The 72,089-nt window shown below is 38.6% G+C and overlaps 3 pseudogenes across 3 annotated transcripts; 1 reads left to right on the forward strand and 2 right to left on the reverse strand.

Annotated features, from left to right (window-relative positions):
- Positions 1–8,897: 8,897 nt before the first annotated feature.
- Positions 8,898–11,377, reverse strand: LOC114937593 (uncharacterized; annotated as a pseudogene). Its single transcript, XR_014924167.1, has 3 exons — positions 10,925–11,377; positions 9,764–10,801; positions 8,898–9,655 (listed from the first exon to the last, which is right to left on the reverse strand). The product of XR_014924167.1 is annotated as an uncharacterized LOC114937593 (transcript).
- An 8,447-nt stretch (positions 11,378–19,824) lies between these two features.
- LOC114937588 (uncharacterized) lies at positions 19,825–20,575 on the forward strand (annotated as a pseudogene). Its single transcript, XR_014924168.1, has 3 exons — positions 19,825–20,184; positions 20,264–20,428; positions 20,526–20,575. The product of XR_014924168.1 is annotated as an uncharacterized LOC114937588 (transcript).
- A 4,676-nt stretch (positions 20,576–25,251) lies between these two features.
- On the reverse strand, positions 25,252–27,865 carry LOC114937592 (uncharacterized; annotated as a pseudogene). The gene is made up of 3 exons (XR_003820911.2): positions 27,682–27,865; positions 27,243–27,563; positions 25,252–26,711 (listed from the first exon to the last, which is right to left on the reverse strand). The product of XR_003820911.2 is annotated as an uncharacterized LOC114937592 (transcript).
- Positions 27,866–72,089: the final 44,224 nt, after the last annotated feature.

The raw sequence follows: 72,089 nt of genomic DNA on the forward strand, positions 1-72,089 counted from the left end.
TAACTCTACCAATTTATATTTACCACTAGCGATATATTATATATACTATTCCTAAATTATATGTATAAACAATTAAATATAAAACCATTAGTACAACGACAGTACAAAATTATGTACAACACATTGTACTATTTGACTATTATAACGACACTATTTCTATAAAACGGTTGTTTTAACGACACTTCAAAAATAAGTTGAAAAATTCTTTTGAATAGCAATCATTTATCAAATTTTTTCAACTTTTTATTCATATTTTCGTATATACTAAAAAATGTTATATAATTTAAAATTAATTATTACTATCAAAAAAGCAATAAACGATTTTTAGAGCTTTCATTGGATCGCTCATCGCGTTTTGTTTATCTCGTTTAATGTAAAAGCGCCATAATGAGTAACTATATATACTGTAAGCGGCGCGCAGATGATTTTGGCGATATCCGGCTTTTGCGTCGTTTCCGTCACCCGTGCGGTGCTGCCACCGCAGCACATAAGGTGTCACAAAGATATGCGCGCGCATGCGAGCGCGACCGCGGGCCGTTAGGCGCGAAAAATCAGGAGAGAGCGACTCTCCTTCTGGCAGTGCTAGCGAGTAAACGTGAATTTATATCGTGTGCATAAGAGTTTATTAGGAAAGTGATTGACTGTACAAGTGTTTGATCTTTATTAAATCTTTCTTCATTATTATACTGAAAATAGAGTCAGTTGAGTCTCTCCTAAAAACAACTCCAATCCTTGCGAGAATCATCTTTAGTTTATTCGGGCTCCTGTGGTATCCAGGCCTCTTTTTTAGAAATCAGCCTTTTTATCATCGGCCACGTAAGACATAGAAAGAAGAGAACATTCGAGAAGCTTCGGGACGAGAATTCGAATAAAAAGAATTCCGTTGAACATCGAGTCAAATTCAAATTTTATAGAAGACATTTACAATACATTGTTTAACGCTGCCTTTATCCTTTCGTCCAGGCCTAATCAGCCATGAGGTACAAGTTGTATGCAATAGAAACATGTTAATTTGTACGAGTATATAGAATATTATAGTATTTATTGTACTACTAAATATATATTATACAATAGTATTAAAATTTAATATAAATATGTATACGTTAGTAAAGTTCTATGATGATATTTATCATGTGTGCAAATCTAACCAAATTACGATTAAAAAAAATGTTACAGAAGCTACATATAGTGATAAACGAAGCTACCCAGTAATCATTTTAGAGAAAAATGGTGAGTTAAGAATACGTTTCATATCTATATTTTATATTATTATTGTATGTAATTAACATTTATATTACATTAACAATATATACATAAATCCAAGATTGAATAGTAAACAGTTGTGCCTCGGGTGAGGCACAAGGGAATTTTCGGGTCTCAGCCGTTTAAAGGATGGGTATCCTAAGGATAGGCAGCGTCTCCACTCCGGATTAGATTCAATTTTTTAATCAATTTTTATTCCCTTTTAACTCTGGAGTTGATTTATTTTGTCACATCTCACCTAGGGGGTTAGTTAAATATTTCCGCACTCGGCAGTTAGAGTACAGGCAATAGTTTTGTGTTCAGCGGCTTGTCTTCGACTCGTAGTTAGATTCTGATTAGCGATTTGTCTTGTCGAATTTCTGTCAGCGACTTATCTCTCTGAATTTTTGTTAGCGATTTGTCTCTCTGGATTTTTGTTAGCGACTGACTCCATCGCCTCGCTCTCCGTTCGCGGTGGTTTCCTGTCTTTTCTACATCTTTTGGGAGAAGATGTAGAAAAGCTCTCCCATTGGCTAATTTTATTCACGCGTTTTTTATCTAGGTGCAAGCAAAGCAGGTTAACTCTTTACTTGCAATCCGCGGTTTCCGGCGTTTTGCTTATTTTCTGTCGCGTTTGCGTCTTCTCGCGATAAGCGCTTCGTGAGAGCGTGAGAACGTTTCTCAACAATTATATAATGCCGACTTACTAATTTATTATTAATATGATATTTAATATAATATAGTTATAGTCATTTGGACTATAACACAGTAATGATGCGATTATTTACGATATAATAAAAATATAAATGTAAAAATACATCTACAAATAAAATAAGTAATTGGGAATACATTTTAATATATTCTCAATTTCTTATTTTATTAACAAATATTTCTTTAACATTACAGATAATAAGTATATATTGCAAGATATTAAAAAAAATATTATAACAAATAAACCACATATATTATGCAAAAGAACTGATTTCTCAAAATTTAGTAGTAAGTATAACTCATATCGATAATACTTGCAAAACTTATTCTATCATATGTATGTGATAATCATGTATCTCTTCTCTCACAGATATTAATTCGATAAGTCTAATAGATAAAAACAAAGGCAATGAGTCTGTGATACTGAACAAAACATCTAGTACTAAAAACTTTGATGTTTCATTAAATATTGGTGCATCTCACATGATAATGTCTATGGATGAAAGCGATCAAAATAATGAATCTGTACCAAATAAAGATTCTAATGAGGAGATGATTGACGCTACATCAAATACTGGTAAATGTGCACATTTCAATTATTTAGTTTAGCTCATATGGATGATGTTTGTAATACTTATTTTATGGTATGTATGTCACATAATCATGTATTTTTTCTCTCGCAGATATTAATTCGATAAGTCTTATAGATAAAAACAAAGGCAATGAGTTTGTGATACTAAACAAGGAGTCTATTACTAAAAATATTGATGTTTTATTAAATACTGGTGCACCTCACATGATAATGTCTATGGATGAAAGCGACAAAAATAATGAATCTGTATCAAATAAAAATTTTAATGAGGAGATGACCGATGCTACATCAAATACTGGTAAATGTACACGTTTTCAATTATTTAATTTAGCTCATATGCATGATGTTTGTAATACTTATTTTATTGTATGTATGTCACATAATCATGTATTTCTTCTCTCGTAGATATTAATTCAATAAGTCTTATAGATAAAAACAAAGACAATGAGTCTGTGATACTAAACAAGAAGTCTGTTACTAAAAATATTGATGTTTTATTAAATACTAGTGCACCTCACATGATAATGTCTATGGATAAAAGCGATCAAAATAATGAATCTGTACCAAATAAAGATTTTAATGAGGAAATGACCAATGCTACATCAAATACTGGTAAATGTGTACATTTTCAATTATTTAGTTTAGCTCATATAGATGATGTTTGTAATACTTATTTTATCGTATGTATGTCACATAATCATGTATTTCTTCTCATGTAGATATTAATTCGATGTTTTATAGATAAAAACAAAGGCAATGAGTCTATGATACTGAAGAAAGAGTCTATTACTTGTGACGTGACGCTTTTGGAGCGCCGTCACAAGGGCGAAAAGCCCGGTCGGGTAGGACGCGGGGATCTGGAGCGCCCCTTATTTCGGGAAGGATGCGATCCGTTTACGTTTATTCCGTTTTATTACCGTATTTTTTGCGAGAATCGCAGTTGCGCGCAACGTCGGCCTATTGATGCGCGTGCAACACAATTCGTAGGGAGAGCGACAGAGACGGTCCGAGAGAGCAGCAGGAGAGCGTTGTAAAGCAAGAGGAAGAGAGACAGAGGATGCCGGAATGCCGCAGCGAGGGAGAAGGATGGAGCGAGAGTAAGAGAGAGAGAGAGAGAAAGAGAGCACGGGACCTCGCGCAGTTAAGTATCGAGTGGCCGAAATTGAATTTAATATCTCTCGCGCAATATTCATGCCGTGAAAATATTCTAGAATACCGAGAGGATTCCGAGTCACATCAACCCCGGGGCCGCTCCTGGAGAAAGACGACGGAGGGCCCGGCCAGCCTACCGCTGTTCCCCCCAGGAGAAATGCCAAAAGAACGAACCCGGAGAAATATCCTCTCGAGCAGCCCTGAGATACCGGCGAGAAAATTACCCCAGCTAGGGGGGAGTCGAGAAAGACCTTAGGGCCCCCGCCATCGACCCTATCATCGATGGAATGCGCGAGAAATCGGCGCGGCACGTGAGGTACCAAGACGCGCGAGGCCCGGCTCTCCACTGTTCGGTGTGCCACACTACAGAGAGGGTGCCTCCTGATCTCCCAGAGTGCGACCAAAGGACCAAGATTCACCGCCGAAAACTGTAAGCCGCCTCTCAGGTAGCCGTAAATAAGTGTTGGTTGGTGCCGTGTGTATTGAAAACCTAGAATAATTACCGTGAGTACCGTGTCTCTCATTATCGTATCGTTTTGTGTAGGAGAGAGCGGTCTCTCTCTCTCTCTGAGTATCGTACCGCGGAGCCAGCCGACTTCGAGTTCGCGAACCGAGCCCTCTCCGAAAAGTGCCGCCGACAGTCAATCGTTTTCGCGAGCGATTATCGTACATTATAATTTACCGCTATATTCCGAGTCACGTTTTGTTTTACATGTGATCTCAGTAGATTTTCGAAATTTGCGTGCAGCCGTTCTCCGCGAGTTTGTTAAATATTTCATTTTTCGACTCGGCGAGAGAGTCGTGCGAGAGAGTCACGAAATTGCCGTTGTCTATTTGTTACTTTTTTTGGATACCGCGCCGTGTCTTGACATAGATGATTGTGACCTCTGTATGTACCGCGTGTCCGCGATAAGAAGTTTGAACAGCCTACCGTTTACCGATTTTTTTTGTCTTGTCTGGTTCATTCCGTTCGTAAAATACTGTCGCGAAATTGTTTAAACATTTAATGATGTTATAATTAATGAAACTTTAGCAGATCTCTTCCGTTCTACCGATATTTGCCTATACATTTATACTATCTTATCTTATATCATATCGTTAGCCAATGTTAATATTTATTATGTAATCATATTGTCCATTTATCTTAATCATATGTAAGCTTGTTAGTCCTAAGTGTCAAATATATATATCTGTCAAATTATATCACCACGTGTATGTCTCTCTATACCTCTCTCTCAACCATAGACCCAACAATCCTATAGACCCGCGACTCTGTATAAAATTTGGGGAAGTGATCTTAAGTACCGTCCACATTAGTATCGTGACGCATTCACATGCGCCTGGCGCCCAACTTTACCGTGAGTTACCGAAAGTACCTAGGTACGGGTAAGTAACTCGTTCGTTACCGAATTTTACCGTATTAGAGCTCAAACTAAAAAAATATTAAAATTAAACGCTCCCCTGTCCAACTTGGCGTTTCGGAGCAAGAAAAGACGTTGCATACCAAAAACATTGATGTTTCATTAAATATCAGATAGGGGATAATGGAGAACCAACCCATCGGACTTCCACAGATCTGTTTGTAAAATTGTACCCTCAAAACAAAAACTGATTGATTCAAGAATGGTTTCCACAGCATGTAAAAATTTTGCCAGATTAAAAGTTGTTTTTGCCGAAATATTGTTCCAGCGTTTTTTGATTCCCTTTAAAACTAGCTACTTAGGAATATTCGTGAATAATATAGTGACATCCAACAATATCATTATTTCATTATCTTTGATAATTCTACCTCTAATATTCCTGGAGAACGACCATCCGTCACTGATGTACGAGTTCGATTTTTTAATCGAACATTGTATAACGTTGTGAATATAATTCGCAATATTATATCCCGGGCTATCAAGTGTCGAGACAATGATACGTAAAGGATATCCATTCTTATAAATCATTGGAAGTCCATAACAACTTGGTGTATTACTGTTTGTACAATTAAAAAATTTATAGGTTCTATCGTCAATAAGGTCGTTCGAACGCCAAGACTTAACAAGAGAATTTAATTTGTTAGTTGTAAAGTTAATAGGATCTTTCTTGAGTTTTTTATAAGTGTGAGAATCGTCAAGTAACGCTTCCATTTTTTGTACATAATTGTTTCTGTGTAATATCACCGTTGTTTGCCCCTTGTCAGCTTTAGTGACTAAAATCTCTTATACTCTAAGTACTATACTAGAATATCGGTTTGCAGTTGTACATTATTATATGAGGTTTTTTGAGTAGTTATTACATATTTTTATTTTATTTTAGCTTTGTATTTTTAATATTATTTTTAAATTATTTTTTGTAGTGTTATTGTTCACTTGATAAGGACCACAATCATATGGTCGAAACTCGTGAAATTAAATAAACTGAATTAACGTATAAGACAGGCAATAAGAGCCAAATCGCGGATGACAGTGCGTTATCCTAACAAAATAAATTTTTTCGTTAGAATTAAATACCTGTGCACAAGGCACCAAATTTTACTTGGACACGGCCAAGATTTAAAATTGGAATAATGTCTACAAGAGATTGAATTCTAACGAAAAAATTTAGTTTCATTAGGATAACGCACTGTCATCCGCGATTAGGCTCTTATTGCCTGTCTTATACGTTAATTTATATTTATATTACAGAGTCTTGTTAAACTCTTAATTTAAATAAACTGATTTTTGCTAGTTTGGTCGATTATTTGATTTACCTATTTATTGACTAGCGATTGGAAAGAATTACGTCTTTGTTTTGGTTTAAATGTAGTATATTCGATCCCGAAAAAATTAAATAAGATTATCAATCGCGGTAAAGATAAGATTTTAAAATTGAATAGAACTGAAATGATATACAAAATTGTATGTTTCCTACATTGTACTTTTTCCTACATCGGACAAACAAAAAGACACCTGAAAACCCGCACTAGGAAACATAAAAATAATATTAAATTACATGAAAATAGTGAGTAAACTACTACTTTGTAGTGAACAAACATAGAGTTGAATTTGGACACGATTTTGACTAGGATAATCCGATTATTTTACATTATGAGAAAAATACTAAAAAAAGAGAAATAGCTGAGATGTTTTATATAAAAATGTGTAATAATACATTAAATTCAGATGAAAATTTGAATATTATTTATAATAAGAAATATATGTCGGCTCTCAATATTATTATTAATAATAATACATGAATTTTAAATCAAAAGAGTCTGAATAGCTTAGTTGGTAAGAGCAGTCGCCCGGCAAGTGAAAGACGCGGGTTCGATTCCCGCTTCAGCGACTTTTCGGACCTATATTTTTCTCGCCTATTTTTCTCCATATGTAAGTTCGAGATTAATTTATATATGGAACTTAGTAATCTCAAATCAAGAGATACAGTTCCGAAGAATTAATTTTTCGCGCTTGGGCTCTATTGGCCGATTTAAAATTCATGTATTATTATTATTTATAATGTTATCAATACAGTTTAAATGTTTACACGACATGTACATACAGTTGTTAGCTAAACGTCTTAGTAGACACACGTGTTTTCACACATATTCAATTTTATAGTGATGACTATCATACATATTTTATTATAATAACATCAAAAAATCTTGCATTTTAACATTTAACGTTGTCAGTTTTCGCTTATATATATTTTTTACACATTTTTCTGTGTGTCTGTCTGTGGTCTTGAGTTAATTGTTTCTATAATTTAATAACTATTGTAAATTAAATTTATTTTTATTTTTATTGTATTTTATTTTTTAATTTATTTTATTTGTAAATTAATTGTATTTTTATTTTTATTGTAAATTATTTTTTAAATTATTTTTATTTATTTTTTGTGTCTAGTATTACATTTTTCGCTTTTATGTTTAGTAATTTACAATAATTTTGTGGATTTTTTATTAATTTGTTTTTATTATTGCTTATTGTATCATTTTAATTGTGAAATTATTTTATTACTGTGTTCATTTAATAAGGACCTGAACCAAAGGTCAAAATGTAATGAGGAAGATCTAATAAATTAATATATTTTTTGCCCAGATTGGTTGTCTATAACTTTTTCAAAGATTTTTTTCAAAGATTTTCATCCTTGTGAAGATAAAAAAAATATTTTTCTTACCGTGACCAAAAATTAATAACACGGATTTATTTTAGTTTTAGTTTAGCGCACACTTAATTATTTGTCACATATAAACAATGCTTTCCAATGATTAGAATACAGATGTAACAGGGAGGCGTCAACTCGTACCTTCTTATCCGTAATGAGCTATCCGTTCGTAAGACGACTGCTACGGTGACAGAGTGGGAGTGAACCTAAGGAAAACTAACGTTACACCTGTATTTTAATAATTGAAAAGCGTTTTTTGTATGTGAAAAACAATTAAGTAAGTGCTAAAATAAAATTAAAATAAATCCGGGTTATTAATTTTTGACCACTAAGAGACGCCAACTACCCCCGCCATGCGACCATCTTAGATCCACACGCACGTCGCCGAGCGCTATCTCTCTCTTGCCATATCACTCTTATGTCAGTGATAATGGCCCATATTCATAATTCAATCCTATATTTAAGATCGTCTTACGTCCAAGCTCTTAACGCCACGCAGCCATTTGATTAGTTGAACGGGATTTTAAGTCAATTTCTGACCAGACTTAAGACAATCTTAAATATAAGATCGGACTATGAATACGAGCCGAAGGAAGAGAGGGAATGTACTTCGAGGATATTTCCGAATGCAGCCAGAATGATAATGACAGTGTTTTATTGTCGTTATTAGTCCATGTAAATCACATGAACATAAACAGAGTGCAGCATGATTGTCAAATCAATTAGACTGTGTACTAAAAGCAATTATATATATTTTTCATATATCTGTACCGATTTTACATCACTTTATATAAAAACTTTAAATTATGCATTCTTTCGAACTCTTGGAATTGAAATATTTGATGTTTGTTTTAAGTTATGTCTACATTTTTGATGTTTGTTTTAAGTTATGTCTACATTTTTGATGTTTGTTTTAAGTTATGTCTACACTTTTAATGTTATTTTATAATTTTCCACTGTGCAGGAAAAAGAGCAAGTTGTTTGACTATCAAATCATCTTACCGATTCATCTCTGAACATGTTTAAGTAAATTCAACTTTATTCGAAAATAAATGACAAATACTTATTGTACTTAAAACTGTAACTTAATATTGATATTTTTCAGAGAGCTCCAATTTAGATTTCCACTCTTCCATTGTCTAAGGTGAATGAAATACAACGCTTTCTGAAGTGTTCAAACTGAAGGGAAAATTGGAAACCTTTTGACAAAATCTGAATAGCCCTGTGTGCCCTATTTCATCTTATATATTAATTCATTGATAATCGTTTCATTACTTCATTTTCTTCCTTTTGCCATTTTTAATCTAAACCTATTTGTCGTCATGCAACTGGGTACTAAATTTCTGCTTGCGATGATTTTGTAATCTTTTTAGCTTATTTGCCAATAATTTATTTCGCTTCTTTACACTGTAGTAACTTTTAAAAATCAAATTTGTCTTTTTCTGTAAAGTATAGTATTTCAACTGGAGTGCGGCTAATTCTTTATTTTTCAAAAGTAATTGTCGTTTCAAAGCATTAATGGATTCATCTTCCATACTATCTACAATTTGTATATCTGACGACTGTATTTTTGTATTTGTTTTCAGTGTTTCTATCGCTTTCGATATTTCCACTGTTTCTACTGCTTTTGTTGTTTCTGATGTTTCCCTTATTTCCATTGTTTCCCTTATTTCCGGTGTTTCCATTGTTTCTGGTATTTCCATTATTTTTGCTGTTTTTTGTTGTTTTTGAATTTTCTGTGGAACATTGTAGTGATAAAATAGCTGAGCATTTCAACTTTTTTGAACCATCAACTCTTTGCCGTTTCCATTGATCCTTGTCAAAGTAAAGCTACGCATTAAAAAAGTCGATATTAGTTAAAAATTTATTAATATGAAATTAGTATAATATTTTTAATTATTTATCAGTAAAATTATTGATATCACAAAATATACATACCATACTTCGCATAATGTGCTACTTGTAGAAGGTTGCCAATTTAATCGATTTACAAATGAAATCCATTTTGCACACCTATCTGGTTCTTTCTGAAATTGAAACAACATAAGATTCTGCTTTACATTACAGCCACTGGCAACACAGTGCTTTATCATCTAAAATAAGGAAAGAAATAAATTATGATAAAGATTTAATACATTAATAAATAGATTAGAATGCACATATGTTGCTACATAAATAAGAAATTTGCAATGTCAATAAAGCATTTATAACTATTGTAGGATATATTTATTTTCTCGATTATATTTTACATTATATTATTCAAATTTTCGTTATATTGTACATATTATATTTTACTCCTCGTTTTGACGACTTTATTATTCTAAACAAGATGTTGCGTAATGATTACGCTGAGGGCATGTGCCCGCCACACGTGTCTCTGGAAGGAGTCAGCGACGATGTGGTCGAAAAGATTTTTAACTCTTCTTCTATCACAATATTTATTTGCTTCGGTCAAAATACAAGCTAGTTTCGTTGCACTTAAGGGTATAACTGAAAGCGTTATCGCAGGTAAAAATACTAGACGCCTTTGTTCTCGCGAAAACGTGTCGCCTCACGCGTGCGTCCGCTTCTCTCCGCGATCGAGTTAGCTCTCGCCCGCTCGCCCGAGTGGGGGGGCTCCTAGGCACGCTCTCTGCCGAATATTACTACGCGCGATAAGGCGCGGTCCCAAATTCGCGCGCGAAAAACAAATTGAAATAAATGGTTTTTTACGATATACAAGGTTAATGTCCTCAGCTTTCTTGTGTAAGTTGGCCACATTTTGAGGCAAAGTCAAAATGGTAGTTTCCATTGACTTGCGGCCTCGCTTGGATTTTTTGGCCGGTGTATCGTGTTTGAGAGGTCCAACATCTTGCAATGCACTGCGAAGAACTGCAGCCGATGTGCCCGGCGCCAATGATGTGCTGGCCGTTTTAGAAGTGGTGACTTCAGAAGTGGTCTCTTTATGTGCGACGGTTTCGATGCCATCTGGACTAACTATTAAAACACAACAATTAGCAGGATCGTCATTGTCGTCATCAGTGCATTGAGTTTCCCCGCTTAAATCAGTTGCTAAGAAATCTTCAGCCGTGAATATATTCGGATCGAATGGATAAATACCCGTTGCTCTAAACCCAGATTTGATATTCTTAGGCGTGGTACACGCATCGAGACATTTATCAGCGATAGGCGCTATGTGATGTAATTCCAAATCTCTGCCGATGTGATTTTTCATCCAAGCTTGGCACTGGGTGTAGAACATCTTTTTGAATGGACCGAATACGCTAACATCTAAAGGGTTGCATACGATGCGAGCAATGGGAAGAGAAAGAAAGCATCGTGATGCCATTATCAACTGCTATATCCATGGCCTCCACGCTGAGATGGAAAGTGTGGTTATCAAGTAATAATAGAATCGGCAACTCTTTGGATGCGTTGGCGTGCTTGATAAAATGAGCCATAAATTTCACGAATTCTTGTGTCACTGTCAATCCATATTTATTACATGTACAATTGTCATTCCTAAGTGTCAAATATATCTATGTCAATTTATATCACCACGTGCATGTCTCTCTTACTACCTCTCTCTCAACCATAGACCCAAAAATTCTATAGACCCGCGACTCACTATAAAATTTTGAGAAGTTACCTTAAGTACCGTTCTCATTAGTATCGTGGCGCATTCACATGCGCCTGGCGCCCAACTTTACCGCGAGTTACCGAAAGTACCTAAGTACAAGTAATTAACTCTTTTGTTACCGATTTTTACCGTTTTAGGGTTTGAACTTGTAGAATATTTAAATTGAACGCTCCCCTGTCCGAACTTGGCGTTTCGGAGTAGGAAAAGACGTTGCAAAAAGTCGTATAAAAATTTTATATACTCAGTTTTTTGACGATCCATCATGACGATAAGATGCGGTTACTTTCTTTCAAAAGTTATTAAAAATGTTTTTAAAAAATTCCGATAATCATATTGTTTATTATAATAATCATGACAACAGTGTCAACTAACTGCGCTTTTATCAAGGAAGTATGTAAAAAATTTTTAATTCTTGCGTTTAACATAAAAAATGTTTATTAATTTTAATTAATTGTACCATTCTAGTTTTTCACTTAAAAAGGACCAAAAACAGATGGTCGAAACGTTGTGAAAATAAAATAAAAATTTCTTGGCTAGTTTGGGTCGAATTAAATATATCATTCCTTCCCTCAGGGGCACTACAGACTCATCCCTGTAGTGTACGGGTGTCGCAATCCCGAGGTACCCGAGCTGGAGTGTGTGGTGATGGATGAACGAGGTGCGATGGGCGTGCAGGCCCTAAAAAGGACTTGTCCACTGCACTAGGTGAAGGAAAACACCGAAGATAACACCCGGGGGGAGGCCCCGTTAGCTGAGTAAGGCAACCTCCTAAGGGGAAGGAAAACCCCCGACAGAAAAAAACCAATTTCTTTTTTCAGATATGATGAGCGGTTCTAAAAAAGAAGAGACTGTCCTAGGGTCGGTAACTAGGAACCGGCGGGGGGGGGGTGCAGGCCTGGCTCCCTCCTCGTCGTCAACATACGACAGGTCGTCCGCGGATTTGCCGGCTGGGTCCGCGGATGAGAGAGCGACAGTGCCGAGGAGCAGGACAGAGGATGAGGTGGAGGACCAACTCATCCAGTTGGATATTGCCTGGGAGGAGCTGGGTGAGGATGACGATCCGAGCGATCTCGTGACCGAAATCCGGCACGCCCTCCAGGACGAGAGCGTTCGTGCCTTCCGTTGGCTAGGAGTATACGGGCACCTGAAGGCACACCTTCGAAGTTATTCGAAGAAGTGTGCCTTAAAAATTATAGAGGAGGAGCCTGATCTCCGGGATAAGGAGACGGAGGTGACCCGTGGGGACTCACCGCGGGATGTGCCTCCTGAGGTAAGTGGACTGGGTGACGGCGCATTGGGCGCTGCCTCTGCCTCCCCTGGGGGGCTTGGTGGCGCGCTTGATGCGTTGGAGCCCAGTATTCTTCATGGCCCGGTGGAAGTCCTTGACAGGGAGCAAGTCCTGTCGGATAACTGCCGGGCTCACGTGGAGGAGATCGAGAGGCTCAAGGGACGTGTTGGTGAGCTGGAGGCGAGCAACCAAAAACTCCGCAAGGAGTTGGAGGTTGTTCGCAGTATGTTGGCTCCCCTTCCTCCCTCTTCTGGGGAGAAAGAGGCGCCTCCCGCGAAGAAGAGATCGCGGCGGAGACGGGGCAGAGAGGTGGTCTCTGAGCTGGAGCCTTCTGGCAAGGAGACCATCTCTGAGACGCGGAGGACTCTGTTTGAGTCCTCTGATGCGGCTTCGGGGGGGGATCCACACCAGCAGCTTTTAGCGCGGGTGGATCTCCTCGTTGGGAGTCGCATCACCGAGGCGGTTGAGGGCCTGAGGAGGACTGTGGAGTCCCTCAGGTCCTCCTTGGTTTCCCGGGGGGAGGGGGTAGGGTCGTCTGCCTCTGCTCCCCCGGTCAAGAGGGTTTCCCCCGTCCTCTCGACGCTTGTGCGTGGGAGACGGGGTCGGGGTGTAAGGAGGGCGGTCTCCTTCTCGGGGGTTGGGTCTCCGTCCCCGTCCGTGGCCAATTCGGCTGCTGGGGGGGCTGGGGGCCTTGGGCCTCGGGGGGGTTTAGCTGAGGTTCCGCAGCCGGGACCGGTTACGCGGAAGAGAAGGGTTCCGAGACGGCTTCGGCAGCCTGAATCTGCGGCGGTGCATGTGACCTCTGTCGGTGACAAGAGGTCATATGCGGAGATCCTGCGGGAGGCCGGGGAGCGCATCAGCCTGGAGGAACTTGGCATTCCTCCGCTGAACATGCGGTTCGCCGCCACTGGGGGCCTGCTTTTGCAGGTCCCTGGTGGAAACACCGGCGAGAAGGCGGACCTCCTGGCGGGTCGCATTCGCGACGTCTTCGCGGATCGCGGGGATGTGGTGGTCTCCCGCCCCCAGAAAACCATGGATCTCCGGATCCGTGGGACTATGGGGGAGGGAATCGCCTCCCGGGATGACATCCGCGGTGCCCTGGTGTCTCTGGGGGGATGCTCGGTCGGGGATGTTCGAATAGGAGAGATTCGAACTCCTCAGGGCTCTCCCTGGAGCACAGTGTGGGTGCGTTGCCCGGTGGCAACGGCGCGTAGGGCCGTATCCGAGGGCAGAATCAGGGTAGGCTGGGGGATGTTGGGGGTGGAGCTGCTTAGCGCCCGTCCCCTTCGGTGCTTCCGCTGCCTTGAGGTGGGGCATACTCGCAATCGATGCTCGGGAGGTGTCGATCGTTCCGACCGCTGCTATCGTTGCGGCGTGTCGGGACATCGCGCGGCGGTTTGTGGCGCCACTCCCCGCTGTCCGATTTGTTCGGACAGGGGGGTGTCGGCAGCCCACTCCTTGGGGGCTCAGGGGTGCCTGAGGCCCTCAGTTTTCGGGGCGGATGGTGGGCGCCAGGCTCTGGGTCGTCCTGTTGGGGGACGGCTCTTGGAGATCGGGGCTGCCCCGGTGGGCGCTCCTGTTGTGGAGCGCGTGCAGGCTCCGGGGCCCCCTGTTGGGGGGACACCCGATAGCCCCGAGTGGATGGAGGTGGACTGTAGCCGGGGGCGGGGGAGGTCACGGAGAGGTGGCTCCCCTGTGCCGGGCTGCAGCTCTGCTTCCAATGTCTAGTGTCGTTCTGTCCTATAGTCGTAGTGCGTAGCGGTGGATGCGGGGATTCCGGGGAGGTTGCCGAAAGGTGACTCCGTGGTGTCCCTGCTCCGCCAAGTCTATGTTTTAGTAGGTAGCGGCGATGGGTGTTTGAGTGCCGGGGAGGCTGCCGAAAGGTGACTCCGCGGCCTCTTCACCCGCGCCAAGTTCATGTTGTTTTTGTTTAATTTTGTTGTCTTTCGTTTATAGGTGGGAGTAACAACCCTCCCACCTTTATTGTGGTCGGCCATTGTGCCTCACTGTTGGCCCTTAGAGGGCTGGGCCTGTGGCCCTTATTTGGTCTCTGTCGTGGATTGTGTATATGTCTGTCCACGTAGTTGGTGACGTCCTGTGACGTCTTAAATGTGGGGTGGGTGGCTGCGGCCGTCTCACTAACCGGGTTCGGCAGGGAGAAGGGTGGGGGCCCTGATCCCATTGCACGTCGACCCAGGGAAGTCCGGGGGGAGCTAGTAGCCCGGCTCCCTCCGATGCCCTTTCGGGGCAAGGGAATGTCCTCTCCGGGGGGATACCTGTAGTATCCTCTCGGGGGATGTGTCCTACCTTAAGGACGCCGGTCGGGTGTCCACCGTGAAGTAATGCTTACGCGGTTCCGCGGTGGACAATACCCATACGACCAGGGGCTTCAGTCAGGTTTTAGGTCGGTCCCCCGCCCGATAGTCCCTCGGGATACTACGGGCGGGAATCCACCACAAAGCCTCCTGACCCTCCCTCAGGGGTCAGGACGGCGAAGTTTGGTTTAGGCAAATTTCCTGACTATAAAAAAAAAAAAAAAAAATATATCATTCCTAAGTTATTTTTAGTATAATTGCAATATAATTATATAAACAATTATTAAATATTTTAAAAAATAAAGAAAGTACAGCACTATATTAAAGTCATTATTGGCATTGAATATGGGCATAATAAATTAACCATTAATGGCTGAACATTGTTCACCATGTTTGGCCGCGTATAATTATCCTTTATCGGACCAAAGTTATCATTCCATAATATTCCCATTGATAGGCCAATTATGGTTCCTATTACCGCGCCAATATAAGTAACCTGGTAACCAATTTTTGGTATTAGGCTAATTGTAAAATCCTATAATGTATAATAGATAAACTCTAATAGTTAACCAATTTAATGAAAGATGAATATCCAAATAGGATATTATAAATGTAAATTATTTTATATTTAATTAGAATATTGTATGTTATAATTAACGATAGGTTAACGCCCGAAATTTAATGATATAAATATATATTATATTCTATTTAGGTAAATTTTATTTGGAATTTTGAATAAACATTTCAAAACCAGAGGCGAATGTCTAAATATAGGTAGTCTAAATATATTATTATTTAATGTAGCATATTGTAAAAAGTGGATAAATACAACGTCGACGATTTATGCATGTCTAAACATTATTGTTATAATAAATGCATATGAGTGAGTTGGATAAATGAAAAAGAAATTAAATAAAGTAAAATGAGAACTCCTCAGGAGTGTTATTGAGTTACGGCGAAATAAATCTTTGATAGAATGTGCAAGCATAAATAAACCCATTAGTCAATTAGAATTTACGTAACAGAAAGTGATTTTTATATTGCCCATATCAAGAATATGTGTCACTAAAAGGAGGAAAAATTTTAAATATATATTTTATATATTAAGAGTATATTAGCTAACAAGTGCGGAGGATCGTAAATCGGCCGAGAGTGCGGAAGTTTGGCGCACAAAGCGAAGCCCAGTGTGACAATCCGCATGATCAGCCGATTTACGACCCGCACATGTTGGCTACGATATTTTGTGTGACTGGTGCGTGGAAAGAGCCCTTTCTAAAATCCCATCAAAAGGCGACTTTCCGCGCGCCGGTTGCACAATAACTTTTTTCTTTTTAACTGTCTTTTTGCTGTCACTATCGTAATCAACCTTAAAAGGATTATAATATTTTATACAACAAATTAATATTATAACATTATTATTCTTATTGCTCATAACACAATATTTCCTTTTAATTATATTTTTCAATAAAAACTTTTATTACCCTGAATGATATTTTAGAAGTAGTTTTTTCTTACTTGAGATATTTTCTTATATCTGAAGAGAGACATGCTAAAGTCATATATTATTTCTATCTTCACAAAAATTCTATCAATAAACGTAAAATAACTTGATACTTTTGACAAACGTAATATATCGAGTACAGTATACCTAAAAGTTACCACAATCAAATAAATCAGTATAATTTTCTTATACAATACACATTTTAAAATAATCAAAGGAATAAAAAAAATATCCAAAAAAATAGACAAATTTTAGAGAGTTGACTTTAGACGGTATTCATAAGTCCAAGCTTAAACATCGTCTTAAGATTTTCTTGATTAAGATCGTCTTGTTTGTATAAGTATGACTTGAGACTTCATGTATTCATAGTTTTAATTAAAATGAGACGATCTTCATAAAAAAATAAGCACTTCTTTTTATTTAAAATTTTTTTAACTTAAGTTAGTGCTTAAGATGATCTGATTTACTTTCAGTAATCTTCGAGATTTTTCTGATGTATCAGCCAATGAAATATGTGTTTAAATATAAAAAAATTTAACGAGTTGTATGTCTATACCATTTATTCATGTATCAAATTATTGCAGACTCTAAAGTATTGTTAGAAAGTAACTTTTCTGTAAAAAAAAATATCAAGCAAAAAACATTATATAGATCCCGAAGAGAATTCTTCCTTAAAATTTTAACAAAATATTCTCCTTGAAAAAAAGTAATGCTACAACTTTGAAAGACAAAGAAGAAGCATGGAATCAAACTTGCGATGCATATATCTATTGTTTCAAGTAAGGTAAGAAATTTATAAATTTTTTCTAATTAGGTATGTTAAATGCTTAAAATAAAAATATTAATTATATCTGAAGAAAATCTAATATGATATTTGCGGTAGATAGCTTCATTTTTAAGCTAGATTTTAAATACTTTTTATATTCAAAGTAATTTAATTTTTAACATTTTAATGTGTAATAAATTATTACAGAGAAGCGTTTAATTTAGAAAATTATGGAGTAATTTAAAATCAGTACAGAGAGATGTCCTTACGCAGGAAAAACATGCACGTTTATCAACAGGTGGTGGACCTAAACCTAAATCTGCAGAGATTGACCCGGACATTGCCGCAATAGCACCCAATTTAATGACAATTGCACCAACATTATTTTCATCAAATTTATCAGATAAATACTAGAAGGTAATTTCTCTCATCGTTATTTTATTTATTTATATTATAATAAAAATTGAAAAAATAGTAACAATAAATATTTTTCAGAACGACAACAAAGAAAATAATGATTGTATTCCTGAGGAATTAATTGAAAATGTGGAGGGCATAGACTTTATTGATGATGATTTCCAAGAAGTTAATAATGATTCTATTATCACACTTTATACAAATGATAAAATAACTAATTTTATTGATATTTTCTATTAACATATTTGTTTATGAATAAGAATTTAGAATTGATGACAATGACAATTGAATGTTATAGACTCAAGCAGTGATGAGACTGATGATGCTGAAAAAGAAGATAATCCAGTAAATGCAATATTAAAAAATAATAATAAAGATAAATTTTATTAATATATTTATATTTATTTTTAGACACACCTCTCTCTCTCTTTCTCTCTGTGTGTGTGTGTGTGTGTGTGTGTGTGTTGCGTAGTATCTTAAACATATTAACAATTTGTATTGTACTGGTGAAACCGGCAGACCATGATTGTTAATTTTTGCTAATCCTTCTTCAATTTTTGTTAATATTCCATATAGAAGGAATCCTTATTAATATATAGCGTCTTTTAATTTGTAAATTATTATAAAAAATGATATATTATCACATCCTTCATTTCATCAGGAAAATATAGAAAGGATTATTAACATCCTAATAAATAATAATTATCCTGTAAAATTCATTTTTGACACAATTAATGATAGACTAAAAATTCTATTTTATACTAGAAATAATATTAAAAACAACAATCTAAATCAGACAAATGACTCTTCTTTGTTTTTTACTGTACCTTATTTACCGAATATCACAGAACAATTGACAGGGATTACAAGAAAAACTGACACTAGACTCTCTCAGACTAGCAGAAAATTGAATACTAGGATTACGGAACATAAAAAACACATCAACAGAAAGTGTTCTAATAAATTAGTTGTTACTGATCATAGATTAGAGTTCTCCCATGATTTTGACTGGGATGAAGTTAAAATTTTAGATAAAGAACCGTATTATAATAAAAGACTAATATCGGAAATGTTATATATAAAAGACAAGCTAATGGATTAAATCTACAAAATGATACTGAATTTTTGCCTGATATATATAATAACATTATAGAGTCTCTGCCAAAATTATCAGGGTATATAAACAAACCTTGATATAAAAAGGTGAAACACTGAGTTACTGTCTCATTTGAGATCTGAGAGTTTCGACGGTTAAACGTTCTGTTTTGTCTTCAGTAAAAAAAACTTTGTTAAAAAGACGTCGGATCTGATACTTTAAACTTTTGTAAAATAATCACCAATTTGTCTGAGTGAGTGTGCAGTGCATTTTACTTGACAGATTACAATAAATAATCGGATATTGTTTATTTAGATCTCAATTTAATGTTTAACAACATTACATCATGAGGATTCAAGCAAAATACCTCCCTTGACCAGTAAATCAGGAAGTCTATAATCATAGGTGAATGCACGGTACGGTCGCTCGAACACAGTATGTATCAGAAATATTGGCTGTCATACACGATGACTTGTTTAGCAACATATGGAACAAGACAAAAAACTGACTTTATATATTTATTATCGTGACTTTGTTAATTACTGTCTATAATGTTTAATATTACAATTTAATTTATTATTAAAATGTTTGTATTGTGCTGAAGAAGGCTTGAAATGTCAACCGAAACGTTCGCATAAATGTTTAATTCTTATGTATTATTATTTGGTTTTAAATGAATTTCGCATAAATGTTTAATTCTTATGTATTTATTATATGGTTTTAAATGAATTTTATTAATATCATCTGACAACTGTATTGTATGTGTTTAATAGCTCTTATAGCCCTTTTTTGTTTACAATCATTAAATTTAACAGAGCTAATTACTATCTTTATTTATTATAAAAGGGTTTTAAAGTCCATCACGAATGTATCGTTTTCGTACACGTTCTCTACTTGAAAATCACGATTAATCAATATTTTCAATATCATCAATTTCTTCCATTAATTCCATAATATTTAATAAATAAGCTTATCTTAAAGTCATGTACGACTGACTTGAAAACATAACCTTACTTTCTAACTTTCGAACTTCGTAATTTGTAATTGCAACTGTAAAAATTTGTGTTGTTGCTTATTGCTATTCTGTTTGTTCAGCTATTATTCAAAATGTTTGATCATACATATATAGAAAGCTGTGATGAAAATTTTGAATTGAATAACTCAATGAATTCAAGAGAACTTGAAGAGAATTGTGAAAGTAGTGACGTGGGCGATTTCGTCGATACCTTAGATGAATTGATAATTGCTTGCGTGCAAAGCTATCCTCATTTATATAACAAGAGTAATGCCAATTACAAGGATCATATGATGAAACAAAAATCATGGGAGGAAATAGCACAAACATGTAACATATCAGGTATGTATGTCTTAGAAAACGTTGATATGCTAAAATATATTTTGGAAATAAAATATTTACATTACAATATTTTCAACAGATATTGAAGTACAACAAAGATGGAAAAGGCTGAAAGATAGATTTAGTAAACAAAGAAGATTAAACGATTATGCTACACGCGCAGTGGTAGTGCAGCACAAACAATAAAACAGTGGCCGCTGTATGAAAACATAAAATTCATGGAAAAACACATTCAGAGAAGAAGGTATACTAAAAATTCATTGTTTTAATAACATGTTAAAATGCATGATTAATCATTTCAACAATTGTATTGTAGGACTTTTACTAATGTTTCATTACAGTCTATTAAAGAGGACAAGAACACATTAAAAGAATTAAATCTGGGTTATCAAAATAAAAGGTATTTTTTGTTAATTACAATATTAATGTGTATCGTTTATTTATTATCAATATTTATTAGATTATCAAAAACATTCATAAAAAAATATTGAATCGCAAGAATCAAGTGCTTATGAATATGGAGAAAAAATAAACATTCTATTTAATAAAACTAATTAAAATATAAAATACTGTTTATTTAAGTACTATTTTTTATTTTAATAATTGTAAGGATTTTTTTCATATGATTCAATAGTTTCATGACTTTTTGAAAATTTTGTTGTATGTATAACAGGCAAATAAGAGCCGAATGCACTATGTGAGAGGTATCAGAACAAATTACTTCTCGAATGATAAAATCTTTATTCAAACATTTTGATCCTTGTGTTGAACCATCATTTGTTCTGATGCCTCTTACGTAGTGCATTATTCAGCTCTTCTTTCTCCATTTTATATATATATATATATTGTGACGTGACATTTTGTACTGTCCGTCACAAGGGCCAAAGGCCCGGCCGGGAAGGCGGGAAATTCGGGAACCTTTGCTCTCTCGCCAATCTTTGAAAGAGAGAGAGCACCCGAAAAACCATTTTTGCGTTTACTACCGCGTCGGAGGATGCGCTTCGCGCACCCGTTTCGCGAAGTACTTTATTTATGATTTTTGTTTGAGCGATTTTTGGCGTTTTCGGCGGGCAATTTTGCATAGGGTACGTGTCTCAACCGAAGAAACCAATAGAGAGAAAGAGTGAGAGGACGGAGAGGACGAAGAGGACGATTTAGGACCGAGCAGAAACCACCAAGTCCGGATCACGCCCGGTAAATATCATTTTCACCTAGATTTTCTGGATTGCTCCTCCCGTTAAGAACTTGGGTACCGCCGTAAAATGTTCCTTCTTTCGCAGAGATTCCGGCCAGAGACGGGGATGGCCACTCTCTCGCGAGAGGCGAGAGAGCCCCGGAAACAATAGGCGCGGGAGATACCCTGCCTCGAGCCCCGCAGATCCGGATACACAAAAATTTCACCATCGATCAAACAATCGATCTGGCGGATTTTTGGGAGGAGTCGCAAAGAGGTGCGCTCGTAGGAGTCTTCCCGACGGCCCATATAGATGAACAGCGGAACTCCATGCAGACGAAAAGAGGAACGGCGAGAGAAAATTTACATCGGGAAAATTCGCAGGGCCCCACGGGGTACCCGGCGGCCCTGCCAGGATAAGGAGCGCCACGGGTGGAAAATGCCCAATACATTATCGGCGTGATCCCGGCAGGCCTCTTGCTCGTCACTGTTCGGCGAGGCGTTCCAGAGAGCAGAGGTTCCTGCGCGGATGCCGAAGAATACGAGGACCCGGCGATACCGGTGAGACGAACGGCCCTATATAATATTGTAAAGCCGCTAAATTCTTTTGTGAGTACCGTATTCGGGAGAGAAGCGTGTCACGGCTGCGGCCGGTTATTAGATTCACCGGTAATTTCGTGATTTTGAGAGTTTGATTTAGAGTTTCGTTCCGCGTAGAATTTATCCCGGCGCCCGGCTGACCGCGTGCTCTCTCCCGCGCGTATATTAAGAGAGGCTCTCTCTCCCGCGGATACGCCGACAGTCGCCGCGATTTTGGTCACGTTAATGTAAAATTAAAGTATCGTCTCGTAATTACTGTGTCGTTCTTGTCTATTAGAATTTCTATATCCGAGAATAGAAAATTGTTTAGAGTCACGCATCCGAAATAGCGTATTCTTTCTCGCGCATATCCTTATCCGTGCCGTCTTCGGATTCTTTGTAAAATATTGCGAGGGACGACCGGCGTGAGCGATCTCAAAGGAAGTCGCGCGGGACCGACTCGAGTTTACGGAAATTTTGTATTGCCTAAAACCATCGGAATTAATTACGCCGCACGGACCTTACTAAGTCTCGTGCGTTAATAATTATTCGACACGTAGGCGTGCGAAGTTACTTCCGGGTCCCGCGTGTCGTCCGATATCACCGCGTCGGGTCATCTCAAAGGCGCGGAACAATAACAACGCGCCGCGTCCGACCGTACATACGCCGTATTATATTGTTCGAATCGAATTACGGCCTCGCTTAGTTGTATTTCGGCGTCACGAAAACGGAGTTCACTCCGTAGTATATTGCAAGCATATTGATTTTTTCTCTCTTGACCTAACATTGTACTCAAGTTTTTATACAATTATTTGTCGGTCTATCTTCGTTCATCATTGTTTAAATATATTTAATGTTTGTTATATTTGAGCGATTTCAAATAGCCTCTCTCGAATTCCGTCCTCTCTCCCGTCCGAACTCTCCCCTCTACCCCCTGACGATCTGAGCGAGTCGATTATCGCCGTCGCGGAAATTTTCGGGATGATTTACTAATTATAAAGGTCATTTGTCGAGTTGTAAATTTTCAGAGTGGCGCGAATCTCGCGCCTGGCGCCCAATCAAACATATTTTTTTGTGTTTACGCGAATTTCCCGCTTTCCGCGCCGAAGGTGTGCCGTCGGCCACTACATCGGCCCTATCTCCCGGATCCTTTTCGATCCGACGGACAACATAAAATCAACGGTTACAATATATATATTTGAGATTTATCACTCAGAGCCTGACTTACTATTTGTCTTAAGAACTTTATAAATATTGGTTTTTATTCATTATAAATATATTGATCTTTTCAAAACAAAAAACAGAAAAATGTATTAATAAGAAAATTGATATTGAATAATAATTACTATCAATATAATAAATTTTCATTATTTAATATTTTCAGCAGAACAAGTATACCAGCATTTCAATCAAGTCAGGACATCACCCAAATAAAGCAAGAATTGAAAAAAATTCAAAGCACATGTACAGAAAGTAATCAGTTGAAAAATGAAGCTGAAAATGTCAGTATAATTAAAACTATTATTTATAATATTACTTAGTAAAAAGTACGTTTTGAGAGAGAATGCTTATATCAGAACAAGAAATAATATAAATAAATTAAATAATTTATTGATTCTTAAAACTGATTCTTTTAAATAATTTTTTTTTCTTTATTAAATTTTACTTATTTTTCCTGAAAAAAGATTATGTGAAAAGATACACATTGTAATATATCATGTTGTGTGTGTATACAAGTTTCCTAAGAATCAATTGGAAAAAAGTACACATGCATTATCAAGAGGCTGGCAAAATGTTAAACCTACAATAACAAATACATTTACAAGTTCTATGGGAGTGCAGGCATCCATGTCATTAAAACCTGCAAATACCTTTGATGCGCATCTTAGAGAAAGCCATAGCCCTCAATTTATTTATGAAGATAGCCCTCGATTTACTTCTGAAGATAGCTCTCGATTTACTTCTGAAGATAGCTCTCGATTTACTTCTGAAGATAGTCTTCGATCTAGTCCATTCACAGTAATGCATGAAAATGAAGTATCATCGAAAATTTCAGACTATGGTAACAAAAATTTATCTCCAAATCAATCTGACAAATCTCACTCCTTTGCAAAGGAAAAAGTTATAGTAGCAAAATCATCTACGACTTCAACTTTAGCCTCACCTAATATGCCAACAAAATGTTTTGTTGGGGGTGTCCAACAAAGAAAAAAAAAGGATAGCGATTTATTAGAAACTTCATTTATGAGCATCGCAAATGTGCTTAAAAAATATATACTCAAAAAAAAAAGAAAATAAAGAAAACGATTCATCTGCGGATGAACATCTTGCTAAGTTTATTATATCACGACTCAATCATTTGCCGGAAAAGAAAAGAGATGAAAAGCGCCAAAAAGTAATTGAAATCTTATTATCTAAGTAATATTTTTTGTAAAAAGTACTTTTATAATTTTTAATTTTTTTAAGTTTATTGAATCTTGATTGATTCTTTTTAATTTCTTCATATACACACATTAGACAGCGATTTTATGAGAAAATTTAATTTTGCGTCTACTTTTAATCATTCTTTTTGTTTTGTATCGCGTAGTCATTCAATATATAGAAGATCGACAAAAACTCTGAAATCCAAATGATAAAATTAAAATCAAATTAAACAAGGTAACTTGAGGTTGCTAAGACGAAGAAGCAATATTTTTATATACAAGAGTAATACGAGCCGCGTTTTATAAGTTCTTTAATAACACTTTAAAGTCTTAGCTTTTAAAATTAAGTTTTTTTTATTTAATTTTTTTACAGATTGTTATTGCTCAATTCAATATAATAGGGAAATGTGTTGCCAAAAAGTTGTACAAATAATTTATTTTTATCTCAATTTGGAGCATTTTATTTTTTAAAATTATTATATCGACATTGTTCAATTTTTATATCCTTTTTTAGTTTAATTTTTGTTTAATTGAACAATATAGCAATACATAAATACTGGTGCATCCAATTACATTTCTTATATATTATTCTCTATGGTTATGCTTCATTATATGCATGTATTAACATTTAATTTTTATTTCCCGCAATTTAAAGAATAAATAAAAATATGTAAGATTTAGTATGTAATATCATATATCTGTGATGTTATATTGTTTTTTTTTGTGCAAGATATATATATATATAATATTTAAAAATAGATATTCATTTACTAATAATTAAGATTTTATATTAATTTGTGTTTATATCTGCGAAATTCACATTCAAAATAAAAGATTTATAGTTTTACGAAAAAAATATTTATTTCAAAAATTATATTCAAAACCAACACATTTACATTACGCACCTTTATTCTTGTTTACACTACACCTCTATTAAAATATTTTATATTTACATTGGTTTATGTTCGTGTTTGATACTTGTAAGTTAAAAAAACAGCAAAAATAGGAAAAAAATATAAAATTGAATAATTTAATTTAATTCAATTTAAAGATTTTTTGAATATCTTTTTTGTATGTGTTCAAACACTTTAAACACACTAGTTATATGTATACATAACTATAATGGTAATGTTAATATAATTAGAATAACAATTAACTAAAACTATACACTATTAACTGTATTACTATTACTAACTTAATTACTAAAATATAATAACATATAATTAATATATTAGTTGGCCAATAAGTCCGTGCGATTTTTGCCGATGATTTACATGTGAAAAAAAACCGCACGGACTTATTGGCCAAGCTAATAAAAATAATTAGTAAATGTGTACAAGTAACTGTAAATTAAATTTAAACTCGCTAAAAATTTAGGCAGCATAGCGTCCTCTTTGAACATAGTCATACTGCCAAGGTACTTCACCCTCTGCAGTTAAAAAATATTCTGCCAAAATATCTCTTTGCCGAAATGCTTTTTGTGCCGCTCGACAAGGAGGTGCTTTCTTCAACGGTTGCATATTGCTTTTTTGCCTAATCTCCAACTTCCTAGTGTCAAATTGCCATTTTCGTCTTCACAATCAACGAAATTTGGAGGACAGTACATTCTTTTTGATACAGATTGTTCGTCATTTACTGATTTCAAAAATTGTGAAGACAAATAGCACTTACTATGATATTATCAACAGTAGTAGGATTAACAGCAATTGGTCTTCGAAAAATTTTCAATCGAGCGGATAAAATATCGAAAGCGTTTTCGATTGTACGTCTAGCGCGAGAAAGTCGGTAATTAAAAATTTTTTTTTTTTTATTAAGATATCTTTTTGAGTATGGTTTTATCATATTTTCTGTAAGCGCAAAAGCATCATCTGCGACAAAAAAACATGACATTTGCAACTCAGAGCCAGGTAATTCTGCATTTCCTTTTAGCAAATTTAAATCATTTTGACGGAGTAATTTTGACATATTAGATTCAGCGAACACTACCATCACATTCACTACCATAAGAACCAACGTCTATTAAAGTAAATTTATAATTATAATCACATGCAGCTAACAATACTATGCTAAATGTTTTCTTATAGTTATAATACAAACTACCCGAATTTGGTGGCGCCTGAATTGATATATCTTTACCGTCTATTGCGCCTACACAGTTGGGAAAATTCCAATTTTGCAAATATCCTGCACAAATTTTTTTCCATTCTTCTTCATCTGGAGTACGCAAGAAACGAGGCGATAACGCAGTAATTATCGCAGCACATGTTTTCTTTACAATAGCATGTGCTGTTGATTCGCCTACTCAATAGGCTAATGCTACTGACAGCATTTGATCGCCTGTAGCGAGATATCTGGAATAAAAATTGTTTACAGATTAATTGATTACAAAAAATGTATTTTTATTTGTTGTAAATTTCATCATTAATACATTTCTTAAAATTTGTCTTTTGTTAATATTTTTTTGAAAATGATCACACTAACTTTCAAAATTTATTATTTCTTTTTAATTTATATTAAAAAGTGCAAACGCGTTTTAGATCATGCTTAGGTTTTTTGTAATATATATCAATTTTTTTATAAATATGTATGTTGTATTTAAATTATTAAAATTTTATTTATATATCTCATTTTAATAAGCATTTTGATAAACTTTTCATTTATCTAATTCTTCATTGAAACACAATATCAAAATCAATTGTAATAATTAATTTCAGAAAAGCTATATTAAAATATAAGGCATCTGTAACTATTGAAAACAAAACTGTAAAATAATATAAATTATTGAAACAAAAAAAGATTAAAAGTTATTCTGAGTTAAAATTAAAAAAAAAAATTTTTTATTATTTATTTTTGCTAACATATGCTTTCAAAAGCAGTTATACCTGAGTGTAATTGCGAGGCGTTGTTCGGGCGGCAAAGCTTTTGTGCTTTTTAATGACAAATATGGAAGAAGTATTGTTAAAAAAATGTTGAACGTATTGACATCCATTCGTGTATATCGGAAAAATAAATCCGCGTCTTCCTTCATTTCTTGGAAAAGATGATGAAAATCACCTTGCAACATTCGACGTGTGTTAATTGGTCTTACAAGCCACTTTCTATGTATCCAACGTTTAGACTTTTTCCTTTTCATCACAATTTTGTACATAAAATGTAATTGAAGAAATGAATATGCAATGAAAACTTTTTCTTTATTCATTGAACTGCAAAATTTAATAAAATATACATGTTTATTTCTAATTTAGCCAAACTGGTGTTACATTTTCTAATTTTAAATAAATGTAATTACTTTATTATGCTGCAATTGCAGAGTATACTTACATCAATTTTGAATGTCAAGAATTAAGAACAATCGCTTTTTAGATTTGTTGCTTTGATGATAACACGCAGGTTAGAAATGATTATATTTTGACAGATTTATACACATGTGTAAATACAGGTTAGAATTTTGTACGCATGCGTAAATCTAGGTACTAAAAATGGACATCAAACTTTGCGATTACGGCCTTAGGGTTACGACTAAAACTCTTTTACGTGCAATGGCCTTTAAGAAGAGAAAGGCATCTTAAGGGTCGGCAGGCGACATGGTGGAGACGCCTATCGGCCGACCGGGAATTACGGATTCATTCATCCCATATATTAGCCAAAATACTTAATGAATCTTATTAAATTTACGATATTCTTAATCAGTAGGATTGTCCGCAGGGAGACAAAGATCGATTTTTTGGAAAAAAGATAAATATAAAATTCATAATATAACTTGGGGAAATGCGCAGCTAGCAGCGGGTAAGGTTGGGTTAGCCACGAGATCGTATTTAATTTATTATAAATTTTTAAGAGCAATAATGCAAAATTTGACTCTTTGTCTCCCTGCTTTATTATATAAAGAATATATTAAAAAATATTTCACGAAGCTACGTAACTTCTTTTTATGTAATATTTGGGATGAACAAATCTCACTAGATCTATACTCATGGGGAAATTTTCGTGGTAACATACTGACAGCTTGACAAGGAGAGAGTATCATTCTATCTTTGTCTCTCTTGCATTTGATATGTGTAAAATCAGTATAAATACAAAAACCAATATATTACGCACACGAATGAGAAATATTTTACATCTGCTCATTATATATGAAAATATAAAAGTAATGCAAATTAAATTTCACATTTATTTATAATAGTATTGTGAGGTAGTAACACATGGAAATCTTATAAGATGAATGCTGTACATCGATTAGCGTAATATTATGATTTCAAGTCGCAATAAATGATTTTGCTAATATATTATTTTGAATAAAAATTTTATAAAAACAAATAAAAATGAAATGAATAAATTTTATTCATTCTTTGTTTTTTTCTATTATTTTTTCTATTATTTAAATAAAAGGTGTATCGTATATGTAATAAATAAATAATAATTTATATGTATATGTATATATTGAAATTAATATATATGTATATATATATATATATATATATATATATATATATATAAATTTCAAAACGTAATTACATATTTATATAAATTATCTATCTATTTAATCTATTACACACGATACATCTTTTATTCAAATAATAGAAAAAATAATTAATAGAAGAAGAAAACAAAAAATGAAAAAAATTTATTAATTTCATTTTTTTTGTTTTTATATTTTTTTAATTTTTATTCAAAATAATGTATTAGCAAAATCATTTATTGACTTGTAATCATATTATGCTAATCGATGTACAGCATTCATCTTATATGATTTTCATGTTTTAACTACCTCATAATACTATTATAAATTAATGTAAGATTTAATTTCCATTACTTTTATAGTTTTATATATGATGAGCAAATGTAAAATATTTCTTATTCGTGTACGTAATATATATTAAAATATAATTATTATATAAATAATTAATTAAAAATATATATAATAAATAATTTATTATATTCATAAAAAAATTTAAGTAATAATTTTTTTCAGCATCGCAAGGTCGGAGCAATAACATAGTCTATATAAAATTACACATTTTTATATTATTGTAAAATACAATAAATATATATATATATTAATTTTTTTATCCTTACTTTTTATAATTTTTTGTGAAATATATATGTATTCATTCTTTTGTAAACTTATATAGATTCTTTATCTTATATTGATTTTTCTATATTTAATCATGCTTATCTCAATATATATTTAAATATTATTTCTTTATACAATCATTTCTTTACTTTTGTTATCTGCTATATAGAGAAATATATTTCTAATAAGTAGTAATGTAGATAAAAATAAATAGTAAGACATTTTTTAGAGAATATGAAACTATTTATTACTTATACATATTCTATCTACCTCTTATTGAGTCACACAATACATATTCAGCATGAATGTCAAAACTATCGTACAAAATGTAATCCTATATTGTTTGTGTCAGTATGCACTCGCAGTGTATTATAATACATAGTTGAAAGTTTCACAAATCTCCATTGATACATTCGTCACTCATGCAAATACATTTTTACATATGGAGCCTTAAAAAATGTTCCAAATATATATTTTCTCCCGCCCTCCTCTTCGACCACGCATCCCCCTTTGCATCCCCCTTTGGCCATGTGGCGGTCGCGGCGGTGGTGGCGGTGGCGGTGGAGGCGGTGGTGGCGGTGGAGGCGGTGGTGGCGGTGGAGGTGGTGGTGGTGGTGATGGTGGTCGTGGTGGTGGTGGTGGTAGCTGCAGCGGCGGCGGTTGTTGTTGTTGCCGCCGTTCTCGACGACGTTGGCGATAACGCCTTCTTCGTTCAGTCACCTGTAAAAAAAGAAATTACAATATAATTTTAACAAAATTATTAGTTTTAAGAACATTAGTTTTAAGAAAAAATATTAATTTTGAAACATATTTTTTTAAAATTAACTATGCGTTTTCTTCACAACAATTGATTGGTCTCATTATTCTGTGCATAAAAGTATAAGATAAGATTACTGAAAATTACATATTTACAAGATATTTTACATTTATATTCAAAAATTGTAAACTTTAAACCTTACAACTTAAAAAATACTTTATTATAGTGTTTTGGAAAGCTGTCAAAGTCAGCTACAAAATTATGCAATAAAAATATAGTATTCCATTTAAACAATTAAACGTGACCTTCATGTAACTTTCAAATAACTCTTCAAGATCAAATCAATGGTATAAAGAGATATACTTAATAAAGACTTACATTCTGCGGTTGTCGTCCTGGCACCAACAATTGTAATACGTATTGGGGGCCGAATATCGCGGCTAGGCAGTACGTAGCCGGGTTGCATGTAGCCGGGTTGCATGTAGCCAGGCTGCATGTAGCCAGGCTGCATGTGGCCGTGATCGACCTGCAGGTGATCGATCGGCATGAGCGGTGCAGGCATCGGTATTGCTGCAAAAATATGTTTAATATTATAAATATAAATTTTAAGATATAAGACAGGCAGTAAGAGCCAACTCGCGGATGACAGTGCGTTATCCTAACGAAACTAAATTTTTCGTTAGGATTAAGTATCTGTGCACAAGGCACCAAATATTTTACTTGGTCACGGCCAAGATTTAAAATATGAAATAATCTCATATTTGAGATTTAATTTCAATAACCCTTTAACCCCCCTACGGAAATAAGTAAATGCAAGAGAAAAATATAGATCCAAAAGTCGCTGAATCGGGAATCGAACCCGAGACCTTTCGCTTGCCGGGCGACTGCTCTTCCAACTGAGCTATTCAGATCCTTTCGATTCTATACTTTTCTCTGCTATATGTAATAATGTTGATAAACAAACGCGTTTTTAAGCCAGCGTGTATATAAATTAAGAGTTTAACAAGGCTCTGTAATATAAATATAAATTTTAAGATATAAGACAGGCAGTAAGAGCCAACTCGCGGATGACAGTGCGTTATCCTAACGAAACTAAATTTTTCGTTAGGATTAAGTATCTGTGCACAAGGCACCAAATATTTTACTTGGTCACGGCCAAGATTTAAAATATGAAATAATCTCATATTTGAGATTTAATTTCAATAACCCTTTCACCCCCCTACGGAAATAAGTAAATGCAAGAGAAAAATATAGATCCGAAAGTCGCTGAATCGGGAATCGAACCCGAGACCTTTCGCTTGCCGGGCGACTGCTCTTCCAACTGAGCTATTCAGATCCTTTCGATTCTATACTTTTCTCTGCTATATGTAATAATGTTGATAAACAAACGCGTTTTTAAGCCAGCGTGTATATAAATTAAGAGTTTAACAAGGCTCTGTAATATAAATATAAATTTTAAGATATAAGACAGGCAGTAAGAGCCAACTCGCGGATGACAGTGCGTTATCCTAACGAAACTAAATTTTTCGTTAGGATTAAGTATCTGTGCACAAGGCACCAAATATTTTACTTGGTCATGGCCAAGATTTAAAATATGAAATAATCTCATATTTGAGATTTAATTTCAATAACCCTTTCACCCCCCTATCCCTTTTCTCTTGCATTTACTTATTTCCGTAGGGGGGTGAAAGGGTTATTGAAATTAAATCTCAAATATGAGATTATTTCATATTTTAAATCTTGGCCGTGACCAAGTAAAATATTTGGTGCCTTGTGCACAGATACTTAATCCTAACGAAAAATTTAGTTTCGTTAGGATAACGCACTGTCATCCGCGAGTTGGCTCTTACTGCCTGTCTTATATCTTAAAATTTATATTTATATTACAGAGCCTTGTTAAACTCTTAATTTTAATATTATATATATATTGCATATATATATTTGCATATATATATATTATTCTCATAATATATACATATATATTATGTACTTATTAAATTCTTTACGTATATATTATTTAATTATTAAATTCCTTACTATATGAAACATTAATTATTTATATAACTTAATAATTGTAATTCTTATAAAGCAATGCATTTTCCTAACCTGTGATAACCTGTTGCATTTTTATCAACACATACATATATGTATACATATAAATATGCAAATATTGTACACACACACACACACACATATATATATATATATATATGTGTGTACAATATTTGCATATTTATATGTATATATGTATGTGTTGATAAAAATGCAACAGGTTATCACAGGTTAGGAAAATGCATTGCTTTATAAGTAAGGAATTTAATAAGTAAATAATATATAGTATATATGTATATACATACATACATATTCTTGTAATTGCATATATAAATGAAAAGAGCAATTACTCACCATGCTCGCGATTCGCCATTTTGCAAGGTACTCGAACAATTATATTGATTGCAATCGCGCAACCAATAAAGTCCCATGATTGGTGCGTTGACTTTGAAACAATGATAACACATCTTATTTTTTTCATGCATTATTGTCTTGTAGTTCAGTGTACCTTTTTACTACAGTGCCTTTAGTACTGTAAAGTACAGTGTATACAGTGTTGAAAGAGGTTCTGTTTTATTAGTATTTATTATTATTTGTGTATTATTAATATATTGTTTACATATACTATATATATATATATATATATATATATATATATATTCATTATGCCAAAATATATTAATAAGAAAACAACGTCGGCGAAACGTTTTTCTGTGGCAAAGAAAATGCATCGTATGCGACAAAAAAGTGACAGGAATTCTTTCGTAATTGAAGAAAAAATTGAGGCCTCCGGAAAAGGATCATTGGACTGCGTATCGAATTTCATAGAAATTCCAGGTACGTCACATCAATTATATGCATGCGAGAATAAAAGAAATGTAGATGACGGCATGTTAACATCATTATCTTTTATAGGAACATTTCCTCAATCTGTCGATGCATGCGTGACACAAAAATTTCAATCTGAAAAAAATATTAATATTTTCGATGATAATGATTCTGTGGGATCAATATCAGACGTTCGTCAATTTTGTCAAAATAGTTTGTCAATGAACGAACCGCACGCATATACAGATGAGAGAAATGTGATGACAGATAATGATGCGTTCACACCACAGTCATTGAATGCATTTCTTGATAATTCTGTAGATGCATGTACACTGATGGAATTGGAAAGTACAATGCAAAGCAATATTGAAGATATTGAAGACGTCGAAAATGTTGAAGACGTTAACAATGTCGAAGACATCGAAAATGTCGAAGACATTGAAAATGTCAAAGACATTGAAAATATCGAAGACATTGAAAATGTCGAAGACATTGAAAATGTCGAAAACATTGAAAATGTCGAAGATATTGAAAATGTCGAAGATATCGAAAATATTGTTTTGCATACAGATAGGAATATCGACGCACATCGTTTATATTCTGAAGAGATTAGTGGACGACATATCGTCAATGTTGGACATTTTTTTGCTGAATTGCAAAGACTGTCCACTCATTGGATCGGCGAATGTCGTTTTACTGATCTTGTATTGAGTGAAAAGAAGCGTGACGGTCTAAAAACCCAATTTTCTGTCAAATGTCGAATGTGTCACACCACAGGTGACTTTTGTAGTAAACCGACAGATGAGAGAATATTGGATGTCAATAGTGGTATCGTTTCCGGTACTATATTGACAGGGACTGGTCATAAGCAGCTTGAAGAACTTCTTTCAGCTGCAGATATTCCATGCATGCATAATAAAACATATATAAAGTATCATAATAAAATGTCGGAAGCCTTCGCCGCCGCCGCGGAAAAAGAAATGCGTGTAGCTGGCGAAGAGGAAAAACGTTTAGCAATAGAAAGAGGAGATGTCATAGACGGCATTCCGCATATACCCGTGATAACAGACGGCTCGTGGATGAAGAGATCCTACCGTACTGGTAGTTACGATTCTCCATCCGGAGCAGCTATTATTACGGGATATTATTCAAAAAAAGTATTATTTGTTGCTGTCCAAAATAAATATTGTATTGTTTGTGCGAGAGCAGCGAAAATTAATACAGTAGCAAAAAAGCATGTATGTTACAAAAATTGGGAGAGCAATCAGAGCTCCACCAGTATGGAAAGTGATATGATCCTTGAAGGCTTCCGACTAAGTTTAGAAATGCATGGCCTTATTTATAATAAATATATCGGTGACGGTGATAGTAACGTATTAAAAAAATTGAGAGATTTTCCACCGTATCCAAATATTGTTGTGCAGAAGATTGAATGCACGAATCATCTTCTCCGCAATCTTTCTAATAAAATACGTGAGGCAAGTAGTACCGGTAGTAGAAATATTTCAAAATTAAAAAAGGTCGTTGAGCACAGCGTTATGAAAATTCGAAACGCTGTGGTTAAGGCTGTCACCTTTTGCCGCAATCGTGAAGTTAGTTGGCAAATAAAAATTTTAGAATTAATCAAAGATTTAAATAATATACCTAGCCATGTATTTGGTGAACATAAAGATTGTGCTTTGCTTCAATATTTCTGTAATGGACAACAGAAAAAAGGCGAAAAAAATCTTGTGCCCCAATTACAACGTGCAGGATTATTACAAAAAGTACAAAATGCTATGAAACGCGTAATAGAAAATGCCGATAGCTTACTTTATCAATTTACTAGTAATTCTGTTGAAAGTTGTAATGCAATTATTAGTAAATTTATTGGTGGCAAGCGCGTTCATTTTGCCATGAAAGGTTCTTACCAGACACGCGTTAAAGCATCAGTAGTGCAACATAATACTTCGCGAGCCTTGAGTTCCGTTTGTCGTGTAATGAATAAAAAACCACCTATACAAACAGATATCATTGAAACTAGAAATATAAAAAAAATGCCAACCAGCTTAAACGAACACGTGCGGCGAAAGAATTAGGTCTCTCTGTTCGTACATCTAAATTTTCTACTAAAATAATGACTGATAAAGATTATGGACCAAATGTAGAACGGCCAGATATCGAAAGTAATATATACGAACAGCTGAGACGTAATCATTATCAAATGTTATTAGATCAGCAAAGTAATCGTACTGTATTGGAGTATGCTACACGGGATCAGCATGAAAACCCGGTGTGGCACAACATACGGCGAAATCTTCTCACTGCTTCAAACTTTGGAAAAGTTTGTAGTAGAAAAGAAACAACTTCGTGCAAAAATCTAGTTAAAGCAATTCTTTATTCTCCTCAATTGACAAATGCGGCTGTTGAGTGGGGTAAAGAAAAAGAAATGATAGCACGTAAGCAATTGCAAGAGGAGTTGGGGATACAAATTGATAATTGTGGAATATATATTGATGAAAATATTCCATACCTTGCTGCGACGCCTGATGGCATTGTCGGAGACGATACTATCGTTGAGATTAAATGTCCTTATGCGGCGCGACAAGTGTCTCCCATCGATGCAATCCTCAATAAGATTTCAGACGTTCATAGAATGTTTGATAAAACGGATGACACTCGAATAAATGAAAGACACGCGTACTACTTCCAAGTACAGGGACAACTCCACATAACGCAAAAAAATAATTGCATTTTTGCTGTGTGGACACCCTTGGGATTGAAGTACACGATTGTCGAGCGTGATGACAGATTTTGGGAAACAAAAATGTCACCACTGCTTAAACGATTCTACGAGGACTGCTTGGTTCCTGAAATAATAGATAGTAGAGCAGCAAGAAATATGCCTATTCGGGAACCACAGTATGTCATCAAAGCACAAGCGGCTAAGAAAAATGACATAAAAGTGGAAAGTGTTATTGAAAGCACCACTACCACTGTTGCTATTACGACGTTCGTTACCAACGGTTACCGACAATTTACCGACATCTTACCGACGTTCGTTACCAACGGTTACCGACAATTTACCGACGTCTTACCAACGTTCGTTACCGACAGTTGCCGACGTTGTATCGACGCCACATCGACTCATTTTACCGACATTTACCGACTTCTCGACAACGTCCGGTCTCATCAACCATCTACGAGCGAACGACGCATGATTTTTTGAAATACAACTAACGTGGCAGGTATAGATGTGCCCAATCCCCTTTAGAGGTATAATCCCTCTTCCAGGGGTTAATCTTTTAATACCTCTCGAACCTCCGTATTACTGTCAAGTCGGTATCGGGTACATTCATTTTAAAACTAAAGCCGCTCTTTGCCGCGTTACCTCGAACCTCTAAATTGTTCTGGACACAGATCCGGAAACATAGCCTAACCATAGGTGGATTACTAGTTAGGATAGTTTGCGGAACTTGTAGCAACAGCCTCACCCTCTCACGAGCGGGTGACCTATGCGAACTTTGCGAGTCTATATACGAAGACTACTCGCGTAACCCAGATAGCGTTCCGGTGTGACCGAACCTGTGTGGGTAGGGATCCCTCCGTCGGACTTACCAATCACAGAACGCCCCGCTTTCACCGGTATGGTCGCCAGTTCCTTTGACCTATACAAGGAACAAGGTACTGAGATACGTAGTGGTCCCTTTGTCGCCGCCGTCCTTTGTGATGCCGCCGCGCCGCCTGTGAACATGGCCGCCGGTGCGTCGAACGTAGTCGAGCAGGATGATGCAATCCGAGCTCGAGGCAGGTAAACCAGGTACGTACTCACTTTCTCTTTTATTTCCAGGTCGTCGCGGGATATTTCATCACCAACGCAGTTAGGAAAAGTTCGAGAGTATTGACGTGGGATGTGGCACTGAGGGTAAGTATGAATAAACTGTTTTTAATGTCCAGCACAATATTTATTGACGTTTTTCAAAGGACCAGATATCACACTCAATTGTCCGCACAATGCACAATAGTTCCCTACGTTCCTTTCTAGATTTAACGACGAGGCTCTTTGTCCTGAGACGCGCACTCGTCGGACACGTCGCCCGATTATAATACAAGTTGGCTCGCACTATAATCTTCGCAAGACTCACGTCGCGCTTTTCGCCGTAACGCACTACTCGTAATTACGCTGATTCGCGTCACAATATATAACGTTTCTCGTCGATATACATATGACTATCGTACGTAGCTACGCGTCGTCGAGATGACTTATTACGCACCGTTGGTCGCTCGGGAGTAATACTGACTCGACTAGAGTTCCCGTTTCGGATTTTTGCTATGCAAAGTGGACTCGACTAGAGTTCCTATTTTAATAAAAGTACACTTTTATTATTCTAAGTGAACAAACGCTATTATATCATTGTGCTGACGCGGTATAAATATATCTTAACGTATTTACAACTTATTGACTAAAGTGAGTATATTTTTGCGGGATTTTTATATATATATCTATTTTTGTCTTTTATATTATTTTTATATCTTTTTACGTTTTTATGTTATCTAAAATATGTTATTTATATTTGATCAGAAAATCATATCGTGAGTTTTCTGGTCAACTTCAACTAAATAAAAATTAACTTTTATAAAATGAAATTAATGTTTGACCATGCATAAAAATGATAATAACGGCTTTTTAGCCGATCTAGGAAATTAAAATAATAAATAGCTAAAACGACAAAAATGTCAAAGAATAAAACTAAAATTACAAGTTTCTAACTTGTTCGGATTTTTGCTTATCCAACTGGCGTGGTTCTGACACCCTTCTTACCATCCACCTATATTACCGAGAGGATCTTGTCTTATCAGGTAGAGGCGGGGGTTATGTGGGATTCCCTGCCCCGCCTGGCCGGTCCGCCGTAGCGGGCCGGAGAGTCGGGATCGGCGAGCCGGAGAGCCGGGACAGAACCTACCGCACTAAAACCCCAGAGGATGTCCTTCGCGGGCGTTATACAGGGGACGGCCAGGATGCTGGAATCCCATGCCGTCTAGCCGCCCCCCGCCTTATCCCTCCTTGGGAAGATGCCGCGGAAGGCGACACCCTCCCCCCGTCATTGTACGGGTTCTTCGCGGTTGCGGCGCAAGGCGACATCGACCCCACGCCGCGCCCTCTCAAAGAGTTTGAGGGGCGGAGCCATGGCTCGAGAACTCCCGCTCGAGCCATCGCCCCTCGCCTCCCCAGCGTCGCAACCCCCGGACCCCCAAAAGGGTGGTCCGGTTCGGCGGTTCACTGAAGGAGCCCTCATCAGGAGGTTCCTCTCAGAAGAAGAGAAACCCCCTTCCGTGGACGGTGTCACCCTCCCACCGGTGCCTTATGGCTCCCGATGAGAGGGCCTCACACGTCACGTCTCCGTCCTTGAGAGGGGCCCAGGCGCCCCCGACGGGAGGGCAATGTTCGCCCGCCAGGGACACGTGGCCCCCTCTCATTCCCGACCCCCCCGGTTGCGACCTCCCTCCGCCCCTAGGGGTCAGAGTTCACCCGCAACCGGTGGGGCCCCCCCTTCCCGGAGGGCGTGGGGGGGAAGGAGAGCGCCTAGGCGCCCCCGTGTCCCCCCCGACACCCTCATCCGGCGTCGATCGTCGACGCCGGTATGTGGCGGGCCCCCCGACCCCCACCGCCGCAGACGGCCGCACCCGTGGGCACGACCGCCAGCGACGGAGGGGAACGGGACAGCACGCCCCCTCCCTTTGACCACGCCGGAGGTGCCGTAAGGCACCCCGGACCCCCGAGTCGGTGCCTGGCCGGCCGTCGGAAGTCCACACAAAGTGGACACCTAAGGCCGGACAGGCACCCCACCTCCTTGTGGCCAGGGGAGCCGCAGCGGTAGCAGCGGCTACCCCTGTCCACCGTCGAGGTGCACCGGCGCCATGTGTGCCCAACATACAGGCACCGGTAGCACCTCGGCGCCCCCATAACATTGGCGACAGTTGCTCTGTCGCCAACTCTCCTCTTGCTGCCCTCTCCGGCAGCCTCCCTTCCTTTCTCTCCTCCCCCCATCCTTCCCTTCCTCTTTCTCACCACTTTCGCCCATTCTCCAGTGGTCCTCCCTTTGTCCTCCTCCGTCTCCGTACGTCCGTCTGTCTCGGTCTCCGTCTCCGTAACAGTCCCCAAGTCCATGTCCGTCCCGTCATTCCTCGGGGCTCTCCTGGCCACCCCTGTCCGGCCAGACCCCCCCTCCTTGAGGCGCCTCTCGATAACCTCCAGCCGGTCCGAGTTGGCCGCCAGTCTCGAGGACATGTCCTCAAGCCTGGCCACCATCTCCCCCGGCAAAGGAGTCCTCTCGACAGGCGCCTCACCCCTCTCCGTCTGGCTTCCCTGGTCTCGGAATTCCCTTCCGCCATCAGAGACCACTGCAGCCTCCTTTGCTGTCTCCTCTCCGTACCGGACGCATTCGCGACGCGTGAAATCGGAGGCGATCCACGTGTGCTCCTGCGCCCAGTGCATTACGGACTCGGTGTAGAGCTTCACCCACTCTTTCACCGAGTCCAGGTCCTCCTCCTCCTTCAGGATCTTGTCAATTTGCTCGACAAAGATCTTTGTCTCCTCCTGTATGGTCTCCCATCCCAGAATAGACTTATGAAATAGCTCCGCGGTGGACATTTTGGCACCTGCCTCATTCCACCACGGAGCTAAATCCTCCGTATAGTTGAGGCCCGGCAGCTTAGGCGCCGGACTCTCGACCTCAGGAACCTGCAACTCCGTCTCCATCGGAGTCGCAGGCCCCCCTCCTCCTACCAACGATCTCCTGTGGTTATCCCTGGATGATTTCGGCTGGCTGGTTTCCACCAAGTGTTGGACTCAGGATAGTTTTATGGTATCAGAATCACTCCACGGCGGATAACTATCGCAACTAAAAATCTGCATCGCACGGTCGTCTTACTATATCGGCTTTGACTTAATTCATCCATAGGATTGTTCAAAACCGTTGTATGGTGGAAATCATTCACGCGATTTTGACGAAACATTCTATTTAATGGATAACATACAAATATGAGGTTCTGCTTCCATGAAAGTCGTTTTCGCGTGCATGGTTTTCACCTTGTTTATTATTATGAGATTCTATTCATAGAAATTAAAATAAACTAAAATTAAAACCGATGTTGGTAAAATAACTTAACATTTGTTGATTTGATCAAAACCTAGTTTAACCGGTATGGATAGATCTGTTAGCTTAACCTAACTTAACCTATGGGATAAATATTTTATTTACATAAGGGACGCAGGAGGGCTTACTCTGCAAGGGGAAGTTCCTTAGGAGAATGTTGCAGGTCCACTGGATCCTGTGGGCTGGTGGTCTGCTGCACCTGGGATGGCTGGATCTCCGAGCCGCGACTATCCATCGGTCGCACCGGCGAGGATAGAAGACGGGACCACAATCATAACTGTAGAATTACAGATAGGCTCCATGTCGTAATTGCTACCTTAAGGGTAATACATTCTCCCCCCTCCCTCCGCATCGTGCAACCTTTGTCGGAAAACCCTTCGTCGTGGGTATCCCCGGAAAAATTTCCGTAATACGACGTTGTCTCGCGCAATAGTTCGAGTACGTGCAACGCGAACCATACACTCGCGAATAACACGCCGCGACTGCAAACGAGACGTAACATAAGTCCCTTTCCGGACTCCGTCATAGGCGATACGCCTCCGTACACCGTATCTCCAGCTTCGTATACCGGGTGACTTGTAAGTCCCTTCCAGACACCGTTACAGGCTATACGCCTCCGTACTTTGTATATACCGGATAATCAATAAGTCTCTCTGTTTAGGCCTTACGCCAACGAACGCTCCGTTCGACCGCCGCGCATTGTAAATATACCGGATAGTCAGTAAGTCTTTCGCGTGTCGTCAAGGCTGTCCGCCCGCCAGCGCTCCGTGCAATCGCGGTACATTGTATATATCCTCGGTCCGTTACACCCCACAGGGTGGCTTGTAAATCTTCAACGAACACTCTGCTTTTTGTTTTGAATAAACCAAGCATTATTATAAAGGAACAAGCGAGTCTGAATCTCCCCCTTCCTTCCGAATCCTGGAACCAGCGAGCCGATCCGCGGTGTCGGGAAAGGTGAACTGTTACAAAATGACCACCAGATGAATTCCAATATCTTTATTCTTCTTAAAGTAATAGTTAATATATAAAGTAATAGAAATTTTTTTTATTAATTTCCTTTTTTAATTCATAACTCGAGTATGGATGGAAATAAAAATCTAAAAAAAAATCATAGAAACTACTTTCAATAAGTACAAAAACAAAAAAAATAAAGCAAATAAAAAATGTTCGGGTAAAAATTAGGGCGATTTGCTTGGAATGCGCTATATAATAACTTTTTTAATCATTTACGCAAACCTAACAATAAAAGTTAATATTTTAAAAGCAATTTATTTACAATAAGGCTATAATATAGATATTGAATGCATGTGTTAAAATGATAACTCCTAATTATATGTTTTAAGATATATTTAAGATAATGTATAATATTTGAAACAGTCAAAAATTTATATATTTTCTTTCCTTGACATTATAAATCAACAGATTTTTATATATATATATATATATATATTTATCTTATAGATAGATATATATATATAAAATCTGTTGATGTATAATGTCAAGGAAGAAATATATAAATTTTTTGACTGTTTCAAATATTATACATTATCTTAAATTATATCTTATATATTATATATATATATATATATAAAATCTGTTGATTTATAATGTCAAGGAAAGAAAATATATAAATTTTTGACTGTTTCAAATATTATACATTATCTTAAATATATCTTAAAACATATAATTAGGAGTTATCATTTTAACACATGCATTCAATATCTATATTATAGCCTTATTGTAAATAAATTGCTTTTAAAATATTAACTTTTATTGTTAGGTTTGCGTAAATGATTAAAAAAGTTATTCTTAAATTTATATTTCAACAAGATAACGACCCGAAACACACCGCTCGTCAAACTGCTACTTTCTTCCGTACTTCACGGATCAAACTATTGGATTGGCCAGCACAATCACCGGATTTGAATCCGATTGAAAACCTGTGGTCTATTTTAGATCAAAAAGTTGAAAAGGACGAAGTAACAAATAAAATTAACTCAGAAATAAATATTTTTAAATAAAATTAAGTTGTTTGAAGCATTAGAAAAAGCATGGGAAAATATAGACCAGCAACACATTCGAAACCTTGTTGAAAGTATGCCTCGACGTTTGCAAGTAGTCATAGAAGCAAAAGGCGGCCATACAAAGTATTAATTGTAAATTCTATGTTTGATTTATTTCTTTTTACCACTTGCGTACTTTATTTTGTCCAAGGAAAATCTCATAATAAATGTAGCAAACTTAACTATTGAAAAATTTTGAATGTATTTAAGATTTTTATTGTCAAAAAACGAAAGTAGATTAAGAAACCTTCTTTTTGTCCAAATACATTATTATTATATTTGCTAAAACTGTCGAGTTATTTATATAAATATAAAAATATTCGAGGTGCGTACTTTATTTTGTCCAGTACTGTATACATACCTTTGTTTTTATATTTAGGATAGTTTTTTAATATATATTTAAAATATATGTAGTCGTGAGCAATAAAAATACGCACACGCTTGACAGATGCACGAAAATGGTTTACTTATTACCATAGTAACCGATATTATGAATATTATAATCAATAAAATATGTGTTAAAAAATATATTATAACATAAATTAATAATAAATAATAATGTAATAATATAAAATATAAAATTTGATCATATATCTGTATGAAAATTATATACAGAATGTCTCAAAAATCTTGTTTTTATTGATTGTGACGATATTTTTCACATTTTTATAATTTGTATCATAAGATAAAACATAATTTAAGAATAAAAGCAAAAAATTGACGTTGAATAGACGTGGATTAAACGTCTTTTTAACCAATTATTTTATAGTAAATATAACAGTTATATATATATATAATATAAATTATTTTATACAGGTCTCATAACTCACGAGCTAACATTCGTGAGTAGATTCTTTAGTCAATTTTAAGATTTCTCAAAATAAAAATAAAAAACGATTAAAAATATACACATTATATAAAAAAATCAAATCATATATAAGACAGGCAATAAGAGCCAAATCGCGGATGACAGTGCGTTATCCTAAACGAAACTAAATTTTTTTGTTAGAATTAAATATCTTGTGCACAAGGCACCAAATTTTACTTGGACTCTTATTGCCTATATGTTAAATTTATATTTATATTACAGAGCCTAGTTAAACTCTTATACACGCTGGCTTAAAGGCGTTTGTTTACCAACATTAATATATATAACAGAGAAAAATATAGAATCGAAAGGATCTGAATAGCTCAGTTGGAAGAGCAGTCGCCCGGCAAGCGAAAGGTCTCGGGTTCGATTCCCAATTCTGCGACTTTCGGATCTATATTTTTCTCTCGCGTTTATTTCTTTAGGGGGAATAGGGGATACATGGAATTAAAAATCTTTTGTAGAGATTATTCCAATTTTATATCTTGGCCGTGTCCAAGTAAAATTTGGTGCCTTGTGCACAAGGTATTTAATTCTAACGAAAAAATTTAGTTTCGTTTAGGATAACGCACTGTCATCCGCGATTTGGCTCTTATTGCCTGTCTTATATATGTTAAATTTATATTTATATTACAGAGCCTAGTTAAACTCTTAAAATCAAATCAGTTATGCAGAAAAAAAATCAATATCACCTGACTAGAAAAAAATCAATAACAGATGACAGATCGATACGCGTATATAAAATAATTGGTTAAAAAAACGTCGAATCCACGTCTATTCAAAGTCAGTTTTTTTTGTTTTTATTCTTAAATTCTGTTTTATATTATACAAATCATAAATTTGTAGAAAAGACATCATTACAATCAATAGAAACAAAACTTTTGAAAGTAGTTTAAAAGTAGTTTAATTTGGATACCAATTTCAAACATACACGACATAGACGTTTAAGGAGAGGTTCTAGTCCAAAGGTCCGAAAATTAACGTAATTTCAGGAATTTTTTTTGAGCGAACGTAAATTTTTTTTGAAAAAACTGTTTGTGGCATTTATTAGTACATATTTGACGAATCATACAAAATTTTGTCGAGCAAAAATAATTAAAAATGGTGGCTCCAGCCCTCACTGAAAAAAGCCGTGCGCGACGATAGTGAATGTGCGCGAAGCACTCTACAGTCCTGCCAAGTGATTTGAAACGAAAAAACAAAAAATATTCTTAAACTAGATGAAATTTGGGGGGCCTTATGAATTTCCGATTTTTAAAAAATCCTTTTAAAAAAAATGGCGGCCATTTGAAAAAAAACCTGTTTTTCCTTTTTTTTTTGGCTTTAACGTTAAAAAAATAATAAAAAATTTTTTTTTGAAAAAAACGCTTCCTGAAGGCCTTCTAAATTGAATAATCTTTAATTTGAGCCGTCAAACATCAAAATCGGTTCAGTTGTTGAAGCGGAATCGTGCTTCGCGCGCAAAAAAAAGGTGTTTTGAGAAAAACGCGTTTAAAGTTTGACGAAGAAAAATAAATAAATAAATAAATTAGATATAAAAATATCCTTTTGCCTACACATTTTCAAGACCTAAAGAATGAAAATAAAGCAACAAAAAAAATTTTTTTTTATCGATTTTGATAAGAACCTTCCCTTCCTTTTTTTTATCGATTTTGATAAGAACCTTCCCTTAATAGTCGCCTTTCCGACTTGTCGTTTCTCATTGGGTATGAATATAACGTCATAACCTTTGACTTTTCTGATATTTTGTGAATTTATTTATATTGCTATATTATATTTGCTTGTATGTATTTTTATTAATATTTAAAATAAATTAATTTTGATATATATAATAAAAAATAAAATTCGGCTCGTGTAAAATTAAAATAAGTTATAAATTAAAAGGTCAACTTAACGAGCTAATTAATTAGATGTTAACAATTTATTCTACGTCATGAAAATAATACAAATAATAATTAGTAAACGTTTCGACTGTACGACAGTCTTTATCAATACAAATATCGCTTTGCTAACATATCCATAGATCAAATAATTTGGAAAGATAAAACTTATATCATACATGTAAAATATATAGATTTATAATATGAAAAACGCAGTATAACACATTATAATTGTTGGCTTGAATAACGGCTGATTGTTCGAATTAGTCGTTAAAAAACCTAACCCTAAACATCAGATTTTTGTAGTTCTTTTTAAATAAACGTCTAATTTTGTAATTCATGATGTAATAATGATATGTAATGAGCTGTGAAATAATTAATGTGTTAGCCTGAATATTGGATATTTGATTTTTAAATAGATAGTGATCACTTACATCTATGTCGTGTCGATAAAAATTCTTTAAAATATTTCTTGTTAAAAAACATTATAAACAATGTATACTTTGTAAGAAGCAAACTCAATATCTGTAAATTACAATGTCAGAACGCTCTATATATACCGCTATGCTAAGATGACATAGACAATTTTTCTAAAACATCAAAATAAGAACCGTCAAGTCGCTCGGTGTCCTTTTTTAAGTTGATACTGTTTTTTTCTTTAATGTATATCATTTCCGGATATCAACCTTTTATAATAATTCCTTTTGTGATCCAAGATTTTTGTGTTATTCCAATTAAAAGTATGTGTGAACTTTACAATATGATCAGAAACCACCGAGTGTCTTGCAGGATCCAATCTGATTGGACCTTCATTTCGTAGAAGTGATAGACACCCTGTTTCCGCGGATCGATGGAAACCATCGAATAGAGAAGCGGGAACAGGAGTGGAACGAAGAAAAGATGAGGATCACGAGAGGAAAGCTGAGGGACGCCGTCAGGAAAATCAAAAGGGGAAAAGCCCCAGGACCTGACGGCGTCCACAGGAAGGTATTGGCCCTTGCCTTCAAGGATCTAGCGGAGCCCATGAGGCACTTGTATAACGAATGCCTCAAGACGGGCTTCTTTCCCCAGGTGTGAAAGAAAACTAACATAGTCCTTCTTCCAAAAGAGGGCAAACCAAGAGAGTCGCCCTTGGCGTATAGGTCAATTTGTTTGTTGGACGAGGCGGGAAAGATATTGGAAATAATTATCGCGGATCGCCTCGTCTACCATCTGTCTCGGAATGGTCCGCAACTGAACAATAAGCAATACGGCTTCCGGGCCGGGCGATCAACAGTCGATGCAATATTGCGGGTTCGCTCGGTCGCGGAGGCCGTGACGAGGGAAGGCGGGGTGTTGTTGGCGATATCTCTAGATATATCAAACGCCTTCAATACCCTTTTTTTTTTTTTTGACTCTAGGGAAACCTCATGGTACCGTCCGCCTCCGGGTAGAGGCGGGGGTTATGTGGGACTCCCTGCCCCGTCTGGCCGGCCCGCACATCCGCCTGGCCGGTCCGCCGTAGCGGGCCGGAGAGCCGGGATCGGCGAGCCGGAGAGCCGGGACAGGACCTACCGCACTAAAACCCCAGAGGATGTCCTTCACGGGCGTTATACAGAGGACGGCCAGGATGCTGGTATCCCATGCCGACTGGCCGCCCCCCCGCCTTATCCCTCCTTGGGAGGATGCCGCGGAAGGCGACACCCTCCCCCCCGTCATTGTACGGGTGCCTCGCGGTTGCGGCGCAGGGCAACATTGACCCCACGCCGCGCCCTCTCAAAAAGTTTGAGGGGCGGAGCCATGGCTCGAGAACTCCCGCTCGAGCCATCGCTCCTCGCCTCCCCGGTAGACGCATCCCCCGGACCCCCAAGAGGGTGATCCGGTTCGGCGTCCCACCAGGGAAGCCCTCGCCAGGGGGCCTCTCTCAGAAGGAGAGAAACCCCCTCCGTGGACGGTGTTGCCCTCCCACCGGTGCCTACGGCTCCCGGTGAGAGGGCCCCACACGTCACGTCTCCGTCCTTGAGAGGGGCCCAGGCACCCCGGACGGGAGGGCAATGCCCGCCCGCCAGGGACACGTGGCCCCCCCTCATTTCTGACCCCCCCGGTTGCGACCTCCCTCCACCCCTAGGGGTTAGAGTTCACCCGCAACTGGTGGGGCTTCTCCTTCCCGGAGGGTGTGGGGGGGAGGGGAGCGCCTAAGCGCTCCCATGCCCCCCCCGACACCCTCATCCGGCGTCAACCAATGACGCCGGCATGTGGCGAGCCCCCCCGCCCCCGCCACCGCCGACAGCCGCACTTTTGGGCACGACCGCCGACAACAACGGGGAAGGGGGAGGCACGCCCCCTCCTCCTGACCCCGTCGGGGGTGCCGTCAAGCACCCCGAACCCCCGAGTCGGTGCCTGGCCGGCCGTCGGAAGTCCACACAAAGTGGACACCTAAGGCCGGACAGGCACCCCACCTCCTTGTGGCCAGGGGAGCCGCAGCGGTAGCAGCGGCTACCCCTGTCCACCGCCGAGGTGCACCGGCGCCATGTGTGCCCAACACACAGGCACCGGTAGCACCTCGGCGCACCCATTACATTGGCGACAGTCACCCCGCCGCCAACTACTCCTCTCCCCCTTCTTCCGCCCCCAGCAGTCGCGACTCACCTTCCCCCCATTCCTTCTCCTGCACTCCTCTCCTTTCTCCTTCTCCCCCTCCTCACTACCGTCGCCCAACCGACGGTAGTCTCCCCTCCACTCTCCGTCGTCTCCGTCCCCGTCATCATCTCTTCTCTCTCTTCCCCTCCAGGAAACCGCCGAGTTCCCCGAGCCACTCCTGCCCGTCCGGACTCAACCTCTCTGAGACGCCTTTCCATCAGCGCCAACCGGTCCGAGTTGGCAGCCAGCCTCAAGGACATGTCCTCGAGTCTGACCACCAACTCCCCCGGCAAAGGCGCCGCACCGGCAGACGTCCCAGGGTCCCTCTCCTTCGCGGTCCCCGTATTGCGGGGTCCCTCCCCGCGGTCGAGGGCCACGTCTGCGCTGTTCCCTCCGGGCTGGACGCACACTACCCGCACAAGGCCTGAAACGGCCCGCCCAAGTCCGCATGCTATATATAGCACCGACCCGACGTAGCCGTTTATGTGCGCCATCATCTCCTCTGAGAGTCCTCCTTCCTCTACTCTCCGAATGCAGCCATCCAGGAAGGACCTGGTGTCCCACCTTACCGCATTCAGCTCCTGTATCGACTTGTGAAGAGAGCCCGCGGCAGGGGTCCCGGCATAAGCCTCTTCCCCTCCCGGAGCAAACTCCTCCCAAGTCAATCCCGGCAATATCTCCGATTTATAGGCATCCGGTATTAACGGATCCATCTCCATAAGGGCATCGCTCCTTCCTCCTCCTACCTCACGCCCGTCGTTCGATGACGACGGGGTGGGGGCCGGGACCATACCCCCCTCCCCGCCGGGCCCTGGGGCATCCGAAACCCCTGGGCCGGTAGTGATTTTCCTATTTTTGCTCCTTCCCATGTTGCTTGATTTGGTTTTTTTACTCGGTGGCCTTCCAAGGGTGGCGGACCAAAGCCCTATGGCCCCACCAGGCCAGGTGTACCTCCGTAGGAGGTACCGACCACTCTTAGCACCCTTCGCAAGGCTATTCCCTTGCGAAGAGTGAGCCCCCCCACCACGGCAAGGTGGTGGTCGACGGGGAGGGGGGGCTTCAATACCCTGCCGTGGCACCAGGTAGGGAAGGCCCTGGTGTATCATAGGGTCCCCCCATATCTGGTGTCTATTATGGCGGATTATTTCCGGGACAGAAAGTTGGTCTATGTGGATGGAAACGCCAAGGAGCGATGCAGGGGGATGTCGTGCGGGGTCCTGCAGGGATCCGTGTTGGGACCACTCATGTGGAATCTGGCGTACGACATCACCCTAAGGACTGCCCTCCCCCCGGCTGTCAGGCAATTTGTTATGCCGATGACACTTTGATATTAGCCGGAGGAGACACCTGGGGAAAAGCAATAAGACGTGCCAACCTGGCGGTGGCGCGTGTGGTGCGGACGATCAAAGATATCGGTCTAAGGGTGGCGCCTCAAAAGACGGAAGCTGTCTTCTTCCACAATAAGAGAATAGGGGCGCCACACAAAACGACAATAGAGATGGAAAACACCCCCATAGAGGTGGGGACCCAGATAAAATATCTGGGTCTCCACCTGGATGGCAAATGGACATTCGGCGAGCACTTTCGCCGGATAACCCCTAGGGTTGACAGGGCAGCGATGGCCTTGTGCCGACTGCTGCCAAATCTCGGGGGACTCGACGAAAGAGTTCGCCGACTATACGCCGGAACTGTTCATTCCATGATCATGTACGGAGCCCTAGTATGGGCGGAAAAGCTAGAGACGACCCGCAAACTAAAAGACTCTTTGCATCAACTGCAGAGGCGGGTCGCCAATAGAATATGTAGGGGGTTCCGTACAGTAAGCTGGACGGCAGCGGGGGTACTCTCCGGAGTGCTCCCCATAGAACTGTTAGCCCGCATGTACACAGAACTGTATAAACGTACGCACGGGCTACAGAAGAAGGTCATGGTAACGGACAGTATCCGGCGTAATCTAAGAGTCCACATCCGACGGCGGCTGATAGAGGATTGGTCCGGGATACTGGAAGATCCCAGTCTCCCTGGACAGCGAACCGTCGGGGCCATCCAGCCCTGCCTGGAGCAATGGTTGGGCAGGGCTAATGGGGGGGGGTAACGTACCGCATGACTCAGGTACTCACCGGGCACGGGTGCTTCGGTGAGTACCTGAGTCGCATATGGAAGAAGCGCACCACACGCTGCCACCATTGCGGCCACCATAGAGACACCGCCCAGCACACGCTAGAGGACTGCACTGCCTGGGCGGGGGAGAGAGTCGAGTTGGTGGCCGCAATAGGGAGGGACCTCAAGCTCTCCGTGATAATAAGGAAAATCACGGAGAGCAAAAAGGGATAGATAGCTTTCTCCTCCTTCTGCGAAAAAATCTTGCTGCAGAAGGAGGAGAGAGAGAGAGAGAAAAGAAGGGAGAAAGAGACAGAGAGTGGGAGAACGGAAGGGCGGTTGACAGCAGCGAGGAGGAGGAAGAGGAGAGCAGTCAACATGCAGACGGGGGTGTGTCCCCTTTTTTCCTCGGCGCCCGGGACCAGGGGGCGACCTTGGTCGGCCGGCCCCTCCTGCCAAAAGGAAATCTCCCTGGTTGCGGCCGAATCCTAACTCCCATGGAAGAGGTGGGAGCCGCAGCCGGGGGAACTGAGAGGGAGCCACGCGTCCCTGGCGGGCGGGCATTGCCCTCCCGCTTGGGATGCCTGGGTCCCTCTCAAGGACGTAGACGTGACGCACGGGGCCCTCTCACCGAGAGCCAAACGGCACCGGTGGGGGGGCAACGTCGTCCACAGAAGGGATTTCTCTCCCTTAAAGAGGAACTTCCCGGTGAGGGCTTCCTCAGTGGAACGCCGAACCGGATCACTCTTTAGGGAATCTGGGAGTTGCGACCACTGGGGGGGGGAGGGGGGCGGGAGGCGATGGCTCGAGCGGAAGTTCTCGAGCCATGGCTCCGCCCCTCAAACTTTTTGGGAGGGCGCGGCATGGAGTCGGTGTCGCCCCGTGCCGCAACCGCGAGGGAACCGCGCAGTCATTGACTGCGCGATCGGAGAAGGGTCTCGGCCGCAAGGACGAGGCAGCTCCCTGGAGATTAATTGGCAGGGGGGGTAGTTTCCGAGACGGCATGGGTAACCAGCATCCTCGGCACCCTTTATCCAACCCCGGAAAGGACACTCGAGTTTTAGTGCGGTAGGTCTTGGGCTCCCTGGTCGAGCCACAAGTGGCTCGATCAAGGGAAACAAGGAGTCCCACATAATCCGCACCTCTACCCGGAGGTGCGTGGTACCATGACGATTTTCCCAGCGTCAAAAAAAAAAAAAAAAAAATCCAATCTGATATTATTTTTATGTTCATTTACTCTTGTGCCTAATTGTCTTTTAGTTTGCCCTACATATGTAGTATCACAATTTTTGCACGATATTTTATATATGAAACCCGAATTATTCTGACGATTATCTCTGTCTTTTTGTGTTTTTATGACTCTATTTAATTTTTTCAAACTTTTGTATCCTACTATTATATTAGATTTCTTTAACTCTGATGCTACTAATTTTGAGATTTTTTCAATGTACGGTATCGCTATAAATTTTTTATTGTTGTCATTATTTATGTCATTATTATTCGTATTATGAGTCATTTCGGTGTTTAATCTATTAACTATGAGAAACTTTAGTCTTCTATTAATTTCTGAGAAAATGAGATCGAAAGGATAACCATTATTTAATAAAATCTCTATAATTAATGTTAAATTTTTACTATGAAAAATAAGATGTAATAATAGTATTAATCGGTCTACTAGATTATATATAACACTTTTTTTATGACACATAGGATGATTTGAATAATATGAAAGTGTTCTACCCGAAAATGTTTTCTTTTTAAACCAATCAATGTGAATTATGTTATTTATAATTTTGAATGAAATGTCCAAAAAACTTATGCAACGGTTGTCCTCTCGTTCTATTGTAAATTTTAGTTTATCGTGATAATCATTAAATTTTTCAACTAAATATGAGACCTGATCCTCCGGCATGCAAACTAAAATGTCATCCACATAGCGATTAGTCCACATAGTAAAATCTTACATTTGCATTAATTGTATCAAGTATCGTAGTTTCTAAATCTTGCATGACAATATCTGCTATAATTGGAGATAGAGGCGATCCCATAGGGGTTCCATGAATTTGTTTATAGATAGTATTGTTAAAAGTAAAGAAAGTTGAAGTTAAAATGAACTTAATAGCATCAACAAATTCATTTTTGCCAATTAATGTGTGGTTTTCAATATAATGCCACCTGTTATTTATGCTGTCTATTGCAAGGTCCAGAGGTACATTCGTGAACAACGATATTACATCCAATGATACAATTATTTCATTGTTGCTTAATTTAAAATCAGATAATGTGTTACATAATTCAAAACTATTATTCACTTGACTATTCGCTTTAGGTAAATTTGTCACTAAAATGTTGTGTAAATGTGTAGCTTAATGGTGTAATGCTGTGTTAATTGATGAAACTATTAATCTGAATGGAACATTTTCTTTATGAATTTTAGGCAAGCCGTATGCTTTGGGAAGCAGTGATTCGCTAGAACTTAAGAAATATTTTATATAAAAAATAAGTTTTATAACTTATTTTAATTTTGATATTTTAGGTAAATAATAATTTTTTTGTTTATTTTGCTACATGTTTAACTATGAAAAATAGGATGTAATAATAGTATTGATCGGTCTACTAGATTATATATAACACTTTTTTTATGACACATTAAACTGATGAAACTATTAATCTAAATGGAACATTTTCTTAATGAATTTTAGGCAAGCCGTATGCTTTGGGAAGCAGTGAATCGCTAGAACTTGAAAAATATTTTATATAAAAAATAAGTTTTATAACTTATTTTAATTTTGATATTTTAGGTAAATAATAATTTTTTTGTTTATTTTGCTACATGTTTAAAGTCAATTATTGTTTCATAAATGCATTTCGAATGTAATATTCCTAATAATTAAACTTGTAATGGATCACCCTTTCCCGACGCCACGGATCGGCTCGTCGGTGCCAGGATTCGGGAAGAGGGGAGACTCAGATTCGCAAGGACCACACGGTTGTTCTGGTAAAAAAACAGAGTTTATTCGAGTCACCTTTCAGGGGTAGACTTACTATTTAATCCACAGGTATAGAGAATCTTAAGACGGACAAAACGCGACCAGATTATTCGGACGCGAGCACGACTTATAGCTAGAATTTACAAGGAGAAGTACAACAGACGAAATATATACAACGCGGATACGGGCGCCTTGAAAAGAGCGAGCCCCGTAGAGCGCAGGTAATTCGCGGACAGGACTCGATGACCGAGAACGCTCGTCGGCCGAGATAGTTTACGGACAGGACCCGGTGACCGAGAACGCTCGGCCTACGCGACGAGAATGCTCGTCGGCCGGGACGGCTTACGGACAGAACCCGGTGACCGAGAACGCTCGGCCTATGCGACGAGAACGCTCGTCGGCCGGGATAGTTAAGAGCTTAGGATTCGAGAAGTGATCTCTGAGAACGCTCGAGAGACCGGAGCAGAACTGGGGAGAGGCCTCGGCTGAGCCGCTTTTATATACCTGCCAGTCAACCCTCTCCAAGCTAGTCTTGGAGTGGGGTGGCTGGTCGGGTGGGGCAAAAAGGCGAATTTCCATCGCGTTTATTAGATGGTGGCCCCGAAAGGGGCCGTTTGTATGAGCGCGGGCGGTTGGTCGGCTCTGTGCATGCGTGGCGCTTAGTGACGACCAATCGGGTCGTCACAAACTTATGTAATATTTATAAATTTTTCTATATATCTTTTTATATTTCTAATAAATATCTTTCCTTCATAGATATTTCATCTAATATTATGCAAACTTGTTTTACTTTGCTGCTGACTCTTTCCTTGTTCCTGATTATTTTCTATTCCTCTTGTTATTTAAAGATAAATTATTTATTTATAAGATAAATAATAATTTCATTTAAAATTTTTTAAATTTTAATTATTTTTTTATATATGTATTTTAAATGTCTTATATATGTTTTATATATTGTAACGTGGTCTTTTGGAGCCCGTCACAAGGGCGGACGCGCCCGGCCGGGAAGCGTCGGAGAGCGTTTTGATTTTGCGTATCGTGCGGGTGAGCAGCGACCTTTTCGATGACTCGCCCTTACTCGGTAGCGGGAGTCGAGATGGTGGGCCAGGAGAAATTACATTGTTTTAGAGAGAAGAGGACCCAGGCGAATTGAGGAGGGACGACTCCGGAAAGGGAGGAGCGGAGACTGAGTGACCGGCCCGGTGAGTAGTAAAGAGAAATCAAGTATACGCGGTACCAAGTGCATAAGAACGAGATACTGCAAGTGAAATCCTTACAGCCCCGGGGTAGACGAACATAAGCAGTCCGGAACAGGGACGGAAAAAGCCTGCATCCTTCCACGAGGATGATCATCCCTGAGGGGTCCGCCGACACACATCGAAGGGAACGCGGACATCATCCGGGACGATCTCCCCCAGCGGAGTAAGGCTGTCAAGAACACCCGCATGCAGCCGTACGAGGTGTGGACGGGGCCGCCAAGAACGGACCTGCGACGTCGTCACTCCCGAGGGCTGATATTTGAACTTGGCGGCAGGAAGTTTGCGACCAGCCGCGACAGACGGAGATCGATACAAGAATCGATTCCGGGCCTGGCGCGCGCGCAACGCTGCCGCGAAACCTGGCAACCGGGCCGGGGTGGCGCGCAGTGTTTCCCTCTTCCCCAGCGTACCTCCCGAAATTCTGCCGGCCCGAGGCGAGTTCACTGTTCGGCGAGCTGGTGTCCTGAGCGTACGAGGAGACAACGACCCGCATCACGCGACGACTACGCAGCAGTATTGTAAGGCCACCTCCTCGATCTTCCGGTAAGCGCGAATTCGGCCGAGACCTGTGTGTTATTAGAATCTTTTCGCGATACCGAGCATTGGTGCTCGTAATAATTTATTGAAGAGAATACCGAGAATTTGTTGGAAGACGCACGGGACTCGCGTCGATTTCCGCGTAATTACGTATTTAAGCATCTCTTTGCCTTCTTCGCCTCTCCGAGGGGCACCGAAAACGAGTCGACAGTCACTTTGTTATCGTATCGTTATTGTAAAATTGTATCGAGGCATTTATTACCGAGTTTTGAGAATAACTTTTGCTGGATTAATGTATGGCGTTCACAATTCCGAGCGGATCATGAAAGGAGGAGAGTAACGATAATTAGATACTTAGAGAAAACCTAGCGACCTCCTTCGAGCTCGACGATTATATTATATAAACGTCTTGTTCTACACATCACTAACTGGAAATATATTATTGTTCTATTATCTTATATTCGATTGTAGTTTATGTTGATATTTCCTCTCTCTCCCCGAGACTGCGATTCCGACTCTCCTTGCGGAAAGAACCCCGACACTCTACCCCCTGTTAATACCGAGCTTCCGAAACTAAGCCGTCGTGCCCGCTAATTAGTTGTCGCGATGTTAATGAGTGGTGCGGCCTGATCGTACCTGGCGCCTAATATACGATACCGAGTAGCGATCAAGAGAACGCAGAGCGGCACGATGAAGTTGCGTAGCAGTCTCTCTCTTACTTTCTCTCTCTCTCTCTTGACGAGAGAGAACGGAGAGACGGTCGCAAATTTGACACCCAACGTGGGGCCTCTCGAAAGAGAGAACAATTATTTAATGAAATAAGGAGAATATATGTCGTTTCGAGTAGCGGAGAGAGAGTAGGGTGAAAGAAATAATAATTTCTTTTTCTTTGTCTTACGGGCGTTGACCTTAGTCTCGCCCGAGCCAGAGGTTTTCGCAGGAGACTCTCCGAGAATTCTATTATTCCGTACCGTCAATGACTTTTATTTATTGCACGTACTTTCGTTATTTTGTCCCCAATTGATTGTGATTATTGTTCCCGCATTATCGAGGGAGATTTCCCCATTGTGTTTGTCTCGGTATCTTGAGGATCTCCGTCACAACGGAGGGGACCCGAATTTGAGGTGCCATCGCGTTTGATATACGCGTACAGAAAAGTACCGCGCACACGGTGGCGAGCGACCGCCGACGCCTTTCATTGAAGCGCGCAGCGACGAGCGACCGCCGGCGCATTTTTTTGTCGCGCGCGGCGGCGTAAACAAAGCCGCGTATTCTCGTATTACAAAGATTGCGCGCTCATACGTCTTATACGCGTTTTTTTTTCGATATATCGTGATTTCTACGCATATAATGTTACGTCCCGTGGGGTCGCGGCTGCGAAAATTTGAATGTAGAGCTTGGCTTTTTCCACGAGACACGATCGCTATTACGGGTACGCGAATCTATGCGATTCTCCCCGGGGATACCCGCGATCTGAGGTTATTCAAGCTGAAACCGAGGTGATCGGATTATTGCGTGGGACCTATCTGTGACTCTACTGTAATAAAGATAGCTTCGTCGATTGCTCTATGCGAAACGTCGTTGGGGTTGCGTAAGTAATCTTCGTACGTAAACTGGCAAAGCTCGCACAAATCACCGATTCGCGTGAGGGTGCGACCGACAACGGGTCGCGACCCGAATCATCCCATCTCGAGTGACCAAATGACAACTGTTCCAGAGACTCACCAACATACTCTGAGGGCAACGCAGCAATCGCCGGTGGACTTAAAATAGGAAGATAGGTTGTTAACCTGTAAATAGTATAAATAAAAATATTAACCATAGCTTTAAGTGTTATTGGATCGTTTCTTGACCTAAAATATAAAATACGCCCTTATCCTGCAACGTATCTCTTATACTAACTGATTCGTGCGTAAAGCGTTGATGCGAACTCGGATTCACCCTAGAGTAACTTCTTAATAGTCAACTAAAGTGTGCGAACATGTAAAACGCGTCTGTAATCAAATCTAGGGGAAAATCACTAGATGTACTCATGAACATCCAAAATCAACATAGATCGTTAACTCGAGTCTTAAATCAAGCACCTAGTGATTTTCAGACTTCCATTAACCTAAATTCACTAGATTGCGATTAATCGTATATGGAGCGCGATTAATGGTACATTCGCGAATATTGCATCTAAAGAAACGCATTGGGATAATAAGACCGAGTCCACATGGTCGTTTGAGTAAGATAGCGAAATACTGACCGTGGAGCGATGAGAATGACTTCTCGAGGTTATTTATAATAAAGAGTACTCACCTATATCCTAAAATCCATCCCAGGAAACCTCAGAAGCATTTGACGTTATTTCGCATCATGGATAGGTAAGAGCGACCCTAACGACGTATTTGACTCAAATCCCAATATGTAATAACGTTTCTGATCGTCCAGCGATTAATTAGCTAAATCAATGAGATACGTACGTTGCAGCGCGATCCAACAACTTGCAATAGTTATTGATAGCGTATCAATTGGAAAGAAACGTCAAAACGATCCTATGTATAAAATGTAAATAGTTGCATGTAATATATATTTACATGCGTAAAAATATGTTTTAACATGATTCATGATCGACAGGCTTGATGGCCCAAAAGGGTATTATTTTGTGTTTCATATGAATCTAAATGATTCTAATATATTTTAGTTATGTGAAAAAATAGATTCGCGTAATGTTTATTTAAACGTATTTTATCCTCTGGGATAAAAATATTTTATGCTCATTAAGTGCGGATCGATCATGTAAATCCAAATCTACACGAATCTATTTTTATCGATTTATAAAATTAATCAAGCTTCCGAGTCGATCTTGAACCTTTTATAATATTCTGACATCAGGAAAAGTTCCTATCGGCAAGCCTGCCCGATAATTTTATTTAATTAATTGAAATGTTTATTTTATATTTAATTATGCGTATCTAGCATCTAACATAGCCAGAATGCGGCGAAATAGCATTTAATTTAATAATCTCAATTTTCTATTAAATAGGAACTTTTCATGAGTCGAGCGTGAAGTGCGAAACTATAGAAAAGTGGAACTCGTGCCGAGTCGAGTCTACGCGGTAGCGCAGAGATTGGCCGGAGACCCAGCGGTGGGGCGCCGAGCGCTGATTGGCTCGCGGCTCCCTGGGGCGACTCCTGGCTACTTTCCTATATAAGACGGCGCGGAACGCTCATCGACACAGTCAGTCGGGAATTTTTCTCAACGCAAAACTACGTCCGTTCGATTAGTAATCGTGAGTGAAACTATACCGAGAAACCTGGTGATCTCGCGTCTACGACGAGTCGAACCTACGTTCCTTCGTGTTGTGATCCGTGGCGAGAAACGCGGCCCAATTCTCGTAAGAGATTACGGTTTGAAGCGGGGTTTAACCGAAACCCGGTCCTGTCCCGTGAATAACGTAATTACTAACGGTCCGGCATTGTGCGCATTTATAGGCGGTCGGCAACCCAATTCGCAAGGCGTAAAACCGCAAGTGCGTTGTCGTTAATACCAATTGTATCGATTGTGAAATACGCGTAAGGAAAAAACTGTGTACACTTAGCGGACGATACAAGTGCGTGTTCCTATTCGGAATAACACAATAAAACTTTGTGCCGAGCAAACATAACGAGTGCGTTACTTACCCTTTGTGTCACATCCTACGACGTTCCTCTCGTGCTTTTCCATTCGTCGTGGTCTGATCATATATCCCGCGTCGTACCTGGAAATAACAGAGAAAGAGATTGCGACGTTATCTTACCTTTTGTCTGTCGGGATTGCATCATCCGACGCGACATCGTTCCGACGCAGCGGCGGCCATCTTCAAAGGCGGCGCGGCTCATCACAAAGGACGAGCGCCGACAAAGGAAGGGACGCGCACATCTATACCTTGTTCCTTACAAAGGTCAAAGGAACTGGCGACCATCTCAGTGAAAGCGGGGCGTCTGTTGATCGGTAAGTCCGACGGAGGGATTTCCCACACAGGTTCGGTCACAAGGGTAAGTCGGAAGTTGCAGACCCCGCAATTTATTCCAGTGGGTATTCCGCCTATGATTAAAGTATGCTTCCGAATCTTTGTCCAAAGTAATTTCGAGACTCTAGGTAAGGTGGAGTAGCATGAAATGCAGAGGGCTGCCTTAGTCTCGAAGTGGATGTACCCGATACCAACTTGGCAATAGAATAAGGGTTCAAACGGTACAAAGAGATTAGCTTCTGGAGGAGGGGTTATACCTCTAAGGGTGAGTGGGCACATTTATGCTTGCTGCGTAATCGAATTGAAGGCGCCGTTCGCTCGTAGATCTTCGGTGAACTCGGCAGTTATCGAGAAGTTAGTAATTGTCGGCAAAACCGTCGGTAATTGCTCAGTAAAACACTGGTAAGGTGCCAGTAAGGTGTCGATAACCAGTTGGTAAAAGACCGTACGTCGGTATATCGTCGGTAATGTCGGTGAAAGAACGTATGTCGGTATATTGTCGGTAGCGTCGGTAAAAGAACGTATGTCGGTATATTGTTGGTAACGTCGGTAAAAGAACGTATGTCGGTATATTGTTGGTAACGTCGGTAAAAGAACGTATGTCGGTATAATGTCGGTAATGTCGGTAAAAGAACGTGTGTCGGTATATTGTCGGTAACGTTGGTAAAAGAACGTATGTCGGTATATTGTCGGTAAATCGAGAGTGTTCTCAATTGATTATTGTTTAAGTGACTACTTTGTTGTACGGATTTACGAAGTTATTTCTTGAGACACGAAGGTTTTTAAGAGATTGAATTATTTGCGTTTTTCCGAGTTAGAAGTTCGAGAGTTGCACCGCGTGTGGTGGACGACCCTAGTTTTATAGTGACCCTTTTTTTATAGCTTCCGCAGTGACGATGGAAAAGAGGAAAAATGCGTCGGAGATTTTTCTAGAATGTTCTCTTCCACGTGGTAGAAGCGTCTCTGAATTTGCTAACACGCGCGATTCCTTAGGTTAACGTGAATTAACGTTTTATAGAAAGGAGAATATTTTATAATTTAGAATAATTGAATAAGACTCACGTTTATATCGTGATCTACTCGTTAATAAAATCGAAATGAGATAAAAGGTTAATCTATGCTAGAATGCCCTTCACCTGTTAATTAATTAAGTTTTGTGTCAATAATTATTATAATTAAACGATATTGATCCTGTAATTAAATGGTATTGAGCTAGGATTGATAATAATGTGGAAAAAAAAAAGGATTCTGAATATGTATTAATATCTATATCAAGAATATAAATACTTGTAATTTAAAACATCAATAATTAAAATCTTAAATATTGAAATAATAGTTCTTAATAATTATCAAAACCTCTGTCATTTGGTTTGGTAAAGTAATTCGTTTGGTTTGTAGAGCAGAAAGAGAGTAAGCAGGGAAGGTTAAAGAAGTACACGGTTATCCCGTGTGAATTCTGGTCCTTAAAGGCTAATGCATACGTTCACTTTACTAAACGTGTGTAACGTCCAGACCAATTTCAAAATTTCAATCTTTTTCAAAAGTTTATCCTTTAACATATTAGTCATGACAATCTCTACATGAAAGACCGGTATTAACGAATATTTAATCTCACATATAATTACTCATAAGTTAAAACATGTTAAAACAAAGGCATAATTAACAAGGGTGCTCCGCTCTGAATCATTTGTTAAAAAACATAAAAGTTAGAGAATAAGCGCGCCTAAATCAGACAACGAATGTATGTTCTAACTCCTGAAACACCGTACATATTGCATGCTACTAATGCCCCTGTATATTCTACACCATTTATACTTGCGAGCTCCTAAACACCGTACACATTGTATGTCCATAACCCCTAATTATACTATACCCGTCGTACGCTCTAATCCCTGAGTGTCTTACACACTTCATACAGCCACGAATATGTAGGACTTTTCTTTAGACGGCACTTAACTGACCAACACACAACATTATAAAAATCGACATTACTGACCGATAATAAAACAGAAACCTGACTTACTAACTACAGATAAAACTTGCCCACTAATGATAAGGTAAAAAACTACCTTACCGACCAACGACAAATATGAAGACTAACATTACCAGCCAATAAGCACATCTATAGCAAATATATTATTAACCTTAAAACTCTCAGACAAAAATCATATCCAATATGAATAATAACATTATATCCGTCATACAATCGAAAGTACTATAGCTATGCAATGTAGATGTGCGAATTGAGTGTTAAACTTATTGTTAGTCAGGGACAGTCTAGAAATTTATTTCTGACATAAACTCTCTATCAATTTACATATAACTATGCAATGTAAATGTAAATTGATAAGTTTTAACTGTCCAATGCATTTTATTTCAAATTGCAAATTCTAAGGGATAATACCTAAATATCGTTTATTAAGTAGTACACTATAATGATGAGATAATTAGGTATGAAACACGTTTTATTATGTGAACTCGGCTTTACTCTCAAAAAACATCTAAAAGATTCTAGAAGGTTCTAGAAAGACGGTTGAGAACCGTTACATTCCAGAAGCATAATGCAATGCATGATGCAACGCTGAAACACGTTGCAACCTGCAAGGCCCGTTGCAAGCCGCATAGCGATGAGTCACCAAAGAAGCACCGCTATCGCTACTAAGAATACGATAAGAAAAGTCGGAGCGCATAGCGATGAGTCGTCAAAGAAACACCGCTATCGCTACCGAGAATAAAGGACGGTTGAAAACCGTTAGCGATGAGTCACCAAAGGAACACCGCTATCGCTACTGAGAAGCCATCTCTCCGGGACTTAACCGACGCAATCTCTACCAAGAACAGATTATCTCCGGTACTTCCCCGGCATATCTCTCTTGCCATTGGCTAAGCCGCATCGCCCGATGGGAGGAGCGAGCCACATTTTACGGTATATAAACCTTGCACCCGGCACGGAACGGCAGTGATCCGCCGAAAGTTGTTCCAGTCAATCAGCACTAATCCAGCAATCAACCAGCAATTACTACGGGGTCCTGAAGACAACGAGACATAGCCGCCATTTTGGTGAGGCATAGCCGCCATTTCGGACCGAGGTACCAAGGCTCCTCAGATCTTCAGACTCAGAGGGAAGAACACAGTAGCGAAGTGTACCATAGCAAGGCACATTAGACATTGTCTAACCTTGTGAGTATTTAAGCCAGTTCACATATCCCTAAATAGTAAAGTGCGACGGACACTCATTATATTTAATCATTATATTTAATTATCCAATATTAACTCAATCTTACATTACATTCCGAACTCTGAATTTTGAACATAGACATAAACCATCTATTACTCTGCATTTCTGATATTATTTCGATCCACGAATTGCATCTGCACACGTCTGCGTTACAATCGTCGATTTATTCAATATTTTACTCAATACTATTTGATACTATTTAACCAATATCGCATACTTACCCAATCTATTATAATAAATATACTTATGCATTTTATTGTATCACTGCTTATTTATATATGTATGTAACCCTGTATCCTACCACATATTAGCGAATTGAATGCCGCTAATTCCTCTGTACACATTAGAAACTATATCCTGTCAGAAGGTACATTCGCAAGTCATCTCTGAGGTGCACGTTTAGTAAAGTGAACGTCGCACTAGCCTATTAAGACAAGGACCAGAGAACCCGAAATAGCCGGATGAACACCTATCTCTCTATTCTTTTACGCTTTTATTACCTTGCATTTTCCAATAGTTGCGAATACTTTACCACACCAACTGACAGTGATCTTGCATATTGATATTCGATTCATTTGACAAGTGTACACCACCTAACCCCATTTACAATCAATAGAAATATACCCTGTCATAAGGTAAATTCGTTGCTACGATTCTGAGATGCACGTTTAGTAAAGTGAACGTATGCATTCGCCTTTAAGGACCAGAATTCACGGACAACCGTGTATTTCTTTATCCACCCCTGCTTACTCTCTCTCTGCTCTATAATCCAAACGAATTACTTTACCAAACCAAATGACAGAGGTCTTGATAATTACTAAGAATTATTACTTCGATGTTTAAGACTTTAATCTTTGATGCTTGAAAGTACAAGTATTAATATTCTTGATATAGATATTAATACACGTACTCAGAATCTTTTTCCTATTCCACATTATTACCAATTTTTCTTTCAGTATCATTTAATTATAATTAAAATTGATACAAGCTTAACTAATTAACAGGTAAAGGGCACTCTCGTAAAGATTAACCTTTCATCTCATCTCTATTTCATTAACAAGTAGATCACGACTTAAACGTGAGTCATACTCGATTACTGTTGATTATTTAATTCTTTCAGTTCCATAAAACGTATTATTCATATAAATTTATTTAACCGTTAGATGGTCTCTCCCTTCCGAAGGAAGAATCAAATTGATCGTGACGAGCAACGTCTTCATAGACTACGCGAACGTAGGACAAGGAGAGTCTTAAAATTACATGTCCAAATCTTTCCTACGCGAGTAATTGTTCGACCCTCTTCTCCCGACGTTTATTCACCTATAAATAACCTTCCACCTTATATCGATTATTCTCATCCGCAATTTCCGGATCTGTCGCATTCAGAACCAAATACGTTCGGAACAGACTCAAATAATCATTTCTTCTCCGATCCCGAATATTATCCTGGATCAAAACCAACCAATTACATCGCCAGAATACGATCCCTTTTTACAATTTAACGACGAACAAACCTTTCATATTCTCAACGAGGACACCGCGAACCTCACTTACGACGTCGATAACGTCATCCCTGAAGAAGCGCAAGATAACTTCACTTTTTTCATAACTTACCTCAACCAGCCTAACCATCCGGAACTGGAGCTCAGTAATATTGTAACTCAATTTCAAGTCCCCCACAAATCACGTCAGGACCAATAAACTTTATATTGACGTAAAGGTTTTATAAATGAATAAATGACATTATACTTGTAAAATATCTTTATTTATCGACCCGACCCGTCAGTTTCCTTCTCTGTCCGATACTCTTAATCGAATCTCAAGCTCTCGGCTTCCCTGGGTATAGCCGGCCTAGCAGGTTGCCCATAAAAAAAATAGAGAGCAGCTTCTTAAACGTCCACCGAGGTAGACGCGAGAGAAGACCGTCTTGTGCAGAAGGTAATTTGCCGCCGGGTGAATTATTGGACGTAACAAGAAGGCAACAATTTTTTGATGGCAGCGGTGGGATTGGCCAAAAGAGATCGTTGAAAGGTCGCGGAGATTGATCTGTGCGATCGGTGTTTTTTTATAAGTAAAATTGACGTAAAGTTAGTTTATAAATTATAAATTTAAAAAAAACAAAATGTCTCTTACCAGAACCTCTGTACATTCAGACAATTCAGAAAACAGAGTACTCACCCGTAGTCAACTTAATCTTTATACACAGAACTTAAACGAAAAAGAAGCCCAATTAACAGCGCAAGCTGAGACATTACGAAATAGAGAGGAAAATTTACGTACATTTTAACGGACATTAGAACAAGATAGAAACATGGAGGACGGTTCGGTAACCGGAATTTCGGAACAATTAGCTGCACAATTAACCCTTATGGAAAAATTATCAGAACAAGTAACTCGCTTATCACAACGTATAGATATAATCGAACATTCTAGCAATATGCAGGAACATTATGATAAAATTGAAACACAAAGACCATCCACTCCCTTAAAACTAAATTCTCCTATTCGTTTGAAAGACGCTATAGACACAATCCCCAAATTTGATGGACATAAAATGTCTGTCCTCCATTTCACGAAAATTTGCGAAAGAGCACTTCAATTAATTCCCGAATATCAAAAATATCATTTAGTTGAACTAATCATTAACAAATTGCAAGGACATGCTTACGCCGCAATCGAGGGAGTCGAATTTAATAGCCTACGAGATCTAACGCGACGTCTAAAACTTATTTTTGGACCGAATAAATCCATTGATCAATATCGAGGAGAATTAGCGAATATATTTATGAAAAATAACGAAAACATTTTTGATTACATCGCGCGCGTTCAAGAATTAAGAACAGCAATCATAGACGGAGAAGCTGACATTTGTGGAAATCTCGACGACAAAGTTAGAGATAATATTGAAAAAAGCGTTACTAACAGTTTTATTAACGGATTACCTTCCGATTTATTAATCCGCGTGAAATTAGAACGTCACTATACTTTTAAACAAAATATCGTTGCAGCTATTCAATTATCTAAAACTTTAGAAGTTGAAAACCTTCGAAAGAAAAATACAATTTTTAATCGCGCTTACACTTCACCTCGCGCTGATGTAAATTATCCGACGGCAAGACAAACCGCGAACAATATCGATAATAACCCTCCAATAATTAATAATTCGCGCAATAATAATATTTCTATTACTGCTCCTTTCATTAAGCTTTTGATACCTGGTCGACCCGGACCAAATTTTCCAGCCACTAAAATCTGCCGTTACTGTAAAAGTTCCGGTCACTTCATGAGCGAATGCCGGAAACTCGCTTACAAAAGATCACTCGAGCAAAATCAAGCTCAACCCAGCACTTCCTTTGCTAATTCGGGAAACCCCCAAAGCGTTCCGGAAAAATTTGACGTCCGCCGGAACGAAACCCCGACAGGACGCATCCAACCAGCAAACATGATCCTTACACAGCAATCAATTCTAACAACATCACTCGAATCTGCAGTGTAGATAACGAGATTAAACACAACGACTTACCTTCTATCAAACTTAAACCCTCACATTTATCCAATGAATGCAATTTTATGATTGATTCAGGCTCTGGCATAAATCTTATCAAACAACAATTTGTATTACCTCACGTCAATCTAGATAAAGAAAATATTATATCCATTCGAGGCATTTCCTCTGAAACAATAGTAACTTTAGGTTTCATAACTATCCACTTGTTAGACAAACCTACTTTGTTCCATGTAATATCAGACTCCATTTGCATTCCCCAAGACGGAATCTTAGGAAACGCTTTCTTAAAAGAAAGAAGCATTATCATAAATTATAAGGATAGATGCCTTCATCACGGCACTATTATCATTCCTTTCATCACCCTTGAAGTTGAAAAATTACATCTCAAAGCAAGGACTGTTACTCCTTGTTGCATTCATATTTCTAATCCAGAAATACATACTGGATATTTACCTTTACAAACCCTCGCTGACAAGGTGTTCTTTGGAGACGCACTCATTACTCATTCAAACGGAAGAACATACTTACCGGTATTTAATACCACCGAGGAGGATTTCAAAATCAACATTCCGTCAGTAGAAATTTATGATTTTGAATCTCGCGAATCTATAGATATTAACGAGAGTATTAAGATCTTAGGGTTCGACGTACTTTATGAAGATGAAGAAATGGGAGAATACATTAATCAGACCGAAACCTTAGGGCATTCGGTACTTTTTGAAGAAGAAATGGGAGACAAATCCATGTATTGTACGAAGACCTTAGGGCACGGCGTACACTACCTAAATGAAACGACGAAGATGGGAGATTATACTAATCATACTGGAACCTTAGGGCATTCAGTGCGATTCCAAGACGAAGAAGAGATGGGAGACAAATCCACAAGATACATTGAAACCTTAGGGCATTCAATGTCTTGCAATGAAGAGTATATTACCGAGAGTCGGGAGACCCCGGTAATGGGAGATGAAATTTCTAATTCCGTCGATTGTGCGAGAACCCTAGGGCTTTTCTCGACCAACGACAATTCTACTAACTTTGATCGACCACACGCTGTCGAACAACTCTTAAGACTCGAACATTTAAATCCTGAAGAAGTTGATCATGTCAGGTCAATTCTTACTAAGCATTCAGATAGATTCCATTTGTTTAACAAACCTTTAGGAACTACAAACGCGACTCAACACTACATTCCAACTATTAACGAAATTCTTATACACAATAAACAATACAGGTTTCCTCCTGTCCATAAAGAAGAAATCGATAAACAAGTCGGTGAATTATTAAACAATAATTTAGTTGAATATTCCACATCGCCGTATAACTCACCAATCTGGATAGTACCGAAAAAACCAGATTCACAAGGCAATAAACGTTGGCGTATGGTTATAGATTATCGAGGATTAAACGAAAAAACTATAGGAGACGCTTATCCTCTTCCTAACATAACAGACATTCTTGACCAATTAGGATCAGCCAAATACTTTTCAATATTTGATTTAGCTTCCAGATTTCATCAAATTTCTATGTCACCTAAAGACTCTCACAAAACAGCATTTTCTACGCCATATCGGCATTATCAATTCAAGCGCATGCCATTCGGTTTAAAAAACGCATCTGCTACTTTCCAAAGACTTATGGATAATGTATTATCGGGACTACAAGGAAACGAATTATTCGTCTATATGGACGACATTGTCATTTACGCACAATCATTAAGAGAACACGAAATCAAATGTAAAAGATTAATGCAAAGATTACGAGACGCGAATTTACAATTACAACCAAACAAGTGCGAATTTCTAAGGCGCGAAGTAGCTTATTTAGGCCATATAATAGGCGCGAACGGAGTCAAACCAGACCCGGACAAAATAAAATCAATAATGCACTTTCCAATTCCAAAAAATCCGAAAAACATGAAACAATTCCTCGGTCTAGCCGGATATTACCGAAGATTTATACCTAACTTTTCTAAAGTCGCAAAACCATTAACAGATTTATTGAAAAAGGATAGCATATTCAATTGGCAATTAAAACAAGTAGAAGCTTTTAACTCTTTGAAACATTCATTATGTTCAAATCCCATTTTCCAATATCCTGATTTTACTAGACCTTTCATAACTAACTACCGACGCATCAGGGTACGCCATAGGCGGAATTATAAGTCAGGGACCGGTAGGAAAAGATCTTCCTGTCTCATACACTTCTCGAATTTTAAACACCGCGGAACAAAATTATTCAACAATTGAAAAAGAATGCCTAGCCATCATATATTGTATTAGCCATTTCAGACCCTACTTATACGGAAGACTTTTTACTATAATAACAGATCATAAACCTTTAATTTGGCTACATTTCATAAAAGATCCAACCTCCAGACTCTGGAAGTGGAAAACCAAGCTAGCGGAATATAATTACAAAATTAAATACAAAAAGGGATCACTAAATATTAATGCCGATGCTTTATCGCGAAATCCACCCACTGATTTAGTTCTACCAATATTCGCTTCAGACAATGACGAATCATCCGACGAATCCATATTTTCAAGCAGACCAGGACCTTCCGTCAGACCAATCGAAACAAATGCTCTAATTCCCTACCGCAGTAACAATATTGATAACCCTAATTATGTTAATATAACTGAAAACAATTCTGATTCAGATGATGAAAGTTCAATTTCTAGTAACGATAATCACGACTATGCAAATATTTCAGGTGCAAATTCAAATTTAGAATACGATTACGTCGACCCAGTAATTTCAGAACCTATTATACAACCCTCTCCCGAAATTCCGAGTAAAGTAAAAATACGCGAAATAAGAGATAATTTATTAAACCAAAGAGATAATCATGTAATTTTTATAAGTTTAGACGGAACACCCTACGATAAGGGAGCCGAACTTTATTCTACTGCAAATCTTTTACCCACATATGAGAATCTTAACTTTGAAAGAGTTAACGTAAAGAAAGTCAAGTTAAACAATTTAATATCAATTCCAATAAGAACGAATAATCGACTGTCAATAGAACCGCAAACTGTAAAAAATTGCATACGCTCTTTATTAGACTGTGTTAACGAATTACAACTAACTTCCTTTAGCATCAGCAAAACGCATAAATTCGATGACATTCCCTGGTCATACGTTGTGTTAATCAATTGAAGAAATTTTTTCATGACACCCGTATAAATATAACTATTTGTCAAAATTTAATCGATAATCCTATTCCTACGGAACGCGTAAAATTAATTTCAGAAAACCATGCATCAGCATGCGGTGGCCATAAAGGAGTTACGAAAACATTTAATAGACTTCGACCTCATTACTTTTGGAGTACAATGAAACAAGATATTCAAGAATTTATTAGAAAATGTCGCGAGTGTCAGTTAAAGAAATTAACGCGCGTCAAAACCAAACAACCGATGATTATTACGGTGTTACGTCTCGTGGGGTCGCGGCTGCGAAAATACGAATGCAGAGCTCGGCTCTTTCCACGAGACACGATCGCTATTACGGGTATGCGAATCTATGCGATTCTCCCCGGGGATACCCGCGATCTGAGGATATTCGTGTCGGAAACGAGGTGGTCGAATTATGTTGTAGGACCTATCTGTGACTCTACTGTTATGAAGATAGCTTCGTCGACCGCTCTCGGCGAGACACTGCTTGGGTAGCGTAAGTAATCTTCGTATTTAAATTGGCATGCCTCGCACAAATCGCCGGCTCGTGTGAGGGTGAGCCGATTGTTGCAAACCCCGCAATTTATTCCGACGGGTATTCCGCCTAAATTAAGCTATGCTTCCGAATCCTTGCCCAGAGTAATTTCGAAATTCTAGGTAAATCGGCGTAACACGAAAGACAGAGAGCAGCCTTAGTCTCGAAGTAAATGTATCCGACACCGACTTGACAATAGAATAAGGGTAGAAGTGGCGCTACGGAGGTAACCTCTAGAGGAGGGGTTATACCTCTAGGCAGAAACGGGCACATCGGCACGTGAAAACCCTTGAGTTAGTTGTCGTTTATTTAAACTATCTAGTCGTAAAAAGAATCGCGCTGTTATTATTCTAGATTTTAGGAAAATCGGAATATTTTATTCCTCTGCGTTTCGTATTACAAAGCGAAGGGTTGCAGCGCACGTGGTGGTCGACCCTATTTTATGACTGACCCCTTTTCTAGTTTTACGACTGACCCTTTTTTTCTAGTTTTACGACTGACCCTTTTTCTAGTTTTTTCGACTGACCCTTTTTTTCTACTTCCGTAGTAAACGCTCGAACGAAAAAGAATGCGTAGGAGATTTTTTCGAATATTCCTCCCACGTGGCGGTAGCGTCTCTGATTTTATTTAACAAGCGCGATTTCTCAAATCAACGTGAATCTCACTTACCTTTAACAATATCTCTCTGATAGTGTCGGCCCGCTTCTGCATATAGCGAGTGCGGAGGATCGTCCTTTGGAATATTTGGTGGCGGCAAGCGTCGTGGCTGGAAGGTTATTCGCACAGGATTCCACGGCAGAAGCTCGTCGATGTTATTAATATGTATATTATTTTTAATGTTAAAAAGTTTCTCGTACTCAGGATCGGCCTGGTACTCTACGCCAAGAAACTGAGAAAACTGTTTGGTCACAGATTCCCGATAAATACGATTTAGCTTGCGTAATTGATTTTTTCTTCCCGCGCGTCGCGTCTTAGGCATAGTGGACTCGAACCGGAGACATTCTCTGATCAATCGCTTCAATAAAGAAGATCGATGTGCGGCGGACCTCACTATTGGTTCTTTATTTTAGCGTGTAAAGAGAATGTTAATTCGGGCTGTGATGAGCGGCTGTCTGCTCCAAGCACAGTTTGAATTGTTCCGAATTCAAAATACAATGCCGTGTTGCAGATTTTTGTTACTAGCGTGTTTTATTGAAAGAATGGAATTTGTAGAAAAATATATTAAACACTTATTTCACAAGAACACACTGGTTTATTATAAAATAATACAAGGTATATTCAGAATAAAATTTGAACTTAGGATTTAGAGTTAGAATTAAAATTAGATGTAGAACTTATACTTTAGAGTTAGATTTAGAAGAGCAAGTGTATTGCTTGGAGTCACGCGATGAACTGCCGAAATTCAGGACTGCTCTGAGGTCCTTCGTTTCGGCGGCTCGGGCCTGCGGCGGCCGAGAGAGAGGGAACTCTCCGGAGTAGGGGGTCTCACCGTGGTGGGAGATCCCTCGGCGTTACGGAGCGCCACGCTTAGACTCTAAACGGAGTTAGGAGTTATGGCCGGCTTTGGCGCGCTTTTCAAACGATGTTTGATAGATTTAGAGTTTATTCCTTATAAACGGAAAAAAAATTATGTACCCGGACGTAGTAATATAACCGGACGTGACAACGAATCGTTTAATGAATATTATTATTTTATTATTACATTAGGTAAGAAACCGATTATATCCATGGAAAAAAATAGAAACCAGGATAAAACAGAAGCAAGAAAGGAAAACTGTGGCAATCAGATTGCTAATTTCCCAACATATTTGGGTAAGCTTATTTATCTACTATATGGGTCTCGTATGTATAAGCATCATATGTATGAAATGTATCTTTTTCAGATAACACGATGCTCATTTTCGATGAAAATGGGAAGAACATTAATACTTTTCCATGTAGAGATTGTGATAGTAAAACAGATTATTTTTTACATAACGGTGAATATACACAATGTTTACCAATATTAGTTTATAAACTAGTATATATGCAATAGGTTCATTTATTATTGGTACATTTAAATTTTTTGTATTTATACTAGATTTATAATCATTAGAAATTATCTTGTCTTTATGTATTGTATTTTTATATTAGTAAGTCACGAGTGTTTATCTTTCACAGAAATGGATCAATATTTTATAAATATTTTGTTTTTACATCTGTCTTTGTAAATATTAATTGTCAATAATATAAAACATTAAAATTGAGATTTTAATTATATTATTAGTAATATCTTAAATATTAAGGTCTTCTTAAATAAGCAGAAGTCATATTGAGTTGATATCTAAAAACGCAATACATAAAACTGAAAACATTTTGATCATAGATTTTATAAGTGTGTTAAGCTAGTATTATCACAGTCTGTTCAGTTGCTATATATTATACTACTATAATATATACTATTATCATATATACTATTGTAACATGCATTTCTTTATGGTTATTACATTAGATATTGACAAACCGATTATATCCATCGACGAAAATGGAAATCAGGACAAAACAAAAGCAAGAAAGACAAACTGCGACAATCAAATTACTGATCTTTTAACATCTTTTGGTAAATTTAGCTACCGTTTATAATATGTATATAATTGACTCTATCTTTAAAGGAAATGTTAATGTTTCAATATTTTGTAGTATCTCTTTGTGTTAATAAGATATGATGAACTGTTGATTTTATATGGAAATAAATTGTGTATGAAATATAAGTCGCAACATCACCACGATATGATTCGTGCTCGATTACGTCTTCTTGGTCGTCTCCTCTTGGCGATGAAAGATATAATGTTACGTCCCCTATGCAGTCGCGGCGTGTTATTCGCGAATGTATGTTTCGCGTTACACGTACTCGAACTATTGCGCGAGACAACGTCGTATTTAGGAAATTTTTCCGGGGATACTCACGACGAAAGGTTTTCCGGCAAAGTTGCACGCAACGAAAAGGAGGGGGAAAAACTTTAGATTCGCAAAGTTTACATAGATCGCCGATTCGCGCAAGGGTGAGGCGGTTACTGCAAGTCTCGCAATTTATCCCAACTCACCACCTATGATTAGGCTATGCTTCCG

The sequence above is a fragment of the Nylanderia fulva genome, unplaced genomic scaffold, assembly GCF_048542155.1.
Source record: "Nylanderia fulva isolate GAGA-0341 unplaced genomic scaffold, ASM4854215v1 Scaffold143, whole genome shotgun sequence".
NCBI lineage: Eukaryota > Metazoa > Arthropoda > Insecta > Hymenoptera > Formicidae > Nylanderia > Nylanderia fulva.